General features: G+C 48.1%; 1 protein-coding gene and 2 pseudogenes across 1 annotated transcript; 2 read left to right on the plus strand and 1 right to left on the minus strand.

The window, feature by feature from the left end:
* The window catches only part of LOC144273979 (tripartite motif-containing protein 10-like), a 12884-nt pseudogene extending 8084 nt beyond the window's left edge, over positions 1–4800 (plus strand).
* A 30664-nt stretch (positions 4801–35464) lies between these two features.
* LOC144274348 (uncharacterized) lies at positions 35465–38549 on the minus strand. Its single transcript, XM_077833108.1, has 4 exons — positions 38526–38549; positions 37846–37972; positions 37115–37228; positions 35465–36747 (listed from the first exon to the last, which is right to left on the minus strand). Exons 1-4 carry the CDS (start codon positions 38547–38549, stop codon positions 35465–35467), a joined length of 1548 nt encoding a protein of 515 aa, XP_077689234.1.
* Positions 38550–49644: 11095 nt separating this feature from the next.
* On the plus strand, positions 49645–55777 carry LOC144274355 (C-type lectin domain family 2 member B-like; annotated as a pseudogene).
* Positions 55778–71647: the final 15870 nt, after the last annotated feature.

Raw genomic sequence — 71647 nt, forward strand, 5'->3', positions numbered from 1 at the left:
GTTAGTTCTCTTCCAGTCATGTTTGAGTGCTATGAATATTAAATATCTTATATAACTCATACAATACACATACATGAACTTTTTAATTGGCTATCCAAGCTCTTGTCATGTTATTAGTCTCTTTCCTGGTTGGTTTATTACCACTGATTATGCATAGGTCACTTTGACCCTTTTCTCCACATAGCGGTTTTTGGACTTGGCAATACATTTTGGGTGTTTGTTGTCTTTAAGCACGTTGTGTGATCAAAACATCTCTTTGTCTCACATAGCAATTTATCTAAATTGCAACATCACTAAATAACAAGGTCACTTAAAGCAATACTTCCTGTATGTCAAGCAAACTGCTAAGTAGGCCAAAGCCAAGTCAGTCAGCATAAATGCACAATCTCAGTTTCTCCAAACTTATGCATAAGAAATACCCCTTGTACCAACTCTCACTACTTAATTTAATACGTAGTGGAAAGCAGACAAATTGAGCTGATGTAATGGGGCCCAGGTGTCAAGGTGTCTCACATTAATTAATGACTTAACAACAGTACCAATATTAAGGCCCAAAATTAGCAAAATGGACTAATTTGGGGCACCTGAGTTTCTCTCCCAACTAGAGAGCTGCAGGGCAGGTGCTCCAGAGCTATTTAGCATCTAGAGCTGCAGGTGGAGTCAGTGGGAGCTGCAGGTGCCCAACGCCTCTGAGAACCAGGCCCTGGGGCCTAAAGGTCAGCACTCAAAATTTAGACCCTAAATTAATGGCCATTTTTAAAATCTGGACCCAGTCCCTCTCTGTCCTCAGGTCCCATATGGCAGCTAGTCTGGGCCACATGGGCTGTAGGGAAGGAGAAAGCCCCTCCCACTCCAAAGGAATCCCTCTAGCACAGGAGCCTCTTGTGTCTCCTCCACAGCATCTGCAGGCACAAGGCGTGTTCCTGAGAGGCCTGGGAATGGGGTGGGGTTGGTGAGGGTGGGGACCAGGGATAGAGGGAGGTGGGCAGTGTAAAGCTGTGCCTCTGATACTCTGCACACTGGCCAAGAGACACAGGGGCCATTGTCATAGGGATGTAACTCTGGCTGGACTTCAGAACTTCCTTAGTCAGAGCCAAGGTCTGCACCGGCCCCTACAGCCCCTGAATAGCAGAAGCACAAATTACCTCCCCTCTCTCCTTTTGCCGGTACAGGGGTGAATCTGGCCCATTGAGCCAACCTTCCCCCTGCCTCAATTTCCACATAGATAAAATGATTTTATTATTATTATTATTATTATTATTATTATTTCTGCCTATGGAGGCAGAATATCCTGTTAGTGTCAAAGGGACCAAAGTGGGTAAAGTTACTTTCATGCCAAAGTCTTTGTATGACCTGGGTCTAGGTTATGAGAAAATGAAGTAAGTAATGAGACAAACTTACTAGGGTCTGGAGGGTGGGAGGGGATGAAGAGCGAAAAGTAAATCTCACTTATAAATTGTATGTCATTGTGAGGCTTCATGGCTGTTGGTTCCATTACTGTGAGATGCCTGAATGAGAGAGGAAAGAGAAGGCATCAGATTAATTTATATTAAATACCTGAGTGTGTCTCTGTGCCTCTCTGTCTGTTTCTCTGTTATAATTAAAACACAGTTCTGTGAGTTAAGAGTAGGGATGCTGTCATAAATATGAAAGCCTGAAATCTCGTCTCTTTTATCCTTTCCCCCTCCAGCCACCCTGCCATCTGCACTGGAGACAAAAAGAGGGGAATCCCTGGGATCATGCAGACTGGGTGAGTGTAACATTCTTTTCCTTGGGGGAGTGCCCTATAACCCCATAATCCTCACTTATATATAATTGTGATATTGTATATAAACCATGCTATGTGAGGTATCAGGGGAAAGGTTATGATCTGCTGAAAGTCATTGTTCTATCTAAATATGTATATCATTAATGCATATGAAGTTATGAGAATGTGTTGTATGGTTGTCACTAAAATATGCTGTGAGTTTCGGAAGTGCCCAGATACTAGCTCTCCAGAGACAATGACAAGGGAGGTAACCAGTGCCCAGGTGGGTGCTGAACAGACATCACCAGTCATTGTCCAGCAGAGGAGGTACAGTTCAATGACTCACTCACAGGAGACATATCGGGGTATTTCTTCACCTTGTGACTCAGCAATGCCCTCCAGACATGCCTGGACTTGTGTTCTCCAAGCACATGGATTAAGGGTATAAAACAGAACACAGGGGCCCCATGCTTGACCTGTTCTCCTGCCCCCACCTATGCTGCAAGCAACAAGAACACTCAGAAGACTCCAACAGAGGAGACTGGCGCAGGTTTCAAGGGTGAAACCTGTGTACTATGAACTGCACTATCCAGTGGGGTGAGAAAAACTGCTTAAATACATGTTGACCAGTCTAATAGGGTGGAGAGTTTAGACTGCGTGTTTATATTTTATTTTATTTTGGTAACGACTCTGACTTTTTGGCCTATTGTTTATTATCACTTAAAATCTATCTTTTGTAGTCAGGAAATTTGTTTAACTGTTTATCTTTACCTGTGAGTTTGCCTGAAGTGTTTGCTAAATCTGCTCAGGTTTGAAAAGGCTGGTATATATCTACTTTCATCGATGAAGTGGTGAACCAATTAATAAACTTGCACTGCTCATATTGAGCAGTGCAAGAGGGTATATTCCTGAGGTGCAAGGCTGGGAGCTGGGGGGATTCAGCTGGTGCCTATCTCTGTGTGATTCATGAGTGGCTCTGGGAGCATTCATGCAATCTAGCTGGGGGTGGGGCTCCATATACAGTTCTGCTGAGTGATAACAGTGCCCGGAGGTATTTGCTGCTTGTCACTAGCAAAGCATCATGAGAGATGGCCCAGGCTGGAGAGTTAAGGGGGCACAGCAGTCCCACAGTCCCAGGCTGCACCCCAGGGATCCCGTCACAGTGAGATTGCACGTGGAGATTGTCTTTAATGAGAAAATTCCAGTGAAAACATTAAAACAAGTTCATGAAAATCTCTTCATGAGATTGTAGCTAAAGTTACCAACCAAACCAACAGTGACTGTGACACACACAGCCCTAAAAATACACACATTAAACAGTGAGGAGATCTCAAGCTGAAGTCACACAAACAATCCTGACACCAGCGTTGGTGCTGAGTTCATGCCCATGTTGATGAACAGAAACACTCCCACTGAGCAGCACCTAAACAGAGCTCTCTGCCCTGAGAGCTGACACACCCTGTGCTTTACCCCTATGGAGGATGCCTCCCCATTGCTCTTCTCCAACATCCTACCCTCCCTTTGGACAGGGCTGGGCTCTCCCATAATTAGAGCTGCTCACTACTTCCTGGACTGGGAAGATGCTCTCCCTCTGATGCTGGCCTCCCAATCTCCTCTCTGGGCTGTTGATGGGGCTTCCCCACCCAATGCCTCCTCCTACTCTCTGATCTTAAGTGGCTCTTCCCCCGTGCTGCATCTTCCTCTCTCTTCCGTGGCCTGGGAGTGGAGGATGCATTTAGGAAGCTTCCCTCTGGGGTTTAAAGCTGGTACCAGCCTCCTCCACTTCCGCCTCATGAAAAGCTTCTTTGCTGTTTCTCTGCCACTGGGAATGGAGCAGACCCATCGAGGCTCAAGTGAAGATTGCAAACAAATGAGAAACTAATGAAGTGTCTCTCATTGCACAGAGTGAGGAGCTGCAGTGACATTTCTGCTCAGTCTCAGGTGCCCAGGCACAGGTGCCAACTTTTCCCAGCGCCGGTGGGTGCTTGCGCCTCCTGGCACTGTCCCAACTCCACCCTTGCCCTGCCTCTGCCCCGCCCCCATTCCAGCCCCTTTCCCAAAGTCCCTGCCCCAACTCTGCCCCCTCCATGCCCCTATTGGGCCGCTCCCTAAATCCCCATCCCAGCCCCGCCTCCTCCCCTGAGCGCGCCACGTTCCCCCTTCTCCCCCCTCCTTCCCAGCACTTGCCACCACTAAACAGCTGTTTTGCAGTGCAAGCGCTGGGAGCCAGGAGGAGAAACAGGATGTAGCAGCATGCTCAGGGGAGGACGTAGAGGGGGAGCGGAGGCAGAGGTGAGCTGGGGCTGCGGGGCGGGGCGGGGAGCTGCCAGTGGGTGCAGAGCACCCACCAATTTTTCCCCATGGGTGCTCCAGCCCCGGAGCACCCACAGAGTCGGCGTCTATGTACCCAGGATAGAAGCAGCTCACTGGATTGTCCCAGCCTAAACAGGTCTGCTGGGTGTGTGAAAAATGGTCTCAGCCTCCCCCAGGGCTGAGCTCTGCTCCTAACGCTCTGATTCTCTCTCTCTCTCAGTGAATGTGACTCTGGATCCAGACACGGCTCATCCTGAACTCGTCCTGTCTGAGGATCGGAAAAGTGTGAGATGTGGACACACACGGCAGGATCTGCGTGACAATCCTGAGAGATTTGACTCTGAGCTCTGTCTGCTGGGATGTGATGGATTCACCTCGGGGGAGATATTGCTGGGAGGTGGAGGTGAAAGTGCAGGATGGGGGACACTGGGCTGTGGGGGTGGCTAGAGAGTCTGTGAGGAGGAAGGGATGGATCCATCTTAACCCTAAGGAGGGGATCTGGGCTGTGGAGTGGTGTTGGGGTCAGTACCAGGCTCTCACATCCCCTGTGACCCCCCCTGCCCTTGTGCTGGGGCCCTGGCAGGATCCGGGTTTGTCTGGACTGTGAACGGGGGCAGGTGACATTTTTTGATGCTGGTAATGAGGCACCGATCTTCACTTTCCCGCTGGTCTCTGTCTCTGGAGAGAGAATCTGCCCCTGGCTGTGGGTGGGGGGATCCCCGCTCAGACTGTGTCCCTGAGACACGGGGTGAGGTGTGGGGAATATCCCACTGGGGACCCTGAAATCAGCCTCTCTAGGCTGAGGTTTCGTAGGGACTTTGACTCTGGATGACTCCTGTCTTCCTACAGGCTTTGTACCCTGCAGGCTCTGTGGAGTGTCTGGACTGTCAAACCATAGACAGCAGGGAGTGTTGAAGGTAGAGAAGCCAACTTCATTGCCCCAAGGATTTTGTAGCCAGTTTGTCACTGTTCTGTATGGACCAGGATGACTCTGCCCATCCAGGTTCAGTGTCATTGATAAATGGGCAGGGGGATGGGTAAAAAAGAATGAAAAAATGGGCTTCTCTAGCTACTGTCATTCCACTCTCTGTGACCCTGGAGGACTCCCATCTACCCAGCCTTTGGCTCCTCATCTCTATGACCCCTGGAAGCTCCTCACTGCAGCACTAGGGATGGGAGGGGGAGAAGGGTGAAGAACCCCTGGAGCTGCAGGAGGAGCAGAGGGGCCCTGAGGAGCAGATGTGTGTGTGTGTGTGTGGGGGGGGGGGGGCAGAATTAATAACCAGGCTGGGGACAGGCAGATGTGAAGGTGGCAGGAACATAGAATTGATTAATCAGGATTTGGGGCACTGGAGAGAAGCTGGAAGCTCCGCAGGAGCAGGGAGCATTTTGTACAAATCTGTGTAATTAGATCTCACTGGGGTCTCCCAGCCAGAGTTCCTGCTTCAGGGGCCAAAGTCACCTTCCCCTGGAAAGCTGGGAGGGTTGGCACCACTGTAATTGTCAAAGCCCTGGGGAATGGGCAGGGAGTGGACAAAAACCACAAGGTAAACCAGGATACATTTATATATTTTTTTAAACCTCATGTTTTGGGGGCCAATTTCATTCCCTTTGGTTCTGAATCATGAGTTTTAACTTCTGGGGTTGGCAACACTGCGAGAGCTAGTAAGACAAAGATAGTTGAACCAGAGGGAACAGGAGAAATAAAAGAAAGACAAAATATACAGAGAGTCCTGGAGAAAGAGTGAAAAATAGATATGACAACAATGAAAGAAAAACTCTCTGGGTAGGAGAAACAGCCAGAGGGGAAGGGATAAACACAGGGGAAAGAATGGAGAATATGATGGGGAATGATCTGTGACAGGGATCAGAGGAGAATGGAAGAGACACAGAGAAATAAACAGGGCAAACAAGTACTAGAAAAAATGGTGAGTAAAAATGAAAAGTATGGAAGAAAAGGGAATGCAAGCAGGACAGAGATAATTATAAAACATCACTGAAAGTGAGACTGTAACTCATTAATTTAATACGTTATTTCTTTCACTTTTTTTGCCATTTTAGTGCTATTAAAAAACTATTCCCAAATCTGTGGGTATCTGTTCTATTGTTGTGGTTACTGAAGCTGCTTCTTAGTTCCTTTCACTCTGATGGGTATTTATGGTAAATAAAACACGAAAGACAATTCTGATTTGTTCCTTTTCAATTTTCCAGCTGCAATTGTTGGGGGCAGAGTCGTGGGATTTGCTTCTCTACTTGGGTGTGTCCGCCCAGCACCAACAGGGAACATACCTGCTTGTCCCTATGATGAGAGCTGGGGTTTTACCATGATACGTTGTTATTCAGCCTGTGTGCTGTCTATTGCCAAGTAAATCAGGAATGCCTCAGCTGTGCTGTGTAGAGAGGTGGCTGAACATATGGTGCTGATGCTCCTCTTTGTTTCCAGAGGTGCTGAATTTATTCAAAGGTGGCTAGAGACACAAGAAATATGTTGTAACTGGCCACGAAGAATTCTGTGGGCTGGGGGGTGTTTGGGAGGGTTAACGGACACTTGGATTAGCTAAACTGAGGTGAAAGCATCATTTGCCTCATCTCTCCTAGGACTCTATAATAAGATCACTGCCCTGTGGACATGAGCTAAACAATGGACTCTGAAGGGAGAAAAAGGAGACACCCCATCCTCAGCTAGGGCTGTGACTTTGTTTTCTCTGAGCTTCTAATTTAAATGACTGTGGGTGGGATACATGAGGGAACTTATGCATGGCAATGTTGAGCATCACCTCACCTAATTTCTGGGGGCTTAGAAAATCACAAGCACCCTGTGATCCACAAAGCCTCACTTACGCACCTAGGCTCCCTATACGATTAACAGAGACAGGTAGGGGTTACTCATTTTCTAAGTGGATGCTCCAACCGCTGAGCAATGGTACAGTCTGAGAGTGGGATTCTTCAGTCTCCCCCATTGCAGCTGGTTCACTGTATGTAAATAATGGAGTGACTGGAGCTGGAAGACTGGCCTCAGAGGCTCCCACTTCCCTAACCACAGGACCCCAGAGTCATTCTCACTCTCTGGCCAGTGACTATGTAAGTGTTTATCTACAGTGGAACAGTCACTGGGTCAGAATGAGGGAGAGAGCATGTCTGTGTCGTGCAGTGGTTGGGGCACCCACCTAAGTGGGGGAAGACCCATGATCCAATCACTCTATTCCCATCACTCTGTCATTATTTATCCAAAGTGGAACACCTTTAACAGGAGAGGCTGAAGGATCCCAACATCAGACTACCCATAGCTCAGTGGTTAATGTGTCCTTCTGAGCAGTGGGAGAGACATGGTTGAAATACTTTCTCCCCCTTTGGCAGAGAGGTGGGATTGAACTGGGGTTCCCCACATTCCAGCTGAGTGCTTTAAACACTGGGCTAGAAGTTATAAGGTGGGCACTACCACCTCCTCCTCTGGACAGATGTTTGAAGGGGATCCACTCTGATAGGTGTGCTGGCAGGATCAGGCCCCACTTGCAAGATCGGCAGGCGCATGCCAATCTTCCCCTGGTCCATGAATCACTCTGTGGATTAGGTGGGAGATAGGAACCTACATGCCTAGAATGGGGTAGCAGTGCGCATGGTCAGAGGCAGAAACATGGGTGCCAGGGAAACTTTCAGCTTGAAAATAGGCACTGAATCAATTTAGGAGCCTACAGGGCTTGGAAAGAGTTTTGTGGATCACAGTGGAACCCAAATTGGGACTTAGGTGTCTAGTAACTTTGTGCATGGAGGCCTAGGGCACGGCAGCGGGCTGCTGGGGATCATCTAGGCCTGGGGAAGCTAATTGTGCAGGAAATAGCCAGCTCCTGCTACACAGCTGTAACTGTGTGTCGAAACAGAATGGGGTGATGTAGTAACATTGGGCCAGACTCACTGCCTGTGTAACTCAGCAAAGATTCACTGACTTCAAGGGGTCTAGGCCAATTTACACTAGCTGAGCATCTGGCCTGCCCCTGAGAAGGGGTTTTAACAGTGGGGGTCTAACCTTTCAGGCAAGTGCTCTAACCCCAAGCTACGGGATATTCTGATGTGGTTCTCTCTCAATCTCTCTTGTTGAAGCCATTCTAATTTAATTAAATAACCCCTGAGAATCACTGTATAGTCCAGAATCCAGTGGTGAGGGTGTTTTAAGGATACTGAGGCCATGTCTACACTATAGGTGCTACAGTAGCCATGACACGGTAGCGTAGACACTTCCTACAGTGATGGAAGGTGTTACTCCTTCACTGTAGGTAATCCACCTCCCTGAATGTCAGTAGCTAAGTCGACAGACACATTCTTATATCTACCTAGCTATATCTATACCAGGAGTTAGGTTAGCATGGCTACAGCACTCAGGTGTGAATTTTTCATGCCCCTGAACAATGTAGCTATGTTGATCTAAATTTTAAGTATAGACCAAGCCTCAAGTAAGCACTTTGCTCAGCATAACACAGCAGCAGGGTCAGGAATCAAACCAGGCACTCTCACTCCACATACACTGCTCTATAGATATACTGTGCTCAGTGCACTGTGTCACTGCTGAGAAGATTTACAGACAGGGTCAAATTTGTTCTCATTTACAGTGGTGTAAATCTGGAGCAAAGCCACTGAGGTTAGTCAACTTGTTCCACACTTGCACTGGTGTAGCTGAGAGCAGAATCTGGCCTGTAAAATACAGACAGGGAAAGTCTTTGCTGTACATAGATAAATACTGTGAGGATTTGGATTTAGTATAACTCCTATCCATGCTGTATAGACACAGACTGGAGAGAGAAAAATGTAGTACAGACAGATGGATGAAAGACCAGAAAAATCCAAGAGTATTTAGACTTTGGATAGCTACTGCATTGCCCTCCTGTTTGTACAGAATCTAACACACCATCAGAAAAATAACATTAAAAATTACTTAAAGGAGTGAGACCCCCATTCCCATGGCCTACAGGAAAGGCAGTGCCCTCCTTTCCCATAGCAAGCAATGGTGGATGGATTTCACATTTAAAAGGAGGGGCTGTGATTTTCAGGTGGATGTGCAGGACACACCTCCCCACACCCCACCACGTGGCTATTCTCTGGGATGATTCCTTTTAGCCAAGCACCAACAGCCCAGCATGAACGGGGTCCTTTTACTGTTCCCTTGCAAAAATTCCCCTATTTCAACCAGGTGACCATGAATGATATCACTCTCCTGAGGACAACACAGAGAGATAAAGAATGGATGTTGTTTGAACACCAGCAAACATACACTGCAATGCTTTGTTCTGCAATGATTCCCTACTATGTGCTACTGGCCTGGCGTGGTAAAGTATCCTACCATGGTGGATGGAATAAGGCTGCCCTCCCCAGAAACCTTTTGCAAAGGCTTTGGGAGTACCTCCAGGAGAGCTTTATGGAGATGTCCCTGGAGGATTTCCACTCCATCCCCAGACATGTTAACAGAATTTTCCAGTAGCTGTACTGGCCGTGAATGCCAGGGCAAATTAATCATTAAACATGCTTGCTTTTAAACCATGTATACTGTTTAAAAAGGTACACTCACCAGAGGTCCCTTCTCCGCCTGGCGGGTCCGGGAGGCAGCCTTGGGTGGGTTCGGGGATACTGGCTCCAGGTCCAGGGTGAGAAACAGTTCCTGGTTGTCGGGAAAACCGGTTTCTCCGCTAGCTTGCTGTGAGCTCTCTACAACCTCATCATCATCATCTTCCTCGTCCCCAAAACCTGCTTCTGTGTTGCCTCCATCTCCATTGAAGGAGTCAAAGCACATGATTGGGGTAGTGGTGGCTGAACCCCCTAAAATGGCATGCAGCTCATCATAGAAGCGGCATGTTTGGGGCTCTGACTCGGAGCAGCTGTTTGCCTCTCTGGTATTCTGGGAGGCTTGCCTCCGCTCCTTAAGTTTCACGCGGCACTGCTTTGGGTCCCTGTTATGGCCTCTGTCCTTCATGCCCTGGGAGATTTTGACAAATGTTTTGGCATTTCGAAAACTGGAACGGAGTTCTGATAACACGGATTCCTCTCCCCATACAGTGATCAGATCCCATACCTCCTGTTCGGTCCATGCTGGAGCTCTTTTGCGATTCTGGGACTGCATGGTCACCTCTGGTGATGAGCTCTGCGCTCACCTGCAGCTTGCCACGCTGGCCAAACAGGAAATGAAATTCAAAAGTTCGCGGGCCTTTTCCTGTCTACTGGCCAGTGCATCTGAGTTGAGAGCGCTGTCCAGAGCGGTCACAATAGAGCACTCTGGGATAGCTCCCAGGGGCCAATACCTTCGAATTGCGTCCACAGTACCTCAAATTCAACCCGGCAAGGCCAATTTCAGCGCTAATCCCCTTGTCGGGGGTGGAGTAAGGAAATTGATTTTAAGAGCCCTTTAAGTAAAAAAAAAAAAGGGCTTCGTCATGTGGACGGGTGCAGGGTTAAATCGATTTAACGCTGCTAAATTCGACCTCAACTCCTAGTGTAGACCAGGGCTATGTAAAAAGAGCTTACAGTGTAGGGCCTTGATCCTACCAAGAGTCTGCATTCAATTATGTGAAAAGATCCAATGTGTGTAAAGCTACTTTGCACTGGAGTCTTGGCAGGTTCTGGATCTAGGTTAGGGGAAGTTGCAAGAGGACAATGAGGGAAACAAACTGGGGAGTGGAGGGAGGTGGATGAAGTAACAGAAAGTCTTTCCTACAGACAGTATTTCCGAAGATGGCTGTGAGGTTTAGTGGCTGTTGATTCAGCAGCTTTGAAATGCCTGAATGAAAGAGGAAATAGAATTGCAATCATTCAGACTGATTTTTATCAAGCCTCTTTAGAAAGATCTGAGTGCATGTATCCCTTTGTCATCATTAGAAGAATATTATGTCAGTTAAAGTGGTGATCCATTGTAAATGTCACAGAATAAAATCTCACTTATCCTTTTATTCCCTCCAGACACTCTGCCATGTGAAATGGAGAAGAACAGTGGGAGATCTCTGGCATCTTATATGAAGGATGAAGTTTCAGGGGGTGTTTATATTTGAATTAAGAGAAAATTCCCATGAAAACATCTTTATTAAAGAAACATGAACAGACACTCAAGACACACTAACAATCAAAAACACTGTCAGTGACCAGCACCCAAACACTTTATCTCAGCCCATATAAGTCCCAGATTTTTATTAAAGATCTCTCTGTGTGTCTGTCCCTCTCTGTCTTTTTCTCCGTCATAATAAAACACTGTTATATCAGTTAAAATTTTCAAGGATATTTAAAGCTGAATCCAATAATCACCTCCACCAGCACTGGGTTGGTTTTGGCAGCTTTCTTAGAATGGACATATTATAAGGCTGGGAGATCAAAGAATTCCCAAGCAAATTTACCACAGAATGCTGCTGCATGGCCAGCGATCATGTGGCTGCCAAAAGCTTCCGTGGTGTTATAAGATCACCACTGATGGACTCCCTCCCGCCCACCCCCCAGACGTTCCACCATCTGAACTGGAGAGAAAAATGGGGAATCCGTCAGATCACACAGACCTGGTGAGACTCTAGGGGGAGATTTTCTTGATATTAAGAAAAATTTCCCATGGAAACATCGTAATGAACATGTAGCTAAAGTCAAACACAGCCCTCTAACAAAAAACACGGCATGCACTGAAGAGATCCCAAGCTGAAGTCACACAAACAATCCTGACACCAGCCTCATTGCTTTCCTAGTTCATGCTCACAACAAGGAACAGAAACATTTTCACTGTCCAACATCCAGACACCCTTAACTCTGCCCTGGGGCTCTGTGGGGCTTTCACATGCCTGTTGTGTGTTAAATCCAAAGGAATGAGTGGAGTGAGGGAGACTGCCCCATGATTCTTCTCCAGCATCCCCCCTTTCCCTTGGGCTTGGACTTTCCCTTTGTCCTGCTCACTTTTTCATGGGATGTGGAATGGTTTTCTCTACAGTGCTGCCTCAGTCTCCCTTCTCTCTGGGCTGGGGAGGGGCTACCTCACACACCGCCACCTCCTCCTTCTTACTCTTTGGTCTGGAGCGGCTCCTCCCCAGTGCCATGCGTTCCCCTCTTCTCCCAGGACAAGGCAGGGAGGCCCAGTGTGTGTGTGTGTGTGTGTGTGTGTGTGTGGGGAATGGAGACTCCCCAGGGGGTTAAATCTGTTTCCAGCCTCCTCTCAACTCCCCTGCCTGCAGCTTCAGTCTCTTTCCTCTATCTCTCTACTGATTTGTTTCTGGGAGTGAAACTGAGGAATCAGTCAGGTGTCCAGGAGCTCCCTGGGATCCAGGACTGTCCCAGCCAGAACAGGGTTGTTGGGGAGTGTGAGAAATGGTCCCTGCCTCCCCCAGGCAGGCCGCTAATGCTCTGATTCTCTCTCTCCCCAGCGAATGTGACTCTGGATCCAGACATGGCTCATCCCATCCTCGTTGTGTCTGAGGATCGGAAAAATGTGAGATGGGCAGAATCATTTCAGGACTTACCCGACAATCCAGGAAATTTGATGCACATCACTGTGTGCTGGGCTGTGAGGGGTTCACCTCTTAGAGACATTACTGGGAAGTGGAGATGGGGAATGGGGTATCCTGGGCTGTGAGCATCCCCAGAGAGTCAGTGAGGAGGAAGGGACAGAACAGCCCTAACCCTGCAGAGGGGATCTGGGCTGTGCAACAGTGTGGGGTCAGTTCTGGGGTCATCATAGATCCTCTTACATAGCCTCTACCTCTCCCGTGGTCTGGTTCACTCAGTAACCTGTTTCAGAGTAACAGCCGTGTTAGTCTGTATTCGCAAAAAGAAAAGGAGTACTTGTGGCACCTTAGAGACTAACCAATTTATTTGAGCATGAGCTTTCGTGAGCTACAGCTCACTATGCATCCGAAGAAGTGAGCTGTAGCTCACGAAAGCTCATGCTCAAATAAATTGGTTAGTCTCTAAGGTGCCACAAGTACTCCTTTTCTTTTTTCAGTAACCTGTGTTCTTCTCCAGGCTTACCCAGAGCCGGGCTCAAGAGCTGTGTGTTAGAGAGAGTGGCTGAGAGATTGCGGAGCACAGAGGGGAGCAAACACTAGAATGTTTGTTTGTTCATTTCCCTGGGGGGTGGAATTTTAAATTATTATTGTTCTGAAACCTGAGAAACAGACTGTTAAATTCAATCTGCCCCCTTTCAATGGCTGTATTGTTGTAAACAGCATTCACCTGCCAAGGAATGGCTGACACTGGGGGAAGATGATTTGCAACAATTTGTCTAGTTCACACTCTACCAGTTCACCAATGCATCCACTCACAAAACGGTCCAACGGCTGTAACATTGTGTCTAGTTCAAAGAGCAGCATCTGTAATCTCCAACTCTCACTACAGCTGATTTTCCTCTTTCGGCTCTAGGGGGCCTCTCCCCAGATTCTCACAAGCCACCGCCTCTGTGCTGGAAAGGGCCAAACCAAGGAAGAGGCCAAGCATTAGCTGAGTGAAGCAATGGAGATCAGGGGGTAGAATGAGGCAGCCAGTCTGCAAGGAGAGCCAGTGAATGCCGGTAGAAATACAGCATAATGACTAGTAGAGGTTTGAGCAGCCCATGATCCAGGTCAAGATCTGGTCTGCTCTGGCCACCACTGAGAGCAGATCAGACAAGACCTACCTGAAGAGAAAGAGATAGTTCAGCCTCACTCACCCTGTGCCCAAGACCTGGGCCAGCACACAGCCACCCAGAGGAGTTCTTCCTCATTCTGGCTGTGGGATAGGGAGTTTAGTTCTTACATATGACATTGCCAGCAGTGCCTCCATAACTTCCCTCAGCTGAACTCTGCACCTGCTGAGACGCTGGCCATTGTCTTGAATGATTGTGGTGGCAGGATTCTAAATTTCAAGTGCTTTTTTCTACATTTTATTTATTATCTATCTTTTCTACATTTTATTTATTATCTATCTATCTCTGGTAAGACAGTCCTTGGCAGGTCCTCAGCTGGTGTAAATTTTCATAGCTCCACAGTGCTGCTGAGATCTGCCCCAGCAAGTTTCCAGTGCATTGAATGTCACCTCTTCCCCAGCAGAACTACATAAACTAAGCCAAGCACAAGGGATAGAACTACGTAAGGAGGAGCTGTAACTTCAGAGAAAGGATTGTCCAGTGGTCAGGGGATGAAACTGAAACTAGTGATACAGGTTGTATTCTCTGTTCTGGAAGACATTCTGTGTGGCCTCAGGCATTTCTCTGTACCTCAGCCCCCATCTGTGAAAAGGGGTGAGAATGTTTCCCTATTTCACATGGCTGGTATGAGCATAAATACATAGAAGATTTCTATATCACTCAGCTCTTACAATCCTGGAGGCCATTAAAGGACCTAAGGTAGCTAGAGGGGAAATGGACATCCATAGCTACCTCCCGTGCTGTGCTGAGTTGGGGTCCAATCAGTTGCTCCAGTTACCCACCAGGAGCACGTCTCAAGCTCCTTCATCTGTTCTGCCTTAGCCCAGTATTTCACACTGGGCTGCACCCCTGCGAAGGGAAACCAGAACCCTACCCCCCTCCCCAGCACAACACAACAATCAAATGGAGCAAACCAAACCAGGACAAATATTTTTCCTTAGGTTAAAATACCAAGTGGGAAAATTCATTATGAACAGAAACGATTCCTGCTTAATTGGCTTCCTTCAATTCCTACAGGGAAAGTGTCCTTCAGTGGCATGGGAGTGGGAGGAGAAGGGGGGGCGGGGAGGGAGTGAGAGGTGAGATGGTGAGAGGCAGGAAGTTCACAAAGAAAAAACTTCCCCCAAATCATTTTTTCTCATGTTAGTTAAATATACGTATATGATTGTCCTAAATCCTGTGATGTTGGTGGCATCTCATGGTGTGCCAAAGTCCATCCCTGGCACAGGCCTGTGGGCAGTGCTGGGAGCGAGGGGTGGGGGGCAGGAATAGGAAGCACAGTACGGTGCTGTGGGGCCAGACTGATGTGGGAGGGTCTCACTTCTACATTGAAAATGCCCCCAACCAGGCTGGTGCCAGAGTCCTGGCTGGGCTGGGTCAGTTCTTTGTAAGTCTAGGCTGGCTGGACTCTTGCCCAGCAGCATCAGGCAGGCTGGCTCAGCTTGGCATAGGGTGCTGGGGACTTGGTGCAGACACACCAAATTCATACTGACATGGTGCTGAGGGGCAGATGTGGGGGCTAGACAAGAGGTAGAATTAATTGCCAGGCTAGGGAGAGAAGCTGGAAGCTCTGACTGCAGCAGCAGGGAACGTTTTGTAAATCCAGTCTGCTAGACACTAAAAATTAAGGACTAAACAGACACACTGGATTTATGGCTCATTACAGCAAAGCTCAGCCAGGGCCATCCTTACCCATATGCAAATTATGCATCTGCGTAGGGCACCAGGAAATATGGGGCACCAAATTGCCCCAAATTTCCTGGTGCCCTATGCAGCTGCATGCTGCTTCAGCGGCCAGCCCAATCCCCTGGCCAGCTGAGCCGGCCAGGAAAGCTGCCCCTACTCCACCTCTTCCCCAAAGCCCCCATCCCTGCTCTGCCCCCGCCCTGCCTCTTCCCACCCCTGCTCCGCCCCCACTCCACCCCTTCCCCTGAGCTACGTGTCCTGGGGGACTGCAGCAGGGGTCGGGCCTGACACTGCACTCACCGGGTGGCGGGAAGTGGAGTGAGCTGGCCTCAGCCCTCTCCACTCTGCCAGCTCCCAGCCGTGCTGCTGGTGAGTGCTGGGGGGCAGTTCCCCCCTGCCTCCCAAGTGCCAAGTCTGGGAGCCAAGGGAGCAGAATGGAATGGGCTGGGGCCGGGTCACTCCACTTCCCACCTCCCCGTGAGTGCTGGGTCGGGCCTGCCCTGCAATCACCGGGTAGCAGGAAGTGGAGCGACCCGCCCCAGCCCGCTCTGCTCCACCGGCTCATGCTGGGGGGCCGTTTCCCCCCTGCTCCCCAAGCCTGCTCCTGCCCCCCCACGGAGGCCTGGGGCCAGCCCCCACCCCCGCAGAGGCCTAGGGCCAGCCCTCCACCCCTTATGGGGGGGGCTGCGTAGGACACCAAAATGTCTAGGGATGGCCCTGACTGCAACCCACTAACCCCCTCTTTTTGTCCTATGACTGCAGAGGTGTTAACAGGCCACTCTACCTTGAATGCCCCCTTACAATATGGCCTAACTATTTATGCTAAACAATCTGTTCCATCTTGTATTTTGCTGTGGTGCTGGAAGTACCTTTCCCAGCCCTGAAGAAGAGATCAGTGTGGCTCGAAAGCTTGTCTCTCTCACCAACATACGTTAGTCCAATAAAAGAGGTTATCTCACCCACCTTGTCTGTCTAATAACTATATCAATATAGTCATGGCTTCCATGTTGTTTCAGGTCTTGTTCACGTGATAGCAAATCAGTACATGTACCTCTAAAAATATTGCACTGTGATTGCCTTGGTCTGACTCCATTAATTCACTGCCCACTTTTGAAGGAGCAGCAAGAACATGGAGGATTGTGATTCAGTGATTCAATAATCTGTGGTGATGATTTAGACAGGCAAGCACCATGACTGCTGACCAATAAGAACTTAGACTCAGTGAATGCTGTTTGATCCCGGTTAGACGCCTACCTGAGAACAGAGATGGGTTGGGCTTTAACCTTTAGACCTTACAGCAATAAAGACACTGGCTTCACCATACACTCCAGTTTGTAGTACAAAGGTTGCTTAGTTATTACTTAAGTATTAAAAGGGCATGAGATGAAAAATATAATAATGATTATTATGACAATATTTAGCAGTTCTCCCTTCAGCCAGATTGGGGCACTTGGAAATCCGGAGTCTGCTGCCATCAACACTGGCACCCGAGGAGAGCTTCTTTGAGAGAGTATCCTTATTCCCAAACCATAATGAGGCTGTGATAGTGACTGAAATCACCGGACCATTCCAGTTCCTTTTTTACTTTCGCTGCTCTCTCAATAAAGCCATGAAGAGAGACACATTTCCCTTCAGTGTCCTGCAAAGGAGAAACACCATTCTGGCAGAAATATGGAAGCAGAGGCTGGGATTCAGCTCTGTCTCTGTAATTTTTTATTAAGAATTAATTTTGCAGCCTTGTAACTGAAATAGTCCCTGACAATGTAGACTAATTGGAGGAGAATGGATGAGAATTTTAGGAAACCTTGGAACATCCGGAAGATCTCAAAATTTCCAAAGCTTAGTTCCAGGATTCATCAGGTAGGTGAGCTTCTGTCACTTGAATACCATCTCCATTGCTCTTTTGTATTTCCTAGTATTTATTCCTTACCTTGGGTAAATTATTAACTGCAAAATGATCCAATAATCCTAGATAAATGTGTCTTACTCTGAATATAAACTTTGCTTTTGAACTATGTATTCAAAATGATATATGAACTATTTTCCCTCTCGTTTCATTTCAATTTAACACCAGACTATTGTGGTTATTTTATTTATGAATTTATATATTTGCTCTTATATTTTATTCAAGAAAACTGGACCTGATCCTGCTCTCAATGCATTCAAAGAGAGATTTGATATGAATTAACTTATTGTATATTTCTGTTTTATAAAGTAAGTTACAAACTCATGCAAATCCAACTTTATAGGGGAGTATCTTTCTCTGTAGTCCCTGTTATTTAATAGCTCTGGTCGTGGAACTGAATCATTTTGCCTGTGATATCCTGAAAGAAAAGAAATGGGTAAAAAAAATCAAGAATCTCTCTCTCTCTCACACACACACTCTCTTTTTCATTCCTTAAAACTTTTTTCTCCATCGATGGAATTACTACCAACTTTTACACTGAACTTTTTTTTTAATGTAGATTTTGTAGGGATGGGATAAAATCAGACTCATAAAGGAAATACATTTCCAACTTTAATTGAACGGCTGTTCTAACTCCATAGTATGAAAGAGTTATTCCTTTTTTATTTAATGTGTCCTCCTTAATGTCTGACTTTAATGATTTAATGTTAATCAGAGTTATACTCATTATGATGAGTTTTTTCCCCTTGTTCTTCCTGTTGTCTAGATAAAGTCACAGTGAAGACGAAGATTCTCTCATTTTGCCACAGCTCCAGAGCCAGCTCCCCTCTGCCTGGTTTTATTATTTTCTTCCTTACTTTTTATGTTCACAAGATGGAATCAGGTAGGAATCCGCCATGTGGCTGCTGTTTCTTAGAGGATTTATTTAGGCCCCTGAAGTGTCTTAACAACATGCTTCACCCAAAGACAATGGAACTACTCCCAGTGTGTAAATGTAACCATACAGCAAGATCAGCACCTTGCTGTTGCTGCTGCTGGGTTATTTTATTTGCTCCTGGGACAGTGCCCTGGTCTGTTTCTTCATGCAAGTATTTTTAAAAGATTGTCAAGGATCCTCAAAGCATTGCCTGGATACTTATTGAACAGTTTAATAAAATAATAATAATAAATAATAAATTTACTTAGTAGGTTTCAATGTAAAAAAGATCAGAGCCATAGTTTGAGACTCACATGTGCACAAAAACATAATAAGAACCAGAATATAGAGGTGTCATGTGACTTTTTTTATTGCTCCTGTTAGCTAATACATATATGTTAGGTGTAGTATACAGCATATTATTAGGTATTATGTGCACAGTAGTCCTTTAATATACATTATATATATGTATGTATAAAGTATTGGGAAGATAACTGCATGTATTATGCTCTTCCCACAATTCTGTTCATCAATGTCAAATATCCCACAAAATTTTGCAAAGCTGAAGTTAGCCTTCAGAATAGAAAATAGGAAGCCAGTCAAAGCCAAGATACATGAATGGTGTGTCCTAGCACTGGTTGCGATGTACCTCTACACCCACCTATTTTGGAATGTGGTGTTCAAAACAGAGATAAGGAAGGTACAAAACAGCAAGTTAAGGAACTGGTGGGTTGGATCTTAGGTGATGTATAAAGTGCTTTTTCACTTGTAAGCAGCGTGATATAAATATAAGTGGGTTTAGGGGTGTATTTTTGAAGCACATCTTCTGTGTAAGGTGAGCACGCTGAAAGATAAGACTTGCTTCCTGGAAGGAGAGTATGTATGTCTCCTTTTCGTGGTGTACTGTTTTGTCTTTAGGCAATAAGTCTGGTTAAGTTTGGTTATTTGGTCTCTTGATCGTGTAAAGTATTGAACCATAATAGTCAAACAATTGGCTAGAGCAATAAGCCTGTATCTCAGGAGCACCTTGGTGAAAGAACATCAAATATGGCCTACAGACCCTTCCCTTATTCCTGTTGAGGCCAAGCAAATTTCATGGCAATGTCAGTAAGCATGTCAATTTGAGAGCACTTAGAAAAATGAGTTGTTCAATAGTAAGCTTGTCTCAACTATACACCTAGCAAGTTGTTGTTGTTGTCCTGGTGCATTTTCCAGCAAAGTTCACAGTGATTGGACCCCATGACCCTGTCACTGCCATCCTGGGTCAGGAAACTGTGTTACCCTGTCACCTATCCCCCAGGATGAGTGCTGTAAACATGAAGGTGAGATGGTTCCGATCTCAGTTTTTATCCTTTGTGCACCTGTACCATGATGGGAAGGATCAGTATGAAAGGCAAATGCTAGAATATCAGGGAAGGACAGAACTTTTGAAAGATGGACTCACAGATGGAAATGTTCCCTTGAGGATTCTCAATATCAGACACTCCGATGAAGGACAATATTGCCGTTTTGTTCAAGATGATACTTTTTATGAAGAAACTGTATTGGAACTGCGGGTAGCAGGTCAGTTCCTTGTGTCAATTTTATCTTTGTGTGGGCTGCAGGCTTTATTTTTTTTCTGTTACTGTAATTTTGGCTCTCTGCTTGTGAATTATTTTACAATAACACAGTGCTCTTTCCCAACATGTTATTAAAAACATTTTCAGGATGGTCAAGGCACTTTCTTGCCCAAAAGAAATTCTTGATTGACTTCAAAAGGGGTCCTTAGTTAAGAGGGAAAGAACTTCTGGACACAGATGGCCTTCCAATTGCTCTGCAGTCATTTCTAGGATGTGTGACTATGGTGGGACTGCCAGACATTTATGGCTTGCTGATTGGTTCACTGTTAGTTGTTACTTAGGGGTGTAATCAAAATCAAATGCAGCCTTCTTATTTGTTGAGACTGTATAACGGTGGTGATGGGGAGGGGAAATGATGTATTTACCACTTTTAGACACGACTGAGCATTTCTCCGCGGCTGCTTTGACACTGTAACCATGACACCAAGTAGATTTTTTTTAAAATAGCTATTTCTATCCAGTGCACTAACAATCAGATTTTGAAAAAGTTCAGATCCTATTCAGGTATATAAATGAAGTGGTCAGGTCTCCAAAGGTACTCGGCACTCAATTGCTCCTGTGTTGATAGGACAATATTTCTCACTGACTCAGTGAAATTATTTTAAATATTTTTTTACATTTTGTGTATCCATGAGTATTGGAATTTCAGACATTCCAGTATTCATTTATCCCTTCCACTGACTACCCACATGAATTAGTGCTTTCTAATGTGAGTAAGGGATCCACAAATTGTCCCTCATCCCTTCTGCTTTATAAATTAATTCATGGAATTAACACCTTCATGAATTTTCCCCCTAGGTCTGGGCTCTGCTCCTCTCATCTCTGTTGAGGGTCACCAGGATGGAGGAATCCAGGTGGTTTGTCGATCAGCTGGTTGGTACCCAGAGCCTGAGGTTCTGTGGAAAGACCTCAATGGGTGACATTTACCATCACTCTCTGAAACAAAATTCCAAGGGAATAACAATCTCTTTAAAACAAAAACTGCTATGATTGTGAAAAAAACATTCAAACCAAAACTTGCCCTGTTGCATCAGGAACACTGTTCTCAATCAAGAAAAGGAATCAGCTGTTTATATAGCAGGTCAGTTACCATCCAAATCCCACACTGAACTCACCATCACTAGTACCCTCTGATCCCACTGAGGGTTACCAAAAGAAACTACACCCTTTGCTCAAGAAACTCCCTAAAAAAGCACAAGAACAAATCTGCACAGACACACCCCTAGAACCTCGACCAGGGGTCTTCTATCTGTTACCCATAAACCTGCAAATCCTGGGCACCCCATCATCTCAGGCATTGGCACCCTGACAACAGGATTATCTGGCTAAGTAGACTCCCTCCTCAGGCCCTACGCTACCAGCACTCCCAGCTATCTTCAACACACCACTGACTTCCTGAGGAAACTACAATACATTGGTGATCTTCCGGAAAACACCATCCTGGCCACTATGGATGTAGAAGCCCTCTACACCACCATTCCACACAAAGATGGACTACAAGCCGTCAGGAAGAGTATTGACGATAATGTCACGGCAAACCTGGTGGCTGAACTTTGTGACTTTGTCCTCACCCATAACTATTTCACATTTGGGGACAATGTATGCCTTCAAATCAGCGGCACTGCTATGGGTACCCACATGGCCCCACAGTATGCCAACATTTTTATGGCTGACTTAAAACAACACTTCCTCAGCTCTCATTCCCTAATGCCCCTACTCTATTTGCGCTACATTGATGACATCTTCATCATCTGGACCTATGGAAAAGAAGCCCTTGAGGAATTCCACCACAATTTCAACAATTTCCATCCCACCACCAACCTCAGCCTGGACCAGTCCACACAAGAGATCCACTTCCTGGACACTACAGTGCTAATAAGCGATGGTCACAATAAATACCACCCTATACCGGAAACCTACTGACCGCTATTCCTACCTACATGCCTCCAGCTTGGATCCGGACCATGCCACACGATCCATTGTCTACAGCCAAGCCCTACGATACAACTGCATTTGCTCCAACCCTGCAGACAGAGACAAACACCTACAAGATCTCTATCAAGCGTTCTTACAACTACAATACACACCTGCTGAAGTGAAGAAACAGATTGACAGAGCCAGAAGAGTACCCAGAAGTCATCTACTACAGGACAGGCCCAACAAAGAAAATAACAGAACGCCACTAGCCATCACCTTCAGCCCCAACTAAAACCTCTCGAACACATCATCAAGGATCTACAACCTATCCCGAAGGATGACCCATCACTCTCACAGATCTTGGGAGACAGGCCAGTCCTTGCTTACAGACAGCCCCCCAACCTGAAGCAAATACTCACCAGCAACCACACACCACACAACAAAAACACTAACCCAGGAACCTATCCTTGCAACAAAGCCCATTGCCAACTGTGTCCACATATCTATTCAGGGGACACCATCATAGGGCCTAATCACATCAGCCACATTATCAGAAGCTCATTCACCTGCGCATCTACCGATATGATATATGCCATCATGTGCCAGCAATGCCCCTCTGCCATGTACATTGACCAAACCGGACAGTCTCTACGTAAAAGAATAAATGGACACAAATCAGACATCAAGAATTATAACATTCAAAAACCAGTCGGAGAACACTTCAATCTCTTTGGTCACTCGATTACAGACCTAAAAGTGGCAATTCTTCAACAAAAAAACTTCAAAAACAGACTCCAACAAGAGACTGCTGAACTGGAATTAATTTGCAAACTGGATACAATAAACTTAGTTTTGAATAAAGACTGGGAGTGGATGTGTCATTACACAAAGTAAAACTATTTCCCCATGTTTATTTCCCCTCCTACTGTTCTTGTCAACTGCTGGAAATGGCCTACCTTGATTATCACTACAAAAGGCTTTTTCCCCCCGCTCTCCTGCTGGTAATAGCTCACCTTTCCTGATCACTCTTGTTACATTCTGTATGGTAACACCCATTGTTTCATGTTCTCTGGGTATATAAAATCTCCCCACTATATTTTCCACAGTATGCATCCGATGAAGTGAGCTGTAGCTTATGAAAGCTTATGCTCCAATAAAATTGTTAGTCTCTAAGGTGCCACAAGTACTCCTTTTCTTTTTATGGATACAGACTAACACTGCTGCTACTCTGAAAACAAAACATAGGCAGAAAAGAACTGAAATCTCTGTGGTGAATATTTCATAATCCACATACAGAAGATGAGAGGCTGGTATCTTTACGGGGTGTCACAATTAAGGCATCTTGAGTCCCTTAATTGTGAGTATTCAGATTAGTTTTGGATTTCATGTAAATTAATGTTAACTCTGACTCTCCTGATATTCTAGCATGTACACATCCACACACACCCACACAAACTTCCAAAATTTTTTAGAGGAAACTTTCACTCAGTCAACTGACACAGTATGTTCCTGCAACCTTAACTTCATCTTAATGATTTTTTTGAATGTGGCAAATTTTGTACTGTGGCTTGTTTGTGAGCTTGTCAATTGGAGTCTGTTTTTGAAGTTTTTTTGTTGAAGAATTGCCACTTTTAGGTCTGTAATTGAGTGACCAAAGAGATTGAAGTGTTCTCCGACTGGTTTTTGAATGTGGAGCTTGTCATTGAACCAACTCATTGTTCATTACCTGTGTGAAATGTCACCTAAGTCATGCGATGTTGTTTCTACTGACTTTCAATGGGACTTGTGGTCCTTAAGTCACTTTGGTCCGGACCCATAAAGGGATTCATTTTACCCTTGTCTACACACAAAAGTTGCACTGATCAACTATTTAGTTAATCGATGCCACTTGCTTGGGTGAACACTCATATAAGTTTTTGAACTCTTCTTGAACCAATTTAAGAATGACCCCATAACAGAGTTACCCCAGTTTCACTAAATCAATGCACAAACCATGTGTGGAGAAGGCCTCAGGCACATTTGAAAAATTCCATCCTGGTTAGATGACTGAACCACTGTGAACACAAGAACAGCAAATGAAAATTAATTAGTTTGCTGCACAAGAGTTTGCAGGAATTGTGATTATGATTCTCCAAATATTTGGGGGTTACAGTGGCAATTATGCAGAAACGGAAATGAATCAGGCACCCAAGTGTACATTTACACCTTGCCCACCTCGGGCTAGCGGCTTAACAGCCAGGCTCAATGCTTTAAAAATTAATGAACTAACTGCGTTAACTGGAGCTGTTGGCCCCCCGCTTTCTGAGAATTTTAATGAGTTTATGGCATGGCTACATAAATGCTCACAGTTGTTAAAGGTGGTGGAAATGGACATGTTACAAGAACCAATTCTGGTACAAACCCTTTTGGGACCATTGAATTGTCATACTCTTGGTTTTGATGATGATGTTATACAAATGGTTAAACGTTTGGCTCAAAAGCATTTTAAGCTATCCAGTGACTTAGCTGCACTTAAAGGAATTACAAGAATGCCAAGGGAAGCTCCGGCCAAGCTGGCTGACAGAATACAAACATATACTAGGTTAACAGTGGGGGTTACTAATCTTGAGGATTTGAAGCAACTTGTTTTGGAGGCGCTGCCCTGGAATGAATGGATTGAAAAAGTAGAGATTGCAGTTAAACAGCTGGAGGGAACTCCTGTCCATGAGTTGCTAACACAGTTAGGACAGTGGAAAACAGAGGGTCCTGGATACTTTCTCTGTGGCCCTGGCCAGGGTTGGAGAGGTTGTGGAATGAACAGAAGTCGAGGAATAAATAGAGAGAGTGATTGAGTATTGCTCTGAAACAGGAGAGCTTAGACCTTAAAGGAGAGAAGGAGAAGCTGCGGGCACAGCTACAGGCATGTATGATTGGCAAGGAGTCTCAAAAGGAGGAAGAAAAGGCAGTGATGAAGGTGGCTAAGGTGACTGTCTTGGCATGGGGATTGAATAACCCAATAGCTACTAATTCAGTAGCATCGGACAGCCCCGCTGCAACTCAGAATGCATTTTTCAGCAACCCATGACAATAGATGTCTGAGGATGCCCCCATTTAAGCATCAGAGTCAGGGTTGGGCTTGCCGATTTTCTATTGGACACGGGGGCTGGAATTCCTATAGTAAAAGATGAATTTAATGTATATCCAGTCGTGGGTTCTGTACAGATCCAGGGCATATCAGGAACTAAACAAACATATGATGTCAAAACCCTCCCTCTCCAGTTTGGTGTACACACTCGTAGACTCATACATACCATTCAGGAGAAGTGTGCTATGGCAGGGAGAGAAAATCTAATTGGGGCAGAAACTATCAAACAATTGGGATTAATCCTGGACTTCCCAAATATGTGTATCAGACAAACTCTCACTGTAGCACAAGGTACAAATGACGCTAACCTGATCCCCATGGGACTTGCTACTCAGATGGTGAAAGCAATAAAGCCTAAATGGCCACCTCTTGTGCCAGAAGGCTGGGAAGGTTGGTGGGCTGAGGTTCAAACTCTGTGGGCAGGCGGACTCCCTAGATACGGGAAAAATGCAAATCTCCGTTACATTAGAAGGAGACATACCCCCAAACATAAAACAATACCTGACACCTCAGGAAGCAAAAGAATCTTTAAGGCAAGTTATAGAAGAACTGGAAAAACAAAAATTAATTTGAAGGTGTTCAGCGCCTAATGAGGCACAAATCTGGCCAGTTAAAAAACCTGATGGAACATGGACATTACTATTGATTATCGGGGGTTAAACAAACTGCCAAATGGGGAGCACCAGTAGTGGCTGCTTACCCAGAATTGATTTAGGTAGTAACCGCTGACATTAAGTGGTTCTCAGTACTCGACGTGGCAACCGGCTTTTGGAGTTTACCTTTAAACCCAGAGTCTCAGTACAGAACATCTTTTGTATTCCAGGGAATGCAATACAGCTGGAATGTTTTGCCTGTGGAGTACTGTGACGCCCCCACAATGTTTCATACTGTAGTGAGAAATATGCTAGAGAAGGAGGGGCTCTTACAAATGGGAAGAATAGTCCAGTATGTAGATGATATTTTAATAGTCAGTAAAACAGAGCAGGAACACGAAGCATTAATGCAGCTGTTGCTGACTAGCTGCCAACCGTAGGGCTTGAAACTTAACCTTTAAATCCCAGATTAAACAGAGAGAAGTGCAATATCTTGGAATTCAACTCAGTAGAGGGGGAAGGTCTGTGGATAAGGAAAGGGTGAAGTGTATTGTTAACCTCCCTATGCTGGTAGATACTAAATCTTTGCAATCTTTTTTAGGGCTCACTAACTTCTGCAGAGAGTTTATGGTTGCGTACGCAGAGAAGGCAGGTTCCCTGTATGAGGTGCTTAAAAGTGGACCTGGACAGAGGAGGCAACTAATGCATGGAGAAAAAAGGGTTAATGGAGGCACCTACCTTGTCCGCCCCTAACAGCGAATTCCCCTTTGTATTGTACCCTAGTGTTAAGAATTTCTGTATTGTTAGTATGGTTACACAGGATACTGGTGCTGGGGAGAGACCCGTTGCTTGTTATAGCAGAGCATTAACAGGTCCAGAAAACAAACTGGGAATTTGTGAGCAAACTGCACTCGCTGCCTACTGGACACGACAAAAAGCGCAGGCAATTATCGGAGCAAGCAAGGTGATTGTAAAGAGTCACCATGCACTGGGAAAATTACTCAGTCAGGAAAATCTGCCTAAAGGTCATGCAAGAGTAGATAAGGCCATTCAATGGGTCTTTGCTCTAATGTCTGAGAATGTTCAATTAGTCCCACTAAAAGAACCTTAAATATCTGTATGGGGATTGACTATAAACAGTCAAGAACACGTTTGTGAACCCCAACAGGAATCTAAAGTGCATGCTGTCTTTAAAGCAACCCCAGTTGAACAGGTGATTGGAAAAACCATTTAGTTTGTGGATGGTAGCTTGTATTACACCGAAGGAAAACGAGTCACTGGCTTTGCAGGGGTTTGTTTAACTGAAAACCTGCAAAGAGTTAATTTCTTCCAATACAAATTGAACAAAGGGGGAACACAGTCTGCAGAAGCGTCAGCGGTCTTAGAAGTTTTAGCTAGAATGAAGGACAAGCAAACAGAGCTAATAATAGGAACGGATTCAGATTATGGTTACAAGGGAACCACCATCTACCTACCATGATGGAATAGTGTAGGTTTTACAGGAACTGACAAATCTGAAATTAAACACAAGACCTTATGGCAGCAAATAGAGCAATTGGCAGGGCGGTATCAGAGGATCTGGATGGTTAAAATAAAAGCCCATAAGATAACAGGTCCATTGAAAAGGGGAAATGAACTAGCAGATAAACTGGCTAAGGAAGCAGCCCTCACTGGAACACTGGGGGAGCCTACATCCGTGGCAGTAACCACCTGGGCACAGGCAAAGCAAAAACAATGTGCGGGAAACAACCCAAAAGAGCTTCAGTTTTTACAGGACCTGCAGGCAAAAGATGACTCAGTACAGAAATGGATAATAGAATGCCCTTCACAGTGGCAGAGTATCCCATTGAGAAAAGAGGGAGACCTAATTCTGGCAAAACCAGAAAATGAATGGGTCCTGGTAATCCCTCAGCAGACGCAGTACTTCCTTTTAGGATGGGTGCATGGTTCAATTGTGGGAGGTCACCCAAAACAGGAAGAGGCATTGGAAAAACAAACTGGGATGGTGGCCTGGAATGAAAGATTGATTTAGACCTGCATAGTCATAGTTGTTTAACGTATGCTAAGCAAGACCCTGCTAGAAGAAAAAGACATGGAGAGTTAATGCACCAAGAGTGAAAAGGCTCCTTCCAATGTTTACAGGTTGATTTTGTGGGATCCTTGCCTACTACTCCTAGGGGAAGCAGATTTTTGTTTGTAATTGTGGATAGTTTTAGCAAATGGGTAGAAGCATTCCCTACTAGAAAAAAAACAGCTGGGTCTCCACAAAAATGTTCATAACAAATTTTTTTCCTCGATGGGGGCTGCCACACAGCATTGATTCTGACAATGGTCCCGCATTTATTGGACAGATATACCAAAGTATGGGTACCTGGGCAGGTACTCCCCTACCGTTACACATCCCCTACCATCCTGGGGGACAGGTGGAAAGGATGAATAAATCTCTTAAAACTCTTAACTGTCTAAAGTGTGTAATGAACTGGAAACAAATGAGGATCTGGTACTTCCATGGGTTCTAATGAGGATCCAAAGCCGTCCTATGAAATACCTTTTGGGAGACCTACGCCTGGCTGGGAAAACTTGCTGTCTCCCCCAGATTGGGAAACAATTATAGTGAGATGTAGCTCACGAAAGCTCATGCTCAAATAAATTGGTTAGTCTCTAAGGTGCCACAAGTCCTCCTTTTCTTTTTGCAAAGACAGACTAACACGGCTGCTACTCTGAAACCTGTAATTACAGCATTGGCAGCCACCAGCTGGATGAATAGCTTTAAATAGTGGTTGCGCACCGTTCAAGGAGCAGCTGCAGCACAGCAGGCTGCAGAGCAGCAAAAAATGAACCAGGCGTTTGATGAAAACAGTGATATCAAACAATGGCAAATTGGAAACCATGTTATGGTTAAAATTGAACCGGCTCCCAAGAAAAAATTTCCTGAAGGTGAATGGTCAGGTCCTTGGCCAATTTTAGATAAATTAGGGCCCTCTCTGTACTTGGTTGAAATAAAGGACCAGCCTCGGTGGAAACATGCCATGCAATGAAAGGAATACAAGGGGGTTAAACTGTATATGACATGTTTGTGCTTTTTTACAGACAGATACACAGGATAAGTGATCAAGGTAAGCATAATGGAAACCTTCCAGAATATTGGAAGTTTTACAAGCTTTAACCTTCGAGCTCCATCGGCACCCCGCTTATTACTGTATATTGCTTGGGGTCAATTAAAAAGATTTGAAGTGTCCAGACCTTACCCTGTCAGACAATTGAGTGCAAAAGGACAATTTACTTGGGGGTATTGGTAATATGATCACCATCTGCTGGAATGATAAAGACACTTCTGTATGGATGCTGGACCAAGCAGGAAAACAGCCTTTATGGATGTTGGGACCAGGAATCTCATGGATCGATAACACACCCACCGTTCCCTTGAAAACGAGATTCCTGTTCCTAAATCCCCTAAATGATCAAATTATTCTGGAATTACTGAACCGGGATTATACTCCTGTGGAGCAGTCCAGTAAGAAATGGAAATGGCTGAAAGGAAGTTACACCAATTTGGTCTTATAATCATAATAGTCTGATATTACCACTGCTATTAATATTCCTGCTGCTTTAAAAAAAAATTTATGCACATTTACCCATGAGAGAGAGGCGAGTGTTGTTTTATATATTTTTAGGTTGCCAACCTGGATACGGACCCTGTTGGGTGTGCTGGTAGTGGCTCAAGGAGCAAAGGGACTGGTCGATGTCAAAAAGATCAACCAAACACATTCGGTGACCAGAACTCTTTGGACAGAAACAGTTAATAGCTCCACTGGATGGGATGCAGCAAGTCAGGAGCACCCTATTGGAACGGTTTTGAAATTAGTGTGTGAAACTGAAGGAAAGCGACAAATGAACACATCCTCAGGGTGTCACCCTTTGCGATTATGTTGGCTTGGGGATGGACTGTTGGAGCCTGTAGTGTTGCTCAACATGTTCCTGTCCAAGAGGTCGATAATGCCCGACGACGGATTGAAAAGGAACTGATTTTGAGTAAAGAGACACAGGGAGAATATGCATGCTGTTGGAAGGTTGATATTGTCGTTAATTGTGATCAGACTATCGTTCTTACTGCACTTCCTCACACAGATTCCATTAACACTCCTAACAGTAACACACCAAGTGAACATGAACATATACAAAGTAAGGAAAGGAAACGAGCCATTCCGGAAATGGAGTGTGTTCTAGTGGCACCAAAGCAAGTAGTGGAGCAATATTTCACAGGAGTGGTAGGGGAGGATCTGACTCTGGTATGTGTTGTCCAAGCACACAAGCTCGAGACCAACACAATATACTTGGACTGGTTTCGAGCAGTAGACACGGTAATTAGTTACATAAATGCAAGTGTAAAAGCATCAGGAGATTGGACAAGTAGGGTGAAGTTTACTGACTTGCAGGATAAGTGGAGTGCATCTATTCACATTCGTAACTTTCAATTAAAAGATACAGAAACATACACAGGAACTTGGTCCACGATCCCGAGCACCAGTAAATGCATCTGCCATGTACAGGTATGTGAAGATGCCTGTCCAACAACAGCCCCAACGCCACCTCCTTCCACTCCTCCACACACTGACACTACCCCAAGGAGTGAGTGTCCCATTGTACAACCATGGCCTACCTCACCTACACCCTACTGTAGAGTATATGGTAGAGAATGTAGGATGGAGCTATGTGCCACTAAAACTCGATTTTGCCTGTATGACAATGCTAAGGCAGTGCCCCAAACACTAGAAGGACTGGTTTAATTTGGAACTGGAGATGCAATTACAATTTTGGAAGGGCCCCCAAATCGCCCTACGTGATAGAGACAGGAGGGATTTATTAGGAATAGCATTGGGATGCTCCAGCCTTGGCATGTCCATATGGAACTCTGCAGTTATTGAAAATCTTAATTTAAAAATAAACACCATTGTGAATGGAATAGGCAAAGCAGTTAAGACAGGAAGAGATATTAGCAGTTAATTACTGGACCAGCATGCAATCACTATTGATAATATGCATTTGATTGCTCAAGGGTTTAGCCACCTGAATACTACCATTCTGTCCCTCATCGACAGCATACAAAATAATGATGTTTCATTGGCAGTTGCTTGCATGGCCTATGGCAATAGAGTAATCAAGATAGTACAGCAAAGTTTGTTGCAGTTGCAACTTCAGAACTGGCCAGAGATATTACACCCTACAGCCATCTTAAAACAAATACAACAAGGCATCAATCATATTGTGCCTATCTTTCTACAATTTGCTAAATTTGATAGGGTCCCAAGACTGGACCAGGAGGATGGCAAAAGTGTATATCTCATGATGGCAGTCCCTAGATGGTTGCAAGAGCCAGTTAAGGTATATTACGCAAATAGTGTGGGGATGACTGTAAACAAGACATATGTCCAGCATTACCCCACCGTGCACCTAGCAACTGAAACTGGCTCGGAAATTAATCAGGCTTGTTGCATAAAACATAATGGATGGTGTCTGTATGAATGCTATACTACACTTGATAATTAATAACACCAGAAAAGGCTGTGCTCAACTGGTACAAAACGGACTGGTTAATGAGGTAGTATGAATTCAGGACATGGCCTCTGCTATAGGTTATCATAATTTTTCCATAGCTGGCAACATTTGCCCTACAAGTGATGCTGGGTTCTGCGTGCCTGTTACCAGCACCATTCAAATAGGAGCCCATGCCTTCTGGTTAACAAGCAAAGGCAATGCTGTCGCTGAAACAATCATTCCACATGAATGCTTACAAGACTTACTGATTGAATTGTTCCCCATAGTGAAACACATGATTTGGTGGCAAGAACCAAAGAATCCCTAATACCAATAACTCAACTGATCCAGCAGCAAATGAGTGAAACAGAAAATGTACAAAGAGAGGTGGAAACACTCTGGTGGGCAATTCCAGAGGATGTGACTTTACAGCCAGTGGTCTGAACCCTTAGTGTAATCCTAATGGGAATCCAGGCACTAACAGTTGTTGTTCTCATGGGAATGGGCTATTACATGGTACATCAAACCAAGAAAGCTAAGCTACAGCGTTGAGTGAAGAAGGGGATGGAAATAGCAATCAACACTGCTGTGGTACAACCAAACAATCATTTTAAGGAGTAAGGTGTTGAGGCATATATTTCTCAGTATATAAACCCTGTCCTACAACGTAACATTCATTTATTAGTAATCATAACATATATTCATTTACATATGTCCAAATATTCAGGTATCTGTATACTTTGGATATCTGTTTTACCTTAACAAAGCCCTCAGTGTGAAATCAGCCTGGCTTTAAGGCTGGACGAGGTGTGTTGGCTTCCCTAGCTTCCTACTTGTCTCTGCCAAAGCTCATCCTCTCAGTAATCGGGAGACACTGCCCCTTCGCCTCATCATTCCTCTAGGGGTATCATTTGTACCCCTTTAGATTTCAGGGATGGCTTCACCCAGCACTTATAGGGCAATATTTGTCTCTCTCTGGCATTGGTGCAACAAGTTCACAGTTCTCAGCCTCAGCTGTCTGGCTGTCAGTAGACAAGTTTGCAGTTTTCCAGTTCTCTCTCCCCACCCTCTCACCCTCTTGACTGTATCTCATATCTCTGAAGGGGTCAGGCAGTAACTCCATGTCCTATCAGTCTTGGCCTCTCGGAGTGAGAATCTAGCACTCAAGCTAGGTATTTGTGCTCAGAGATATTGATAATTTTCATTGTTCAAACAACACAAAGATCTCATGACAAAGGATAAAGAAAGGTTAAAATAAAATAAAAAAGGACTCTTCTGGCAAATTATAATTTGTCTCATAAAGTCCCGAATAAACTTGTGCTATATCCTGTCAAACTAAACTAATATCATTGTCTGTGACCAAACAGCCTTGAGGAAGAAAGGAAAACCAACACTACAAGGTGAGCTACAAAACACTTTCAGGTTCAGAAAGTGAAATCCCACAAAATCATAACTCCCAAAAGAAGAAAAAGCAAATTTATCCATTTGCTTCTGAACTGCCTAAACCTGCTTTACTCAGCACCCCCTCATTACTTGATTGTGTCATTTTCAAAAGTTTTAACATTCTTCTAATGCCACAAAAGGAAAAAAGAAACAAAAACAAACCAAATCCAAAATCTGCCCATCTATAAATGTTCTGGACTTGGCTGGCAAAAGAAGCCACTTTACCAAGAGACGGAAATAGTGATTTAAGCTCAGAAAGCTCAAACAGAGTTTTGGGGTTCATTTGAATTCACAGACTCATAGAATATCAGGGTTGGAAGGGACCTCAGGAGGTCATCTAGTCCAATCCCCCGCTCAGAGCAAGACCAATCCCCAAATAAATCATCCCAAAGCTTTGTCAAGCTTAACCTTAAAAACCTCTCAGGAAGGAGATTCCACCATCTCCCTAAATAACCCACTCCAGTGCTTCACCACCCTCCTAGTGAAAAAGTTTTTCCTAATATCCAACCTAAACCTCCCCCACTGCAACTTGAGACCATTACTCCTTGTTCTGTCATCTGCTACCACTGAGAACAGTCTAAATCCATCCTCTTTGGAACCCACTTTCAGGTAGTTGAAAGCAGCTATCAAATCCCCCCTCATTCTTCTCTTCTGCAGACTAAATAATCCCAGTTTCCTCAGCCTCTCCTTATAAGTCATGTGCTCCAGCCCCCTAATCTTTTTTCAGAGTAACAGCCGTGTTAGTCTGTATTCGCAAAAAGAAAAGGAGTACTTGTGGCACCTTAGAGACTAACCAATTTATCTGAGCATAAGCTTTCGTGAGCTGCTATGCTCAAATAAATTGGTTAGTCTCTAAGGTGCCACAAGTACTCCTTTTCTTTTTGCTAATCTTTTTTGTTGCCCTCCGCTGGACTCTCTCCAATTTTTCCACATCCTTCTTGTAGTGTGGGGCCCAAATGGACAAAGTACTCCAGATGAGGCCTCACCAATGCCAAATAGAGGACAATGATCACGTCCCTCGATCTGCTGGCAACGCTCCTACTTATACAACCCAAAATGCCATTAGCCTTCTTGGCAAAGAGGGCATAATGTTGACTCATATCCAGCTTCTCGTCCACTGTAACCCCTACGTCCTTTTCTGCAGAACTGCTGCCTAGCCACTCAGTCCCTAGTCTGAGGCGGTGCATGGGATTCTTATGTCCTAAGTGCAGGACTCTGCACTTGTCCTTGTTGAACATCATCAGATTTCTTTTGGCCCAATCCTCCAATTTGTCTAGGTCCCTCTGTATCCTATCTCTACCCTCCAGCGTATCTACCTCTCCTCCCAGTTTAGTGTCATCTGCAAACTTGCTGAGGGTGCAATCCACACCATCCTCCAGATCATTAATTAAGATATTGAACAAAACCGGCCCCAGGACTGACCCTTGGGGCACTCCGCTTGATACTGGCTGCCAACTAGACATGGACATTGATCACTACCCATTGAGCCTGACAATCTAGCCAGCTTTCTATCCACCTTATAGTCCATTCATCCAGCCCATACTTCTTTAACTTGTTGGCAAGAATACTGTGGGAGACTGTATCAAAAGCTTTGCTAAAGTCAAGAAATAACATGTCCACTGCTTTCCCCTCATCCACAGAGCCAGTTATCTTATCATAGAAGGCAATTAGGTTAGTCAGGCACGACTTGCCCTTGGTGAATCCTTGCTGACAGTTCCTGATCACTTTCCTCTCCATGAAGTGCTTCAGAATGGATTCCCTGAGGACCTGCTCCCTGCCCAGCGAAAAGGGGCTGAGGACGTCACTGATAAGAGGCAGCACTTCTCTTTCCCATACTCTCTGCTCTAATCCCATGATCCCTAACATTTTATTTCTCCAGCATCCTCTGCTTCCCACATCCACCAGACCCAACCACTCAATCCCTCAGATTCCTCCCCAAAACCCATTCCTCCTGGTCCCTTCATATTTGATCCCCCGGGATCCCAGCACCTTAGGGGATTTTGAGCGGGGAAGTGTTGCCAGCCCAGGGACACTCACCCTGCAGGGACCAGCTCCAGGTAAGTGGGGGAGCCCAGCCCAGGAATATTGCTGGAAGATGCAGGGTGGGGACAGGTGTCCACAGCGAATGTGGGGCCTGGCCCAAGTATCTCTCTCCCAGTCTCCATGGAAGAGAAACCATGCCTGGGAAGGCAAGGCAAGGGTGGAACTTCATCCAGGCAGAGGGAGCTTCTGGAGGAGTTTCTCTCTCCCTTCCCCCAGCAGGTTAGCAGGAGGCAGGAAGGCCCAGAACTTCAGCAGCCAGTGCTGCAGCAGGAAGGAGGGGCTGACTGGGACTTCTCCTCCTCTTCCTGTGCTTTGCTTAGATCAGAAAAAGCCAGAGTGTCCCTGTTCAGCTCAGGATCAGCTGCTGCTGGAATCTGCCCCCAGACATGAGCAGATGGATACCTGGGAGCCAAATGCCACTGCTGTGCATGGAAATTACTAAATGAAATTTCTACTTTGGCTAGCCCTAGTTATGGCACTGAGAGAATTTCTCTCCTGTGTGGAGGAGTCTCTGGTGTCCATTGCGGTGTTAGCTCAAACTGAAGCATTTTCCATGCTAAGGACATCTGAGAAGCCTCTTCCCTATGTGGATTTGCTGATGCTGGATGTTGTGTGAGCACCAAATGAAGTTACCCCCACATTCAAGCTCTTTCTTTTGTGAATTATCCAATTGGGAATAATGCATGAGCTCAGACTGAATCTTTCCCTGCAGTTATTGAAGCTTTTCCCACAATCCAAGTATTTATGGGTTCTCTGTCTTGCGTAGATTGTCAGATGTGAAGCGAGGTTTGATCTTCAAATCGAACTTTTTCCATAGCTGAGGAATTTGTAGATTTTGTCCCATGTGAATTCTCCGACATTTAGGAAGGTATGACCTGGGATTGAAGCTTTTCCCATCATCCAATCATTTATGGGGTTTCTCTGTTGTCTGAATTGTCTGATGTCTACTTAGGTGTGAGTTCTGACTAAAACTTTTCTCACAGTGGAGGCATTTTCACAGTTTCTTTCCCTTGTGGATTCTCCCATGCTTAATATGGCTTGCGTGCTGACTGAAGCTTTTCCCACAGTCCAAACATTTATAGGGTCTCTCTCCCGTGTGCAGTCTCTCATGGGCAATAAGATTTGAGCTCCAACTGAAGCTTTTACCACAGTCCAAGCATTTATAGGGTCTCTCTCCTGTGTGGGTTCTCTGATGTACAATAAGGGCTGATGCTGCAATAAAACTTTTTCCACACTCGAGGCATTTATATGGCCTCTCTCCCATGTGGATTCTTCCATGGCTAATAAGATGTGAACTCTGACTGAAGCTTTTACCACAGTCCAAGCAATTATAGGGTTTCTCTCCTGTGTGGGTTCTCTGATGGACAATAAGGGCTGATGGTGCACTGAAAGTTTTCCCACACTCAAGGCATTTATATGGTCTCTCTCCTGTGTGCAGTCTCTGATGGGTAACAAGATTTGAGCTCCGACTGAAGCTTGCACCACACTCAAGGCATTTATAGGGTTTCTCTCCCATGTGGGTTCTCTGATGTGTAATAAGGGCTGACGGTGCAATAAAACTTTTTCCACACTCAAGGCATTTATATAGCCTCTCTCTCATGTGGATTCTTGCATGGCTAATGAGATGTGAGCTCTGACTGAAACTTTTCGCACAGTCCAAGCATTTATAGGGTTTCTCTCCTGTGTGGGTTCTCTGATGTACAATAAGGGCTGATCGTGCACGGAAACTTTTTCCACACTCAAGACATTTATAGGGTTTCTCTCCCGTGTGGGTTCTCTGATGAATGATAAGGGCTGAGGATACAGTGAAACTCTTCCCACACTGAAGGCATTTATATGGTCTCTCTCCCGTGTGGATTCTGCTATGGCAAATAAGGCCTGAGACATTACTGAAGCTTTTCCCACACTCAAGGCATTTATAGGGTCTCTCTCCCGTGTGCAGTCTCCCATGGTTAATAAGATTTGAGCTCCCACTGAAGCTTTTACCACAGTCCAAGCATTTATAGGGTTTCTTTCCTTTGTGATTTGTCAGCTGGGCTTTGCTTTCCTCGGAATCCTTGCCTCCTCTCCCACTTTCAATGGATTCATCCACTTGCTTCCTTTGGCAATTTCCCAGCTTCCTTTCTGACCTGTGCCAATTACTCCAGGGTTTTCTCTGTTCCAAGCATTGGAAAAAATTCCCATCTGCTTTTCTAACTGTGCTCCCTTGCAGTTCCACTGGCTCAGGACATTCCTGTTGTGGATTCCCCTCCTCATTCTCACTCATTGTCTCATCACCTGCTGGGGGAGAGAGAGAATCCAGGCAGAAGTCATTGCCTGGGCTGGTAGAAAATACAGAAAGGGAAATAGCAAAGAGGGAAAACATAATGTAATAGCTGTTGGAAGACTAAGAATTTGGATTATGCCTCCACATCCCATCCAAACACTGACAGGGAAGTGAAGTCATGGAGAAAAATCCTGACAGCTAACAGGGTGGGTGGGAAGCCATGAGCGATATCTGCCATGATGAATGACACCTGCTGACCACTGCCTAATCTGGGTGGGATGAGACAGAACTGAGGGTGCTCACACCAGATTTTTGGGATTTTTAGGTTTTTCCTTCTTTTGCAAGATAGTTTCTGTGTCAGTGTCACTGACTCCTCACCTCCGTGGGTGCCTCTTGAGAGCTTCGTTTCTTTGGAGGCCTGAAGATCTGGGACCCATGGCTCTTCCCCTGCTTCCAGACAGGTGATCAGGTCAGGTTTGGGAATGGGAAGTCCTGCTCAGGGGGTGAAACCAGGCATAATCAGAGTGCACTGATGATTGGTGGAGTATTTGTCACAAAGGATACATCTTGAGTTTAAACTGACCCATGAATTGCTGGGGGGTTGTGGGATCTGAATGGATGGGAACATGGTCTCTGAGTCCCTTTGGGAGAGGTCAATGTCTGGGGGAAGGGGAGTTGTCACACCCTCATTAGGAGTGTTCAGGATCTGTGTGCTCTAGGGAACTTGCTGAGGCACAAACAGCTCTGGTGTTAAACCCCTGGATATGTCTAAAAGTCCAGAGGCCAGTGCCCTCCCCACACATGGAGCTATTTCCAAGAAGGGAGGTGAACAGAGATCCTGTGTATGAGTGAGAATTAATGCAGATAGGATAATACACTGCTCCTGCCCCTGTGAAAGCTGGAGGGATGGGGATGAATTAGCATGTCCATTAGGTCCATGACTCCCCTATACCATTGGAGGGGGTATGGAGGTGAATGGCTCTCTTACACAGGAGCTGTGGACTATGAGACCCAGTCCCCTCTAATGTAACTGACTAGGGAAGAACCTGACCAGGTGCAGAAATGCTGGCCCGAGGGCTTCAAATAACTGAGGGGACAGGAATCCTTACCCAGCAAGGTCACAGTCTCATAATTCTCCTGCATGACGTCCCTGTAGAGGGCTCTCTGACCGGGGTCCAGCAGAGCCCCCTGCCCCGCCGTGAAATACACAGCCACATCCTCAAAGGTCACCGGCATCTGAAACAACAGGTGCTTCCCACTCAGTACCTGCTGCCCCAGCCACAATCCCACTATTCATGTGGGAAGCAGCACACAAATAGGACAGCTCTGGGAGGGCCAGAGGAGCAGAATCCCACCCTCACCCTGCTCAGAGTGGCCAGGAGGCTCCAGGGAACAGAGAGAAGGCGAGAGCTCCTTGTCCCTCCCAGAGGAGGGAGGACAGCAGGGTCTTCTCATTTACCACACACCTGCTGCCTACAGGCTGATGTGGGAAGCAGAGCTACGTGCAGGGAACAGGGACAGGAATCCCAGCACCCTCCCTTTGTATTTCACCACAGTCTCTGCCTAGTGGTCTGTTTTCCCAGCCCTGACCAGGGAGTTGTTTCCTGTTTCAGAAATGGGGAAATGTTCACTCCCTCCCCCACTGGCCTGTTCATAAATCAGGCCTTAGGCTGAGCATGTCCAAGCAGCTTTAGCACACCCTGTCCCCCTCCCTGCCTCACCCTTTGTATTTCCTGCCCCTCCCTCTCCACAACAACCCTCCCCAGCAGCTCCCCCAAAAATCCCGTACCTGAGCTGGCTCCACCATAGCCATTTCCCTTCCCCGTCCCCTAGGAAAATGGGATGATCTGGAGCAACACGTTGTCCTTATTCTGAAGCCTGTCAGGGTGAGAAGGGGAATTTTCTGAATAGCGTTAGTCCATTTCACACCCCAATTCCCCCCAGACTCTTTCCCTGCAGACAGACAGGCTAGACTCTGTGATGCAGAGCAAACCCTCAGTGACATTATTACAACACAGGCCTGACCCCTTCCATGGGGACTAAACCCAGAAGATACTTTTAAACACTCCCAGTAACAGAGTCTCTGAGCCAAGCAGTGGAAAAGAGCAGAATCAAAGGAGCTACTTCAGTGATCCCCCCTGACACTGTCCCCAAGGCAGCACATTCCCCCAGCAGCACGGGGACTAGGTAGAGGCAGGAACTGGCTTTTCCTTTCTCTGCTCCTCACCTTCTTCTAATTAAAGTCAATCTGCCCTGGGGTGCAGCATGAAATGGAGCTGGGCAGGGCTGGGAGCCGGGAACCTTTCCCCCGCACTTATTGCTCTTGCTGCCCCTTCCAGTCTCTTCCCTTTCCCTTCTGCATGGAAGAACTGGTTTCTGTCCTGCCATTCCTGTGAGTTTTCTCTCTAATAGCTACTGCCAGGGCTAGCAGGTGTGTGACAGGATGCATCAAGGGCAGCAGATCTGGGACTCGCAGACAGCTGGGAGAAGAGATGGGGAGAGGAGGGGCCATTTGTGCAGAGTCACTTTCCTGTCCATCCCCAGCACTTTACCTCACGTCTCTCTCATCACTTGGAGTCTCCAGCAGAACCCGGGGCTGCCCTAGGGGCTGGTTTCAGCCACAGGAGAAAGTCCCCCCTTGACTGGGCACACAGGGGCTTTAATGATGGTCTATCCCAGCACAGACCCTGCTCCCAGATTACAATGGAGGCAGCAGCATCTGCCCCAGGAAGCCCAGCTAGCTCTAGGGCTCTACTAAACAGAGCACAGAGATTGACACCGGCCTCCTCTGCCTTAGCAATTATCAGAGCCCTCTAGTGGGGGGTGCAAATGACAGAGCCTCCCTGTGCTGCCCCTGCAGCCCCCAGAGACAGTCAGACCGATGCTAATCTCATTTGCCCATCTGGACTCACACTGGAACCAGAGAACCAGTTCAAACTGGAATTTTGTACTGGAACCAGAACTGAACCATAATTTTTATTTACTGACTGAATTGAACTTAAAAAAAAGTGGGTGGGGGAGAGGGGACCAGTTAAAATAAAGATTCAGCATAATTTTAAGCTCAATATAAAAAAAAATTCAGTGATCTGAATTTCTCATTTTAATTTTAAGAGAAGAAACTAACTAGCCAATGGGCCGGTGATGGCTCCCAGAATGGCCTGCCCCAGGATAGTGAGAAGAGAATGAGAAGAGAAGGGGGCCAGCCCACAAGCACAGAAAGGGAGAGGAGAAGCTTGGGAGCTTCCTGCACCCAATGGGAGGCAGAAGGGGGGCCCAGAGGTAGAGGAACCACCTCTGAGATGCTCCCCTGGGGAGAGAAGAGTGGGGATGCTCCCTGGGCCCTGAAGTTCATAATATCTCTTCAAGCCCAAGGGCAAAGGTAATGGCTCCCCAACCTTCTCCCCTTAGACAGGCCTCCTCCCACCATGTCCACCCCCTGGGGCAGCTCCTCCCTCCCACTTGAAGCAGGGTTCATGCTCCAAACTCCCTTCCTCACTGAAGCCAGCTGCAGGTCCCACTCCCAAACCCCCGCCCACCCCTCCGGCACTGTCTGATGCCCACGTCCACCACCCCCCGAACACCCTCCCCCCACTATCAGAGGACGACAAAGTCAAGGCAAAATTTCATTACACCAGAACATGGAAGAAGATGGAAATGCTTCCGTCAGAAGTAATGATGTCATAAAATCTGTCAGACATGTCTGAAATCGGAAGATGCATTGGAACTTCTTCTGAAAGCTTCTGAAATCTCTAAAAAGGAAGTGATATCTGGACGAAGGAAAGCCCAGAAAAGGATTGGGCCAATTCTTGATTCATTCGCAGATGAGCCATTTCTCAGTAAGAACAAACTACTGGGAACATCCAGAAAATGTCTTGCCCAAGCTGAATCAATTAGCAAAAAATATACTGGCAGTTACAGCAACACGAGTGAGTGTTGAAAGAAAATTTCCAGGCCTCAAAAGTATCCTTTCACTGCAGAGGTCCAATATGGCAAAGCAAATGTTGAAAGATGTTATTTTAGGTTGTTCAGCCAAATTGTTCATTAAAAAAATTGTGTTTATTTGACAACAAAAAAATTCAGGAAAATTCGTGTAAAAAGTTAAAGTTAAAAAATAAATAAATAGCCAAAAATCAAAACAGTTTCCATTTTAAGTTGCAGCTCTCTTTTTTTAATTTACCTCCACTAAGATTGAAATAAGATTTAAACAGGTAACTGAAGTTTTATTTTTGTTTCTTTGGGTGGCTAGAACCAGAAATGAACCCAAATACAATGAATGGAACTGAATCTGAACCAACCCAAAATAAATACCAGTTGGATTCCTTGCCTGCTGTCGCCAAAATCCTGCACAGAAATCAGAGCAGGACGCTGTTGAGTCCTGTCAACTCCAAGCATTTAACATGCAGGAATCAGATCCCCAAATAATGAGATTGTCTTAAAAAGATCCAAGAATAAATTGGGAGCAGGGTTTATATGTGCATGTGGGGGGAGCGAATTTCCCTTGTAAATACTGAGCCCTTAGGGTTAAATCCCCTCTCCACCCCCCACTGCTTGTTTAACCATTTCTGGGGGGAAAGATTCCCCACCAGCTGCTGGGCTGGGCAGGGCAGGGCAGCCCTCCCCCCTACCCCATGGATTGGGGGAGCTGCCATTGTATCTCTCACCATCCCGCTCCCTTCTCCGACCCTCTGGCTCTCCCTTCCCCAGCCAGTCTCCACTTGCTCTCATAGTCGCCCTCCAGCCACCTCACAGCCCCCCTTTTCCTTCTTTCTCCCCACAGAGTTTTCCTCTGTTCCAGCTCTGTTCCTCTGAGCCCCAGAATCCTCCCCCGCCCCCTGATTCCTGCGTATTCCCTCAGCCTCCCTTCAGCAGCCCCACATCCCCATGGTCCCTCCCGCACTCCCCTCACACATCCCTCTTCAGCCCCCCTCCTGCTCACCTCTAACAGGGAATCGCAGCCAGCTCCGCTGGGAGCAGCCTGGGGCCAAACCCTCCCCCTGCAGCCAGGATGGCATCGGGGGGCACCGCTTCTTGGGGGGATGGGCAGGTCTCTCTTACCTTCCCTCCAAGCGGTGCCCTCCCCGGGAGCAGGGGCTGGGGCCTGGGAAGGGGGGTCCTGGCCAGGCTGGGGTCTCTGCACGGGGGGAGGCTCCTGGGGAGCAGCGGGAATGTTACTGCTGGAAATTCCCCTCTCCCGGCTGCAGCCAGGGCCCCGGGGTCCCCAGCAGCAGCCGCCGGGGCTTGGGGATCTTGCAAGGAGCGTGGGCTCCCCACAGCGCCGCAGAGTCACTGCAGAGAGAGCGATTCACTTCCTGCTGCTGGACTGAGTGACCCCAGCGATCGCTCCCAGAGCCGCATCCCAGCTGCTCCTGGGTCCTAGCGATCAAGGGATTGCACTGCAGCCCCCTGCCCCAGACCCTGCCTCCTGGGGGGTCCACGTCCCATGGGCACAGGCAGCCTCTTTCGGCATTAACGGAGCGTCCTGCATAGAAGCCACCATGTCAGTGAGCAGAAAGGAGACGTCCAGGTGTGGGGGAGGGTGGAGAAGAGTTGTTTCTATGGAGACTGGGGATTGGTGCAGAGAGTCCCTAATTTCATCAAGGGCAAGGGGGTGTCGGATCTTCTGGGTCCTAGAGAGGCTGCCTAGAGGCCGGAGCAGCTGGGGACACGTTTCTCAGGGCACCCCACCCTAGACAAAGGAATGTAATTTCCCTCCCCGCCTTCCCCCGCAGTTACTGCCATAGGACTTTGAAAGACCATGAGAATGTATTTACATCTCGCTTACACAGACCCATCAAGCTAACCAGGGTTGGAGCGACCCCATCAATTGCACCAGAGGGGGCTGGAACTAAACGATTTGCATTTTAGCAGACACAGGTCCTGTGGGGGAGAAAGCAGCAAGACAGGGCCCTCAAGACAGATGGGACAGGCCCTATGTTAATGAGCACTGCAGTGTGTGATCCTCTCATTAAAGATTATATAGCAAGGCACAGACACAAGGGGGCTGAATTAACAGGGCCTAGACATCCTTGATTCTGACAATGCCTAACTGAGACTGCTCAACTTTGCACCCTTAAAAATAGGCTTTTACTGTAATATTTTGAGGGTAAGGTTGATATAGATCCCCTCCAGTTTTCCTGCTCCACCATATGATTATTTAATATGCAGATATTCTACCCTCCAATCTTGCCCCCTTTCTCACCAATCATCAAATATTGCTGCGCAGATTTCCCCTTTTCTTCACTTGTTGCATTTTACTGCAGTCCCCCTGAGATGCTGATAATTTTCTCGCTGGATTACTACTATAATCTCTGCATAAAGATTGTGTTTTTTCTTTAAATACTAACTTGATATGAAACTTTTCAAATACAGGTATTGCTTTTTTCCTGTGTACTTAGCCAATTTGTGTCATTCTTAGATTTTCCCACTATAAACTCTCTACAGTCACAGATTTGTTCTGTCTCTAATTGCTGAATAATGAAAGCGTTCCTCAGTTTGGGAGGAGAATTACTGCCCTGAGTAATTGCTACAGACGGGGGTGTAGTAGAGAAAGAGCCTGGAGAAGTGGGCTTGGAGCAAGATCTCAGGCCTGAACCAGAGGCTGTGAACCCAAGTCAGGCCATGTATTAAAGCAGATGCTCACAAGTTCACTGCCCTGTACATAAACTTGGCAAAGTTGCTGCTGCTGTACCAGGCACTAGAGATTTACATAGATATATCCGAGATAGGACAGATACATCCCAGTCTAGTACAAGAGAGGATGGTTTGACAAACAATGGATAGGGATGTTTTGTCTAAGATATCAGGAAGAAGGCAAGGAAATGGACAGCTGTTATGACACATGTAAGGAGGGGTATAAGTTGTGTATTCTAGTTGTTTGTTTCAGTCTATAAATTTCGAGGCACTTTGCCTTAATTCTTTGTTTAGCCACTGACTGAGCTATTCCTGGATACTAGGCACTCGTGTGTCAGTGTACCTGTAACAGCAGAGCCAGGGCGCTGGGACTGTGCCTAGAGGGCAAAAAACATGGCCCATTGCCTTTGTCACTGAACCAGGCCTGTGGTTGTTCTTGACAAGTAACATCGAAGACTGCTGAATAAGCAGTCTCCCTTATCTGCTATTAATAATAACCAAGGGTAGAAGCACCAGGCAGCCTGAGCAGCGTTATGAAGGCAACAATGTTACAGCCTTCAGAACTTTGCAACACTGAGTAATCCTATCGAGGTCTGCTGAACAAGCTATCTGAGCAGAGCTGGACAGCACACTGAAAGAACACACAAGCAGGGCTGGTGCAACCACTAGGCGAACCAGGCAGTAGCCTAGGGCGCCAAGTGGTTGCGGGAGGCGATGGAGCAGAGGTAAGCTGGGGCGAGGGGAGGGCCGCCTGCAGCAAGTAACGGGGGGGGGGGGAGGGGGGCGGTGCACAGGGGAACCGCCCCCCGCCCCAGCTCACCTCTACTCCACCTCCTCCCTTGAGCACCTCCCTGCTCTGCTTCTCTCCCTTTCAGGCTTGTGTGCCAAACAGCTGATTGGCGCCGCACACTTGAGAGGCGGGAGAAGCGGCGGCATGCTCGGAGAGCAGGCGGAGTAGAGGTGAGCTGGGGCGGGGAGCTACCTCGGAGGGGCTCCCTGGGCCAAAGGGGAGGCAGCGGCAGCGGGGAGCTGCCCCGGGGGGGGGGGCGCCCCAGGGTGGAGGGGGGGCGGGGAGCTGCCACAGGGGCGGGGGCAGCACAAGGTGGAAGTTTCGCCTAGGGCGTGAAATCTCCTTGCACCAGCCCTGTACACAAGGGTGGCACTGGGAGTGGAGTTGTTGGGGCTGTAGCCATGCCAAAATTTGCCTTAGCCCCCCATGCCCACCCCTCCAATTGAAAAGATCAAAGCAGCCACTGCTCTCTGGCTGCCCAGCTCTGAAGACAGAGCAGAGAGAGCGGCAGCTGCTAATGGCGGCTATAGGGGCTGGTACATACAACCTACCTCAACCTCCCCCCCACAGGGGTTGGGGAGAGCATGCAGAAGACCTTGGAAAGATGAAGTCAGGTGTCTTTTTCAGGTATCTGTTTTTGTGGGGGTTGGGTTGGGTTGTTTTTGTTTTTGGCAAAATTGCGAGAAATGATGTTCTCTTTTGCTCCAAAGCATGGTTTGTTGACTGTTGGGAGTCTGAGTGTTGCTTAGGGTGTGAGAGGTCCTGGGTTGTCCTGATGGCTGGAATTCTTTCCGGCCAGGGTGTCCCCCCAAATGTACCCCATGGGGGTAAAGCTCCCTAGCACAAGCCACATAGCAAGGCTTAATAGTTGAGCTGTAGTGGAGGGTGGTAAGGCTTTCTTGTTGGTACGCCCAGGAAGGGGCGAGGCTTAAGGGGCGGCCTCTGGAGGTGGAGGCTGAGAGGTCCCTGGGGCCGATCCGCCCACCAGGCAGAGGCACACATGTGCCCCAACCCCGAAGGCCAGAATGGAGCATCCAGCTCAGCCAGAAAAGAGCAGCAGGATCTGGGGGTACCTGGACCCCATCCATCCACCTGTCAGGGTCAGCCCCCCAAGTCAAGAAGGGTGCACCCAGATCAGCCAGAAAGGAGAACTCTTGCAGCTTTCCTTTTGGTTTTCATCTACCCAGTCTTCCCCTTATTGTCATCGAGGGCTCAAAGTGTCCCTTCGTGGGAAGCGAAGACGCAGGCACTGGATTCTGCCTAGTGGGAGCCAACCACACACACAACACAGACTGTTGCCTAGGGTACTGTGGCACTCTAGGAGTGCCATTTCCACATGGTTAAATTTTACACCTAGATTTGGCTGTTGGCTTTTGGCCCAAAATTCTGAGGCCTGCAGCAATGGCTAAATGTGGCTTGTTGGTCTAGGGGGTCTGATTCTCACTTCGGGTGCCCGAGGGCCCTGCTGCAACTCCCAGACTAGCCCGCCCTATGGGTGTGTTTGCTGCTGTACCTTCCCATTCACAGGCCCCTTCTGCCTGGGTGTGTGGCTGGTTGTTTGGTTTTGGAAACTCCTGTGGAATGCAGCTATCCTTAGAGTTCCAAAAGAATTTGTTGGACGAGGGCACAAGTCTCCTTTTGGGTGCAAGAGATCCCCGCTTCAAGTTTCATCCAAGCTCTTGCCAAGGCAATGGTTGCAGCTGACTTTTTTGTTTTTTTGCCTGTGTTTTTCTCCAGCATCCTGTGGAGGGAGAGCTGCATTAAGGTCTAAATTGGATTTGTTGGTCAAGGTGTATCATTCTTACCTCGGGTGGGAGAGAGTGCAGAGAAGACCTTGGAAAGATGAAGTCAGGTGCAGTACATTTTCAGGTGCCTGTTGTTGTGGGGGTTGGGTTGGGTTGGGTTGTTTTTGCTTTTTGGCAAAATTGCGAGAAATGATCGCTTTTGCTCCAAAGCATGGTTTGTTGGCTGTTGGGAGTCCGGGTGACGCTTAGGGTATGAGAAGTCCTGGGGTCAAGTACCTGACAATCCCTCTCCAAAGGGTGCATTTGCTGCTGTCCCTTTGTTTGTTTTCCCTACTTTTGCCTGGGTTTTTCTCCCAAATACTGCGGCGTGAGAGCTGCATTAGGGTGTGTCAAGGTTCCTTCCCCACTCTGAACTCTAGGGTACAGATGTGGGGACCTGCATGAAAACCTCCTAAGCTTACTTTTACCAGCTTAGGTTAAAACTTCCCCAAGGTACAAATTATTTTACCCTTTGCCCTTGGATTTCCACTGCCACCACCAAACTTTATCTGGGTTCCTGAAAAAACAGAGTTTGGATACGTCTTTCCCCCCAAAATCCTCCCAACCCTTGCACCCCACTTCCTGGGGAAGGTTTGGTAAAAATCCTCACCAATTTGCATAGGTGACCACAGACCCAAACCCTTGGATCTTAGAACAATGAAAAAGCATTCAGTTTCCTTACAAGAAGACGTTTAATAGAAGTAAAAAGAAAAGAATCACCTCTGTAAAATGAGGATGGTGAATACCTTACAGGGTAATTAGATTCAAAACATAGAGAATCCCTCTAGGCAAAACCTTAAGTTACAAAAAAGACACACAGACAGGAATATTCATTCTATTCAGCACAGCTATTTTCTCAGCCATTTAAAGAAATCATAATCTAACACATACCTAGCTAGATTACTTACTAAGTTCTAAGACTCCATTCCTGTTCTGTCCCCGGCAAAAGCATCATACAGACAGACACAGACCCTTTGTTTTTCTCCCTCCTCCCAACTTTTGAAAGTATCTTGTCTCCTCATTGGTCATTTTGGTCAGGTGCCAGCAAGGTTACCTTTAGCTTCTTAACCCTTTACAGGTGAGAGGATTTTTCCTCTGGCCAGGAGGGATTTTAAAGGGGTTTACCCTTCCCTTTATATTTATGACAGGGTGTGAAGCCGGTTTGGTGCTCCAGGGGTGTGAGAGATGATGGAGATGACCTTGGAAAGGTGAAGTTCGGCACAATACTTTCCAAGTTTTCTGGCTAGAGTGGCCTGTTCTTTCTGCCAAAATTCTAAGGCACACCGAGTGTGTTCCTTGTGAGGGAGGTTTGTTGGTCTAGGGGTAGGTGTGACACTCTGTTTTTTGGGGTAATACCCTACACCCCCATGTTCATCCTTATAATATGATTGTGTGCTATGCAATGGAAGTTTTGTCACTTTGCGTGTCTTTGGAAGGACCATGATGCACTTAACATTGGCCCTGTGTCCCCCTTGCCCCCCTTTCCCGGGCTGGGTGGGGGGGCCTGTGTCCCCTTTTCCCGGCCTGGGGGGGGGCCCTGTGTCCCCCTTCCCCCCCTTTCCCAGGCTGCGGGGGGGGGCCCTGTGTCCCCCTTGCCCCCTCTTTCCAGGGCTGGGTGGGGGGCCCTGTGTCCCCCTTGCCCCCCTTTCCTGGGCTGGGGGGGCCCTGTGTCCCCCTTGCCCCCCTTTCCTGGGCTGGGGGGGCCCTCTTTCCCCCTTCCCCCCCTTTCACGGGCTGGGGGGGCCCTCTGTCTCCCTTCTCCCTTCCCCCCCTTTCGCGGGCTGGGTGGGGGGCCCTCTGTCTCCCTTCTCCCTTCCCCCCCTTTCCTGGGCTGGGTGGGGGGCCCTCTGTCCCCCCTCTCCCTTTCCTGGGCTGGGTGGGGGGCCCTCTGTCCCCCCTCTCCCTTTCCCGGGCTGGGTGGGGGGCCCTCTGTCCCCCTTCTCCCTTCCCCCCTTTCTTGGGCTGGGTGGGGGGCCCTCTGTCCCCCTTCTCCCTTCGCCCCTTCCCCGGGCAGGGTGGGGGGCCCTCTGTCCCCCTTCTCCCTTCCCCGGGCTGGGTGGGGGGCCCTCTGTCCCCCTTCTCCCTTCCCCCGCTTTCCCGGGCTGGGTGGGGGGCCCTCTGTCACTCTTCTCCCTTCCCCCCCTTTCCCGGGCTGGGTGGGGGGCCCTCTGACCCCCCTCCCCCTTCCCCCCTTTCCCGGGCTGGGTGGGGGGCCCTCTGACCCCCCTCCCCCTTCCCCCCTTTCCCGGGCTGGGTGGGGGGCCCTCTGTCCCCCCTCCCCCTTCCCCCCTTTCCCGGGCTGGGTGGGGGACCCTCTGTCCCCCCTCCCCCTTCCCCCCTTTCCCAGGCTGGGGGGGCCCTGTGTCCCCCTTCCCCCCTTTCCTGGGCTAGGGGGGGCCCTCTGTCCCCCTTCCCCCCCATTCCCGGTCTGGGGGGGCCCTGTGTCCCCCTTTCCCCGGCTGGGGGGGCCCTCTGTCTCCCCTCTGTCCCCCTTCCCCCCCTTTCCCCGGCTGGGGGGGCCCTCTGTCCCCCCTTTCCCTTCCCCCCCTTTCCTGGGCTGGGGGGGGCCCTCTGTCCCCCTTCCCCCTTCTCCCCTCCCCTCGGGCTGGGGCGGGCGTGGGGCCTCTCGGGCCCCCTTCCCCCTCCTCCCCTTGTGCTGGGGGGCCCCTCCATCACCTTTCCCCCCCTCCCCTCCCCTTTCTCCTCGGGCTGGAGGGCCCCTCCGTCCCCCCTCATCCCTTCCCCCTTCCCACCCTCCTCGGGCTGGGCCTGTCTGGTGGCTCCCCCCCCACCCCCTGTCTGCTTGCTGTGGATGGGGCACCTGTGTGGAGCATGGAGCTACCTGGGCCCTTTCCCTCCCATGGCCCCAAGCCAGTTGGGGGGGAGGTCATCAGCGCACTGTTGCTCCCTGTACCCCCAACCTTGTACCACTGTACCCCCAACCGTGGTTTCTCACGGGCATCCTCCCCCTGCCTGCGTTCCCAATGAACAAGGGGGAAGGAAAGGGCCACTCCCACAATTTCTCCGCCCCTCCCCCCATGGGGGAAGTTTTGGACATGAAGTTTTAATGGTTCTGTTGCCCACTGGTTGGGCACTTGGCCTTAGAAAATTACTGAAGTGGAAATCGATAAGTTGATTAAAATTGATCATTTCAATTGAGGCGTTGGACTTGGTGATTTAATTGCCTTGATTTTACTCAATCCATCCTGATTCTCTCCCCCGCCCACCAACTCCCCACTCCTGTTAGGATTCTCGACTTGCTCTCGATTGCGGGAGGTATGTGTGGGGAGGGAGGGTTTTTTCCTCCTGTCAACCCCAGCTGGGTGCCTGTCACACGGGGGTGGTGTGCGGCGGGTGGGGCCTGTGGCAGATCAGTTCTCTGAAGCCCTGGGGGGTGGAGGGGCCGATGGCATTTAAGGGGGTTCAATCATCATGGCACCGCCTCTGGCAGGGGGTTGGGCTGCTGGGCAGGGAACGAGAAACCACAAATCGTGCCCCACCCCCCACTGACCTGTCCTGCTGGGTCCCTCTCGACTTTCAGATCGGCCGGAGAGTCCGGAGCAGGGTGTGGGGGGAAGCAGGGCCAGGACCCCTGCCCCAGCTCAGCTTCGCTGCTGCTGAATCGGACCCAGTCACAGAGAGGAGCCGACCCCAGCCCAGCGTCTCCAGCAGCGTGTGCAGCCCAAGTGTCACTGAGAGAGACAATGGGGCCAGCAGCTGGACCTGCTGGGAGCGAAGAGCCACTGCAGGAGTGGCCTGTTGAGGGCCATGGACACCTGGAGACTGGAGGAGAGCCAGGTAATGGGGTGTCGCTGCTGGGAACAGGCTGGAGAGAGACACTGAGGCTGCCCAACATGGGGCCAGGCTCTCAGTGGCAGCAGCCAGTTCCCAGCAATACCCTGTCTGTGGGCAGCAGGGACTGGATCACCCCCAGGGGCTCTCAGGGCACCGATCCCTGGTTCACAGCTGCTGTCTGGCGCACACAGAGGAGGTCGTGGGGCTGTGCAGGGCCCTCCTGGGCTGGGTGTGTCAGACCCCCTGTGACAGCCCTGGCCCATCTCTGCCTGGTTCGTTCTCCCCACTTCTGATGTGTATGGCCAGTGTGAGACCCCTGTGTGCGGGGACAGGGGCACTCGGCAGTGTGGGCCCAGCCAGCGCTCAGCAGGGGGCAGAATGGGGGTGGGGATGGTGGGGGGGCAGTTGGAGCAACTGCCACCAGGACATGCGGGTCCTTATCTCTGTGCCCCTGAGCTCACCAGGCCTCCTGGCAGCCTGGCTGGGAGTGCCCAGGGGAGGGCACTGGGCTGAGGGGAAAGAGGGGCTGTTCTGCCAGCCCCAGCCGGCCTGACCCTCCGGGCTCCTCTCCCAGAGCGTCTGACGGAAGGAGCAATCGACAGAACGGTGCATGTTCGAGTCCAGTGGTTCTCAACCTTTCCAGAGGACTGTCGCCCTGTCAGGAGGCTGATTTGTCTTGCACTCTGCTAAGATTCATCTCACTTAAAAAAACTACTTGCTTCCAAAATTGGACATAAAAATACAAAAGTGTCACAGCCACTTTTCTGGAAAAATTGCTGACTCTCTCATTGTTGCGTATTTAATTATGAAATAGATCAATTGGACTATAAAAGCTGTACCTTTCCGTGTATAGTCTATCGAGCAGTATAAACGAGCCATTGTCTGTATGAAATTTTAGCTTGTACTGACTTAGTGCTTTTTATGTAGCCTGTCGTAACACGAGGCAAATCTCTCTATGAGTTGATGTGCCCCGTGGAAGACCTCTGCTTACCCCCAGGGGTACACGAACCGGTGGGTGAGAACCACTGTTCTAAGGCAGCTCCAGCCCTGGTGCCGTCGGGGAGACGTGTCCTCGTGGCCCTGCCTGACGAGTCTTTCTGTTTCAGACCCTCATCGTAACTGCAGGAGATGTACAATTGTGCTCGCAGTCGCCCTCGCAACCATGTTCTTAGTTCTCATCATTGTCCTGGCAGGTGAGTTCTCACCCTTCCCTTCCCCCTCTCTGCACATCCCATTCCCCCTGGAGCCACCACAGTCACTCTCTCCTCCTGGCCTGTCTGGCTTCTGCCCCTGGGACAGAGGATTCCTGGGGGATGTTCCTCCAAGACCCTCCTCCTGCTCCCTCCCAGACCCCTGCACCTGGGCACTCTCTGTGTCAGGACTGAAATTAGCTCCCCCCGGACCATCTCTGAGCACTTGGGGTCCAAGTCACTGTTGCCGGGCCCCAGGCACGGTCACTGATACCCGTGCAGAGTGGGGGTGATTGACGGTGCAGGGCAGCAATGAGCTGGGCCCTCTGCCTGCAGCGTGTCGCCCTGAGGTGCCAGCCTGGCCTTCCTGCATCCCCAGGTGGTGCCCAGTGCTGGGCAGGTGCTGGCGTGTCACTGAAAGGAGCCATGGAACGCAGTACAGACACCTCCCTTAACGCAGCGTGAAACCCACCCCTTGGTGACCTCGGCAGGGCAGGGTCTCGTCGCGCTATTGATGTCCCCGCCTGCACAGACAGCATGTGCGAGCGCAGATGGCAGCTGTTTGTGGTGACCGTGAACCTGGCTGGCTGCGCTGGACAAGCCGGGCAGCGGGCGTTCGGTCTCCTGAAGGGAAGGGAGTTTGTTCCCGTCTTCATCTCAACCTGCCTCTCCAGGGAAGCAAAGCGCAGAACAGGGGGAGGGGGCAGCAGTCCAGGCTAGCAGAACTCCTTGGGGTACTAGAGCTGGCAAATCATGTTGCAGTTAATCTCCTACCCATTAATTATTGCCCCCCTGCTGGCCCCCTGGTAACTGTCCCCTCCCTCTGCGGCTCTCTGCCCACCTCATGTTGTAACACTGAGCTTGGGCCCAGCTCTCTGTCCTGGGCTTCATGGCATGAGCTGCTTGTCAGCTGCATCCCTGTTGAATGTGAACCCAAGAGAGGGAGAGCAGAGTCAGATAACCCCCCTCTGGGGCTGGATTCCCAGCATCCTCCTGGCTCCCTCATGGCCTTTCAGTACCCACCCTGGTTCGAGGTGTCTCAGAAGCCTGGGGCGCAGGGGCTGATCTCCCCCTGTTCCCCTCATTGGCGGGTGGCGGGTCTCGCTCACACCACGTGTCGCTGTCTCATTCTCAGTGTGGAGACCTAAGCTTCCGTCACCTGAACCGGGGCCCGTTGCTGGATCGGATACCGAGGGAAATGCTACTATTTCTCTGAGGCCAAAAGGAACTGGACCTGCAGCCTGACCCACTGCTCTGCGCTCAGCGCCTCCCTGGCTGAGATCAACAGTGAGCAGGAAATGGTGAGAGATGCTCGAATTGCAACGTTCTGGTCTTGGCTCAGCAGCTGCTGCAGGAGAACCTGGGCTCGAGGAGCAGCTCTGAGTAAATGAGCTTCCAGTTGCTGAATGCCAGGCCTGGCTGGCTGGCCCGGGGCACCTCTTGTGTCCGTGTCTGACTGCAGGGATCACTCACTGTCAGCCCTCTCAAAAGGAGACCGCCCCTCTCGAGGGCAAGGCTGGCTTGAGTGTCTTCTGGGTGGCGTGGGGCCAAAGGGGTACTGAGATCCCAGATTGACTTGAAGAGCCAGTGCTCTTGGGTAGCCAGATGAGGATGGGGGGGCTCCTCTTAGCCCTGGCCCCTTCTGGCTGAGGATTTGGTGGCTCTTCTCTCATCCCTGGCCCTTCCCAGCATCCCTTATTGAGATCAGCTGGGCTCTTTCCTTCCCCTTCCCCTGTGATGGGCAGGGGAGCTCAGCTGTTCTGTAAGGTGAGGCGAGGTTTGGGATAGGAAAGTTTAATACTGAATTACCCAGAGCTGGGCAAGAGGGAGGCGAAAATCCCCAGCCGTTCCCTGAAAACAGAGCCCTTCAGTGTATACCTGTGAGTCTCTGGTGCACAGAGCCTGTGCTCTGACACCACCTCTCCCTCTGCTGTTTTTAGGCTTTCGTGCTGTGGCGCTATAAAGGCAGACTTGACCACTGGATTGGCCTCCGGAGGGACCCTGGGCAGCTCTGCAAATGGGCCAATGGCACCAAATTCAACAACCTGTAAGTTTTCTGTGAATTCCCTGGGCTTTGGGTCCCTGGCGTCTGAGATAGCGAGTTCAGGCCGACGCACCAGTCAGTGCTATGTACTCTGTGTATTAGTGATGGGTGGAAGCAAGTGTTGTCTGCTGGGAGACTGGCAAAAGCTTTCAGATCTGTCTGGCTTTAGTGGGGCCATCTGCGTTTAAAGATGCCTGATAGTCACAAATGCTGAGTGCCTGGGGCTGCCATGAGAAGTGGGGTACAGTAGAGATGGCCCAGACGATATCCCAAGAGGGATTTCAGTGGGATCTGGGTGGGATCAAATAACCAAACCCCAGTTGAGCCGATAGCAGGGTTTGGCCCTGGACCATCAGCACTGAAAGAACGGCAGAGTAGGTCACGCGGGCGGGGGAGTGGCACTACATGTCCAGGAAAGCATAGAGTAAAGAACAGTAAAAATCGTAAACGAACCCAACTGTATCCTAGCATCTCTAAAGAATAGAAATTCCACACTTGAAGAATAAGAATCTAGCAGCAGGAATATACAACTGACCAGGATGGTGACTGTGAAATTCACCGAGATTAGAGAGGCTACAAAAGCAGAAAACCCAATAATAATGGGGGTTTTCAACTATCCCCATATGATTAGAGATGTGGAACAGCTTCCATATGAGGGGAGACGACTAAGGGGGGGATATAGGAGGTCTATAAAATCATGAGTGGGGTCAAGAAAGTGAAGAGGGAAGTGTTATTTACGCTTTCACGTAACGCAAGACCTAGCGGTCACACAATTAAATGAATAGGCAGCAGGTCTGACACAAACAAAAGGAAGTATTTCTTCACACAACACAGTCAACCTGTGGAGCTTGTTGCCAGGGGATGTTGTGAAGGCCAAGAGTATAACTCTGTTCAAACAAGAAGTAGATAAGTTCACAGAGGATAGCTCGACCAGTTCCTATCAGCCAGGATGGTCAGGGATGCAACCCCATGCTCTGAGTGTCCATATACATCTGATTGCCAGAAGCTGGGTGTGAATGGGATGGATCACTCGATACTGACCCTGTTCTGTTCATTCCCTCGGAAGCACCTACCACTGACCAGTATCGGAGGACAGGACACTGGGCTAGATGGACCATTGGTCTGACCCATGTGGCCAGTCTTATGTACTTACAGCTGAATGGCGTTTTTAAAAAAGCCCTTTGCGATTGATGGGAAGCTGGAAAATGTGCCCAGAGGAGGCTTAGCAAACAAGTCAGTTGATGACCTGTTGTTTGATCCCAGTCAGATATTTTCACATATTCCAGCAAGGATGCCCTGATGTCGGCAGCAGTCTGTCTTTGTGATTGCCTCATGAGCCCATCTGTTAGCCGGCCTGTTTGGGGTCTGTCCACACCGCAGCTGGCACCATGCCATTGCAGAGAAACTAAATGAATTCTTTGCAGCAGTCTTCGTGGCTGAGCGTGTGAGGGAGATTCCCAAACCTGAGCCGTCCTTTTTAGGTGACAAATCTGAGGAACTGTCCCAGATGGAGGCGTCATTAGAGGAGGTTTTGGAACAAACTGAGAAACTAAACAGTAACAAGTCACCAGGACCAGGAACTCAAATGTGAAATTGCAGGACTACTCACTGTAGTCTGTAACCTATCATTTAAATCCGCTTCTGTACCCGGTGACTGGAGGATAGCTAATATGACGCCAATTTACCGGAACTGGGTAAACAGGCATCTCAGTGGGGTGTTAACCCTGAAATCTGCTACCCTGCGGGCGCCTACCCCAGCAGAAGGCTCTGGGTGCATCATTGCCATCCCCTCAGAGCTCGTCTGGGGTGATGCTGGTGGGGGAGCCACCCACAGCCATCTGCTCAGGTGGCTGTGAGCTGGGCTCTCCCTTCTCTGGGACAGATCTCACCCCGAGCCAGAGGCTGGTGGCCTGAGGGCAGGGAGATCCCGGCCTGCCCAAAGAGTAGTGCTGGGCCTCCTCCCAGCCCAGCACATGACAGCTGTGAGTAGCCAGGATGGGACCATGGGGAAGGATTTGCCTGTGGGCCTGGATCCCACCCTGTTCCCAGGTGGGAAGCGCTGGCCTCCAGCTCTCACGGGAAGCTCTGTGTGAGTGGCTGGGGTCACCCCATGGCCGCTGGGTTTGTGCTGCTGGCATTTCACTCCAGCCGCCCCCTGCAATACAGCCTGTCCTGACAGGCCTCTGGCCTGAGAGCTGATGTAAACTGTCCAGGGAGCCCTGGACCCAGCTATTCTGTGCGGCGTTACGGCTGCTCCTCGCCACGCTGAGAGCCACTTGGAGCCTGCGCCCAGGGCAGTTTGGGTGGGTTGGGCCTGCAGGGGCCCATCCAGACCCAGCTGGGTGTGTGTGGGGGGGGGAGAGTAGGACCTGGGTTAATACCCACCCAGCATAAATGGTCCATGGAGGTCAGTTGATCTTCGAACCTTTCCTGGCCTTGCTGCCCCACTGCCCCCTTTCTAGCTGGGGCCTGTGGCAGGTGCAGAAAGGGGAATCGTAAGGGGCTGTAAGTGCAGCAGCTCCCTGCACTGTGCGAGAGTGTCTCTCCCTGCCTGTGACTGATGGGAAATGTCCAACTCCTACCTGACACCAGCTCCCTGGCTTCTCTCTTGCAGGTTTCCGATAGGAGGAGACTGCGCGTATCTGAATGGTGTGAGTGCGGTCAGCAGCTTGCGATGCAGCAGTGAGAGACACTGGATCTGCACCAAACCCGATGCATTTACACAGGCACAGGAGGCTGCAGTGGAAGGGGGCTGGTAACAACAGTATTATAGAATCTAGCCCTGGAAAAGCCTGACTGTGATTTCTTGTGACCATCACATCTGAGCAATTCCAGAATATCGGGGAATGCTCTGCGCATCACTGGGTTACTTCCCTGTCTGGCCATCCATGTATTGTGTGCCTGATGTTGGATGTCTCTTTCCACACTGAGCTAGGTGCAAAATTAGATTGCAAAATCCACAAAAAAGGAAATCTACAGGAAGAAACTTACAGCAGGGGGCTGTGTGTGTGTCCATCTGTGGTGTTTAAGCATAAAGACAAAGGATCGGTCTGATCTCTCTCGGTGTGCAGAGACATACTGGATCCTTCCCCTCGGAGACAAACTGATGGTATGCATATCCCCTAAAAGAAGGGTTCGAGCCTGCCTGGCTGTACAGTGCTGCAAGGATTTCGGGTGAGCTGTACTTGGTTAGACAGGAGAATACCTTGTTAGTTCAGTCTAGGCTCTAGAACGCATGTTATGACTTTGTTATATGTAACCATTTGTTTCCAACACTTTCACTCGACTCTTGGCTTTGTTGAACTGAGGCGTGATTTCGCTATGAGCCTATGGCAGCGCTGTGTGTTAAGTGGAGCAGTGATCTGAGCTGGAGCTGGTAAGCTGGGGCCGAGGATGTTACTGTTCCTTTGGAAATAGTCAATCTGTGAATACTACCGGTGCGCAGGGGACAGGGACTGGACGCTCCAGACAGATGCTCAGAGGGCTTGAGGGCAGAGTGGGCCTATTGCTACCCTGCAGTGACGGCAGGCCCAGCAGCGAGTGCGTGTGGCCAGTGGAGTTGGGAAGCTGACCCCTGGCAGGCACAGACAAGGCTCCCACGGGCAAAGGGCAGGTGGTGGCGAGGTGCCTCCCAGCCCCGGGTACCCTGGGAAGCATTGCAGGGTATTAACTTACTGCAGGTTTGGGGCAGTTAAAAATTACACCCCAAGGCCCCAGCCCAGTGAGGAGGACCGAGGAGAGGAACTGTGACTGCGCGGGGCACCTGAGTCCCCGCACCGCCCAGAGTTCTGCTCTGCCTAAAGCCCCAGTCCCGCCCCGTGAGTAGGGCTTTACCAAATTCATGACCATGAAAAATGCATCACAGACTGTGAAATCTGGTCTCCCCTGTGAAATCTGGCTTGGCGGGGGAGGAGGGGAATATGTCACCCTTACATCTATCCCGCCTTCAGAGCTGGGCGGCCAGAGAGCAGCAGCTGCTGGTCTGGTGCCCAGCTCTGAAGGCAGCGCTGCTGCTAGCAACAGTGCAGAAGTGAGGGTGGCATGGTGGGGGGGGGGCAACCTTATGGGGGGGTGATGCGGGCAACTGCCCTGAGCGCGATGGTCAGGAGGGAACCCCGCCACCCGCCAGCTCCAGGCCCTTTTAACCTCTGAGTGCTGGACCCTGGAACGGGGGAGGGGCAGGGCTGGGAGCATCCCGGGCAGGGGCTCCTACCATGTGCCAGACTCTAGCTGCAAGTTCGGGCTGGGCTGTGCATCCATTGCATATTGCATCCATTCATATTGATAAGTGTCAAACAATGATCTCTTTCTTTTTTAACAAATGCATCAAACCCTTAATATTTCCCAATATGACCCAGAATATTTTGTGTTCCAAAGTAGCTAGTGCAAGTATCTGCATTTCAGTGCATCCCATAGCTATGGCTGTGTAGTTTCCTATTTCTAATATATATATTTTTTCTTCTTATGGATAAGCCATGTGGTAGTATTAAGCCATTACTAAAGATTCCATCGGCCTTTTAGGTTACCCAGACCAATTTGGACCAAGTCTACATTGGCATGTACTTGTTTTTGTATCAGGCTGTCCTGTAGCTGGGACAGAAAGCTTAATTTATTTTTAAGTTCCTGCAGGTCTTCAGTATTTTTTTTTTTTTAAACACACAACAGTGCTAGCAACAAGACAAAACACAAGACAAAACATAGAACACAGAACACAATTTCTATTGTGACAGTAGATTCATGGTATTGGGTTGCTTTTCAGCTGGCATCAGCTTTTCCTGATTTTCTGAAAGACAAAAAGAACATGTTTCTACCCCTTTTGGGGTGGCAGATTATTGCTTAAAATATTTCTTTTACAAATACCCTTGCTGATTGCAGGCAAAACAGAGAAATTGCCCCCATATTTTCCTGTTTTTGTTCTATAGGCAGGCCAGGTTTCAATGGCTTTTATCTTTTAAGGGTTATGGGGAAATTATCCCACTGTTTAGTCATTAAATCTCTGAGTTTTCCTTCTTATACAGCAGACCAAGTTTATAATGTTTTTCCTGCTGTGTTAAGCTTTAAGTTTTATTTACAGGTAATAACTGAGAAGCATCATTACCATACGACCTTAAAGGATTTTTCCAAAAATCATACACACTATACGTTGTTACAGGGATACTTATTATCATTAAATTTATTAAAATTATCTTGTTATCCCATGCCTTTTATTTAGACAATTTGTTTGCTGACCAGGTGTGTCCTTTATCTGCAGCTCCTTTGTGCTGCTAGTTCTTTCCTTCCTTTATCATTTAGGTCATTTGCATTTTCACAGACGCTTCCTGCTTTTGGATTTAAAGCCATCAGCAGCTCAGAGACTCTATCTTAAAAGGGACACAATCAACTTTCACCAGAGTTTTGATTACTTTTAACTTCTGCTTCCAAAACACACAGCAATCTGAAAAAGAAAACCCAACCTATTGTGGCACCCTTTGGAGCCCTAATAGCATTTTAATTAAGTAGCATGGTATGTTTGCATTTCTTTTGCCCCTTCTACAATATACCCTGCACATGTTCTGGGGCAAATGCACATTCCTTCCATAGTTTAACTTATATAACATTATCCAGATCCATTTTTACATAAGGTGTCACTATTTCTTTTTTTTGCTTACAGAGTTTTCATATACCTTTATCAAAGTGACAGTCTGATTACTCAGAGCCATTTTAAGACTCAGTGTTTCTAAAATTGCTTCTTTTTGTTTTGTGCACCTCACCCCTGCTGTTGCTTCAGAGAGGCACAGTCATTTTTTTAATTTTTTTTTTTACTACAACTCTCATCTGCTATTTTGTTACAAAAACAAACAAACAAAAAACAAACAAAAAGAATCCAAAAATTTTTTTATATATTCTCCTGATTTTGACTGCCCTGCTGCAGCCACAACTTAAAAACATTTTAAATTTTGTAAAGCATTGAGTTACCTTTTAAGGGTTAAATGCCAAATCCCAAAGCCAAACAACACTAATTACCTGTGTCTAGCAAAAAGGTCTGTCAGTTTTGCAACTTTGAATTAAAGAGTCAAATGGATTTTTAGTGGCATTATTTAAAACAAAAACAAAACTAACTGGTCCTTAGAACTTTACATATTTACACACACACAGACAGATACATACATGTTTAACTGCTTAATTCCCTCCATCCTCTGCAGAGTTAACTTTTTCACTCTTTTTGTATTCCTGGAGTGCCTCTTTCACTATTTTCAGCTGGCTTTGGGTATTTGTAACCAGCGCCTTCCAATTGTCTGCTCCCTTTTCTGTTTGTGCCTTTTCCTCTTTACATGAGGACAAGCGGAGGGAAGAATCCTTACATGCCTCCCACAACAACCAAATTGCTGCTGCATCTCTTTTGGCAGCACTAGAAGGTTTGTATATGAGGATATACTGAGCCAATCTATCCTCTAGGTCCGAAATAGTGCAGACATCAGCTAGGGCTTGTTTAGTCCAAGGACTGTGCCCAAATTTTTGAAGGATTTGTTTAAAAGGTGTAATTTCTTTAACAAAAGGTGAGATTGGAGTTCCTTCTGACTCCATTCTTCCCTCTGGTACTGGCTTACCCTGTTTTCTTTTAAACATCTTAACATGGATATTTCAATCTCTTTGTCACTGCTGGTATTACTTAGCAAGTGACACAGCCTAGATTCTGAAATCATAGCTTAATGTATGCGTTTTTCCCCTGCTACCTTCTCGGAGGCCAGCAGGTCCCCTGCTACCTTCTCGGAGGCCAGCAGGTCCAGTTAACCTATTTCTCCCTGCTACCTTCTCGGAGGCCAGCAGGTCCGGTTAACCTATTTCTCCCTGCTACCTTCTCGGAGGCCAGCAGGTCCGGTTAACCTATTTCTCCCTGCTACCTTCTCGGAGGCCAGCAGGTCCGGTTAACCTATTTCTCCCTGCTACCTTCTCGGAGGCCAGCAGGTCCGGTTAACCTGTTCTTTCCTGCTACCTTCTCGGAGGCCAGCAGGTCCCCTGCTACCTTCCCAGAGGCCAGCAGGTCCAGTTAACCTATTTCTCCCTGCTACCTTCTCGGAGGCCAGCAGGTCTGGTTAACCTATTTCTCCCTGCTACCTTCTCGGAGGCCAGCAGGTCCCCTGCTACCTTTCCAGAGGCCAGCAGGTCCAGTTAACCTATTTCTCCCTGCTACCTTCTCGGAGGCCAGCAGGTCCGGTTAACCTGTTCTTCCCTGCTACCTTCTCGGAGGCCAGCAGGTCTCCTGCTACCTTCCCGGAGGCCAGCAGGTCTAGTTTAATCTGTTTTCCCTGCTACCTTCTCGGAGGCCAGCAGGTCCCCTGCTACCTTCTCGGAGGCCAGCAGGTCCGGTTTAATCTGTTTTTCCTGCTACCTTCTCGGAGGCCAGCAGGTCCCCTGCTACCTTCTCGGAGGCCAGCAGGTCTGGTTTAACCTAATAGAAATGCCTAGCTCACTAGAGCTGGCGGTGTGCACACCAATATTTACAATAACTGAGGTTTTTTACCAATATTCCCCCTTTCGCAATTCTCCACCAAAATGTTTTACCAATAAAATAAAAACCAGCAGGATCTTATTAAAGGGAAAAAGGCAAAATACCACATTTATTGTGAATACAGAAAGAATCCTAGTAAGCAGTTAGTTATAGTTATAACATTCCATTCAATCTCATATTTATTCACACATTCATTCATTCATATACACACACACACACACACACACACACACACACACACACACACACACACACACACACACACACACACACACACACACACACACACAGGTTCTGCAAGGTTGTTATCATAGTTACCAGCCTTAGAGTTGCTCATGCCAAGCCACTGGCCATGTGGCCTGGACATGAGGAGGGAGCAGGGCCTTGTCAGATGCTCATCTGATGCTCCTGGAAGTTGGTTTGCAGAATCAGACCCCCACAAAAGTTCTCACTTTTTAGAGTCTATTTTTATAGGAATTTCTTCCTATGCCAGTCTATGGGAATTGCTTCATCATGCTGTTGCTGAATCAATCAGCAGATAGCACATTCCTGAGGGCTCCAAGATGTTATCTTGTTCTTTGGTTCTCCCATTCTTGAGGCTGTTGGGTGGATTCCAGTCTGCCCTCCGGGGGGGTCCTCTGGTTATTTCCACTTGACGCCTTCTTCAGCCGATGGACACTGGATTCTTAGGCTGGCACCTCCCTGATCATTCAGTTATTATCCACACCAAGCATCCATCCACATACATCCTCTATCTCTATTTTAATCACAATTGTTAATACAACAAAAGGGTGGGGAGTCTCTGGGTGCTGTTTCTGTTGTTAGAGTATTGCTTTGAGTCTCTCTCTCTGTGAATTGCTTTGAGAACAGACTCTGTCTTAGAATGTACTAACACAATTAGCAGCTTGCAAGTTTCACACATAGAGGGAGAGAAACAGTACCAAAAACCAAGAGACCTCTTAATTAGTAATACCCTGGAATTTAAACTCTGGGGAATCAAACTCATTTGTGATTTTAATACAGAACTTCTTTAATATGATCCAACAAGGAAAGGCCCAGGGGTGAGTCTTTCCTCCCCCTCCCTGTACTGGGAAGGTGGGCTCTGGTGTTGTCCTTCATCTCTAACTTTCCTGCGGAGCGTCAGTCAAGAAGACGTCCCAGGCTGTGAGATGACTTAGGGCAGTGGCTCTCAACCGTTCCAGACCACTGCACCCCTTTCAGGAGTCTGATTTGTCTTGCATACCCCAAGTTTCACCTGACTTAAAAACAACTTGCTTAGAAAATCAGACCTAAAAATACAAATGTTGCCACAGCCACTATTACTGAAAAATTGCTGACTCTCATTTGTACCATACAATTATAAAATAAATCCATTGGAAATAAGTATTGTACTTACATATCCGTGTATAGCGTAGAGAACAGTTTAAACAAGTCAGTGTCTGTCTGAAATTTTAGTTTGCACTGACTTCGCTAGTGCTTTTTATGTAGCCCGTTGTAAAACTAGGCCAAGATCTAGATGAGTTGACCTACTCCTCGGAAGACCTCTGTGTACCCCAGGGATACCTGTACCCCTGCTTGAGACCCACAGAGTTAGGGCGTCTGGAGCAAGGACCATACGAGGCTGAATCCCATGGGGTGGGTGACCTGGTACTTGTTCATTGGAAGCACCACCTTGATCTCCTACATCTCAGCTTTCCTTTAAAAATGAAGTCTGATGGGTGAGAGGAAACCTGCACCGTGCGACCTGGGTAACGGGACAGCTGCAGGGAGCTGAGGACTTGTCCAGATGAACGGTTAGGGCTGGATTCACAAAGAGACTTAAGAGGCTAAAGGCCACTTCAGACACCTCCGTCCCAGAACCACATCCCCCTGGGATTCACCAAACCCCAGCTCACCTGCCACCAAACCCTGGAAGCGCCTGAACTTGCTCGGTGCCTCAATTTTCTGAGTCAAAGTTTACGAGGTGTCTGTGTGCGCCCCGAGCACCTGTGCTGCTCCCTCCCTCTAGGCTCCTGGCTGCCTAAGCCCCAGTATGATCCAGGAGCCAGCCTCCGCCTGACTTGCCTTGGGGCCCCAAGTCAATGGGCATGTTCAAAGGACCCGTACCAGCTTGGGCCCCACAGGTGAGTGTCCACAGACTGGCAGCAAGGAGCATGCAGCCGATGAATGCATCCGATGAAGTGAGCTGTAGCTCATGAAAGCTTATGCTCAAATAAATTGGTTAGTCTCTAAGGTGCCACAAGTCCTCCTTTTCTTTTTGCGCATACAGACTAACACGGCTGCTACTCTGAAACCAGAGAGGAGCAAGCGCTTCCTGGTAACATTTAGCCCAGGGGTTCTGGCACTCACCTGGAAAGTAGGAGACCCCAACTCAAGTCCCCCTTGTAGCTGGGTAGGAGAAGGGATTTGAACAAGCGTCTCTCACCTCTTAGGAGTAGGCTCACGCCACTGAGCTAGGGGACAGTCTGAGGTGGTGGTGGTGGGGGGTCCCTTATTCTCTCTTGTTAACCCTGTTCCAGACTCGGGATAAAGAGTGATTGGAGCAGACAGACTAACTGTCACCTCGGGGCATGATGCAGAGAGATGATTTCTAGCCCCCACATTTCACTTCTAAAAGGGGAACCACAAAACCATGTGGATGCTTGTTGGATGGAAATTGCACAGAGCTGTCACCAGGGTCAAATGTCTCCTAGTATCACGGACATGACTTAAAGACAGCATGAGAGGCTCAGACGAGGGGCTTGTCTACACTCACAGCGCTGCAGTGAAGACGCTACCTATGCTGACCAGAGTGCTTCTCCCATCAGCGGAGCCAATCCCCCTCCCCAAGGGCGATAGCTATGGGGACAGGAGAAGCGCTCCCCTCAACGTAGTGCTGTCTACACTGGGGGTGAGGTCAGGATACCTGCATCGCTTGGGGGGTGGATTTTTCACACCCTTGAGCAACATAGTTAGACCGTCATAAGTCTGTAATGTAGACCGGGTCTAAGGGCAGGTTTACACTACGTGCCGGAAATGCAGGTAGCGATCTATCTATTGGGGGTTAATTTATCACGTCTAGTCTAGACGCGATAAATCAAACCTCGAGCGCTCTCCCGTCGACTCCGGTACTCCAGCGCCGCGAGAGGTGCAGGCGGAGTGGATGGGGGAGCACCGTGAAGATGCCAAGGTAAGTCGAGCTAGACACGTCCACTTCAGCTATGCTAGTCTCCTAGCTGAAGTTGCATAGCTTAGATCGATTCCCGCCCCCCCACGCACACCCAGTGTAGACCAGGGCTAAGTGTGTACCCCAAATAAAAAAAGACAGGAGGAGGACCAAAAAAATGCTATCTTGGCTAAACAGCAGAGTAATGGAGGCCATTAGAGGCAAAAAGCATCCTTGAAAAACTGGAAGTCTAAACCTAATGAGGAAACTAGGACGGAGCACAAACTCCAGCAAGTAAATTGTAAAGTATAAGGAGGCAGGGCAAGGAAGAGTTTGAGAAGCAACTTCCTAAAGATGCAAAACCTAAAAAAATTAAGTACATTAGAAGTAGGAAAATATAAGGTCCCTCACCAAAGGCTTTTAAGCAAAGGAAGCTGTCATGGGATAAGGGGAAAGGTCCTCTCATGGATCAGTAACTGGTTAAAAGATAGGAAACAACAGGAATAAATGCTCTGTTTTCACAATGGAAAGAGGAAAATAGCTGGGTCCCCTAAGGATAAGTACAGTTATATCCATATACAACTGCTTCTACCACTATTGCTTATGCCAGCTCCCCTGATCCCCCTAAGCTACACTGCTATACACACAGAGATATTGGTAGAACTGCAGTTACACTAGGGCCTTTGCTGGCACACCTCTGTTAGGAAAAATACCCTTAACCAACGTAGTTACGCTGCTAAAAAGACTTTTCAGTGTAGACCAGGCCTCGAACAGACGTTAGACATTTAACATGAGCAAGTTATACAATGGGAGCTTTTCCCAAACATCTCAAAGAGTAAACGTCAAGCAGCACTCACCGCACTGGGTCTAATGGGGAACCGTCCACCCAGGTCCATTTCCCCCCTGGGGGTGTCACTTTAAGGTCAATCCAGATGTAGTTTGCATCTTGTACAACATCTTGTATGAAATCCTGTGATGTGCAAAGCAGAGGGAGTGGGGATGAGTATCCTGTAACATGCTAGAATTCCCTTAGTGATCCCTGTCACGGAGTGTGGGGGAGTCCAGGCCCTGCACCCCTCTTCTTGGGATTCACTGAGACTCTCAGCCAGCCAGTAAAACAGAAGGTTTATTGGACAACAGGAACACAGTCCAAAACAGAGCTTGTGGGTACAACCAGGACCCCTCAGTCAAGTCCTTCTGGGGGAGCAGGGAGCTTAGACTCCAGCCCTGGGGTTCCCTGTGTTCCTCCACCCAGCCCCGAACTGAAAACTAAACCCTCCTAGCAGCTCTCTCCTGCAGCCTGTCTTCACATTCCTGGGCAGAGGTGTTACCTCCCCCTCACACTCCTGGCTCAGGTTACAGGCTCTCAGGTCTCCCATCCCCAGGGCACATTCCCAGGTCAACACTTCACCCCTCCCTGGTGCGTCACATCCTCACAATCCCATGAAGTGCCTGCTCTCTCCTTCAGTAGCTCCGCCCATAATGGCAGCAGGAGACCCCACCAGCCCCTGAGTTAGTTCACCCTCTCCCCTGGGTGGGCAGGGTCCCAGTGCAGGTAAACGTGGCTCTCTCTATGCAGACATGGTAACATCAGCACCAGTCCTTGGTGGCACAGGGTGAGCTGGCCCTTTAAGGGAGTCCTGGGTTGAGCCTCACCTGTGACTAGGTGCCCCTGGATTTAGAGGCAAAGGTGATGGAAGCAGGTGACCAGGAGCCAGGCCTGGTGGGGCTACAAGGGCAGCCAGTCTGGGCAGGGAGAGATTTGATGGGGTAAGAGGTTTGTGTGAGTAGCTCTATGCAGAAGGGCTCTGCTGAGCTCTCAGAAAGAGGGCCTGGGAGTGAAACGCCTACAGGAGCCAGCTGGGCAGTCTGGGGTGGGAAAGCTGTGGGGTTCTTGTTCTGAACTGTATGTTAATAAGCCAGACCTCTAGAAGGGGAGAAAACACCCCAGTGTGGAGTTTGATTTGCGGGGGAGGGGGGTGGTAGAGTCAGGCTACACTGGGATTGTAACTAGTGACACACGTCTTTCTCCAGCTGGAGTTGGATGAGCCTGTATTTTATGTTACCATCTCCTCCCGGTTCTGGATCACGAGCATGCGAGAGCTGTTCCCCGAGCAGTTGTCACGGCTCCCAGTCCAGTCTTTACGCTCCTTAGACAGCCAGTAGCACTTGTCCCCATGCAGCAGCCAGTCCCTGGGGTAGAGTTTGCACCCGGATCCCTCTGGAGGGAGAGATGGGAACCGAGGTGTCATTAATTCTGAACCTTCAAACTACAGCTGGATGAAAATTCTTGTTCAAAGTTGTTTTTTAATGGAAAATGCCATTTTGACCCAAATGAAAGGTTTTATTTTGATTGCCATTTTTCATTTTTTGATGGGGGAGTGGACTTAAAATGGAAATACTGGTTTTGAGGGTGGGAGGGAGGATTTCATTCAGTTTTGGAGGGGAAATAAACATTTACTCTTAACAGTTCCCTCCATTTGAAAAGTGGGGGAGGACTTTCACTTTTCTACTTCCTTCAAAGGACATCAAACTGTCATTTCTTTTCACGTTTTTCATGACCTAGGCTTACACTGTATCAGCTCTAGTTCTAGACATTGCTGAAGTTTCCCCTACAGTTGTGTAAAAAGCAGGGCTGTCAATTAATCGCCGTTAACTCACGTGATTAACTGAAAAAATTAACTGTGATTAAAAAAATTAATTGTGATTAATCACACTGTTAAACAATAGAATACCAATTGAAATTGATTAAATATTTTTGGATGTTGTCATAAATATAAAGGGAAGGGTAAACCCCTTTGAAATCCCTCCTGGCCAGGGGAAAGCTCCTCTCACCTGTAAAGGGTTAAGAAGCTAAAGGTAACCTCGCTGGCACCTGACCAAAATGACCAATGAGGAGACAAGATACTTTCAAAAGCTGGGAGGAGGGAGAGAAACAAAGGGTCTGTGTCTGTCTGTAGTCGTCTTGGCCGGGGATAGACCAGGAATGGAGTCTTAGAACTTTTAGTAAAAAAAGGAGTACTTGTGGCACCTTAGAGACTAACCAATTTATTTGAGCATGAGCTGTGGCTCACGAAAGCTCATGCTCAAATAAATTGGTTAGTCTCTAAGGTGCCACAAGTACTCCTTTTCTTTTTGCGAATACAGACTAACACGGCTGTTACTCTGAAACTTTTAGTAAGTAATCTAGCTAGGTATGTGTTAGATTAGGATTTCTTTAAATGGCTGAGAAAAGAATTGTGCTGAATAGAATAACTATTTCTGTCTGTGTATCTTTTTTGTAACTTAAGGTTTTGCCTAAAGGGGTTCTCTATGTTTTTGAATCTAATTACCCTGTAAGTTATCTACCATCCTGATTTTACAGGGGGGATTTCTTTATTTCTATTTACTTCTATTTTTTATTAAAAGTCTTCTTGCAAAAAACTGAATGCTTTTTCATTGTTCTCAGATCCAAGGGTCTGGGTCTGTAGTCACCTAGGCAAATTGGTGAGGCTTTTTACCAAACCTTGTCCAGGAAGTGGGGTGCAGGGTTTTGGGAAGTATTTTGGGGGGAAAGACGCGTCCAAACAGCTCTTCCCCAGTAACCAGTATTAGTTTGGTGGTGGTAGCGGCCAGTCCAAGGACAACGGGTGGAATATTTTGTACCTTGGGGAAGTTTTGACCTAAGCTGGTAAAGATAAGCTTAGGAGGTTTTTCATGCAGGTCCCCACATCTGTACCCTAGAGTTCAGAGTGGGGGAGGAACTTTGACATGGTGGCATAGTGGTGGGATTAACCTGAAATCATTTTGAGATCCAGTTGAGATTTTTTGAACTAGAAATACAGATTTTAAAAAGGAATTTTTTTTTTCCTTTGGAAAGGAAGTCCAGAAAGCAGCTGAAACTGAAAGCAGCTTTTTTTTCTCTGCTTTGTGGCCAAGCAGAGACAAAAGGGGATTATCTTTGTGAATTGCAGGTTTTCTTTGCCTGGAGGCAGGGCACTTAACTCCTGCAGGGAAATTCACAGTCTTCCAACCCAGAGTTTTTTTTTCTTTTCTTCCTAAAAGTAAATAGGGGGTGTGTGTTCTACCCATTTGCTTTTTCTTGGGGCTGGATAAGCAGGTTTCCAAGTAGTTGGAAGTTTTTTGCTTTAATTTGGGCCCAGAGCAGAGACAAGGGAATTGTCTTTTTCTGTAGGCTGACAATCACTATCAGAGAATAGGTATTCTATTCCAGCACAGCAAAATTTTACAGCCAAGTTTTGTTTGTTATTTCTAAACCTCGGGTGTAAAGTTAGTTAAAACCAGAGAGGTTAGAATGACCAAATCCTCAGCTCGACTACAGCTGGAATTAGCCAAATTTCAGGCTGAGGAAAAACAAAGGGAACATGAAAGACAGATAGAACTCATGCGGCTGGAGAAGGAGGTACAGGAGGCTGCCCACAAGAGGGAAATGGAGGCAAGGAAGCATGTGGAGGAGGAGAAGGAAAAAGAGAGGAAGCATGTGGAGGAGGTGGAGAGGATAAAGGCCCAGCAGAATATACCAACAAACCCTAGCAATCCTTCTCCAGGTACCACTTCCCATCCCAGAAAGTTCCCCACCTACAAGGCAGGTGATGATACTGAGGCCTTCTTAGAAAACTTCGAAAGGGCCTGCCTTGGGTACAACATCTCTACTGACCAATACATGGTAGAGCTGAGGCCGCAGCTCAGTGGACCCTTAGCTGAGGTGGCAGCTGAAATGCCTAAAGAACACATGAACAAGTATGAACTGTTTAAATCCAAGGCGAGAGTCAGAATGGGGATAACACCCGAGCAGTCTCGTCGGAGGTTCAGAGCCCTAAGGTGGAAACCAGACACGTCATTTACCCGACATGCCTACCACATTGTGAAACATTGGGATGCCTGGATATCAGGAGCAAGTGTTGAATCTCCAGAAAATTTGCCCTTCCTAATGCAAATGGAACAATTCTTAGAGGGTGTTCCTGAGGAAATAGAAAGGTACATCCTAGATGGGAAACCCAAAACTGTAATCGAGGCAGGAGAGATTGGAGCCAGATGGGTGGAGGTGGCAGAGAAGAAGAAAACTGGTCGCAGTTGGAGCGGAGACCAGAAGGGACCACCCCAGACCACACCCTATTACCGGGGGCCGCCCAAGGCCCCACCTACCTCCCAAAGAACCCTCCAGACCCCTTATCGTCCTGCCACCCCGTTCTCCAGCAACCCTCCTCGCCCCAGTGACCCGTCAGCTGGACGATGTTTTAAATGTAACGAGCTGGGGCATGTAAAGGCCAACTGCCCCAATAACCCCAACAGATTACAGTTCATTGCACCGGAATCACACCAGAGGTCCACAGGCCCAGATACCTCCCAGATACCCTTGGAGCGGAGGGAAACTGTGAGTGTGGGCGGGAAGAAGGTCACCGCGTGGAGGGACACCGGAGCACAAGTGTCAGCTATCCATGCTTCCTTAGTGGACCCCAATTTAATCAACCCAGAGATCCAAGTGACGATTCAACCCTTCAAGTCCAACTCTTTCCATTAGCCTACAGCCAAGTTGCCTGTCCAGTACAAGGGCTGGTCAGGAACATGGACTTTTGCAGTCTATGATGATTATCCCATCCCCATGCTGTTGGGGGAAGACTTGGCCAATCATGTGAAGCAGGACAAGAGGGTGGGAACGGTCACCCGCAGCCAGGCTAAACAAGCCGTGAGGCCTAGCTCTGTTCCGGAAACTTCTATCAGGACCCAGTCAGAGGTGGTGGACCCGGACCCCAGGCCAATGTCTGCAACAGCAGTAGTGGATCCAGTCCCAGAGACCCAGACGGAACCAGTCCCAGAACCGGAACCAGCCGAACAACCAACACCAGACCCCGTGTCAGCACTGAATCCAGTACTTGCAACCTCAACACCAGAGGGCCCCACCGAACCTGAACTGGCAGCAGCCGATAACCCTACACAAGAGGCTCAGCCGGAGCCTGAATCCCAACATAGTGCACAAGCGGAGAGCGGTTCACAGTCAACAGAAACAGCTCCATCCCCTATATCGCTTCCAGAGGGACCAAGCCTAGGTCCACAATCCAATGAGGGACTGATGTCTCCAGCATCAAGGGAACAGTTCCAGACTGAACAGGAAGCAGATGAAAGCCTCCAGAGAGCTTGGACGGCGGCACGGAGCAACCCACCGCCTCTCAGCTCTTCTAATCGATCCAGGTTTGTTGTAGAAAGAGGACTTTTATACAAGGAAACTCTTTCTGGTGGACACCAGGAAGACTGGCATCCTCAGAGACAGTTGGTAGTTCCAACTAAATACCGGGCCAAGCTCTTGAGCTTAGCCCACGATCACCCTAGTGGCCATGCTGGGGTGAACAGGACCAAAGACCGTTTGGGGGGGTCATTCCACTGGGAGGGAATGGGCAAGGATGTTTCTACCTATGTCCAGTCTTGTGAGGTGTGCCAAAGAGTAGGAAAACCCCAAGAGCAGGTCAAAGCCCCTCTACAACCACTCCCCATCATTGAAGTTCCATTTCAGCGAGTAGCTGTGGATATTCTGGGTCCTTTTCCGAAAAAGACACCCAGAGGAAAGCAGTACATACTGACTTTCATGGATTTTGCCACCCGATGGCCGGAAGCAGTAGCTCTAAGCAACACCAGGGGTAAAAGTGTGTGCCAGGCACTAGCAGACATTTTTGCCAGGGTAGGTTGGCCCTCCGACATCCTCACAGATGCAGGGACTAATTTCCTGGCAGGAACTATGAAAAACCTTTGGGAAGCTCATGGGGTAAATCACTTGGTTGCCACTCCTTACCACCATCAAACAAATGGCCTGGTGGAGAAGTTTAATGGAACTTTGGGGGCCATGATACGTAAATTCGTAAATGAGCACTCCAATGATTGGGACCTAGTATTGCAGCAGTTGCTCTTTGCCTATAGAGCTGTACCACATCCCAGTTTAGGGTTTTCCCCATTTGAACTTGTATATGGCCGTGAGGTTAAGGGGCCATTGCAGTTGGTGAAACAGCAATGGGAGGGATTTACACCTTCTCCAGGAACTAACATTCTGGACTTTGTAACCAACCTACAAAACACCCTCCGAACCTCTTTAGCCCTTGCTAGAGAAAACTTACAGGATGCTCAAAAAGAGCAAAAAGCCTGGTATGATAAACATGCCAGAGAGCGTTCCTTCAAAGTAGGAGACCAGGTCATGGTCTTAAAGGCGCTCCAGGCCCATAAAATGGAAGCATCGTGGGAAGGGCCATTCATGGTCCAGGAGCGCCTGGGAGCTGTTAATTATCTCATAGCATTCCCCACCTCCAACCGAAAGCCTAAGGTGTACCATATTAATTCTCTAAAGCCCTTTTATTCCAGAGAATTAAAGGTTTGTCAGTTTACAGCCCAGGGAGGAGACGACGCTGAGTGGCCCAAAGGTGTCTACTACGAAGGGAAATGTGGTGGTGGTGTGGAAGAGGTGAACCTCTCCATGACCCTTGGGCGTATGCAGCGACAGCAGATCCAGGAGCTGTGCACTAGCTACGCGCCGACGTTCTCAGCCACCCCAGGCGTGACTGAACGGACATACCACTCCATTGACACAGGTAATGCTCACCCAATTAGGGTCCACCCTTACCGGGTGTCTCCACAAGCTAAAACTGCTATAGAACGGGAGATCCAGGATATGTTACAGATGGGTGTAATCCGCCCCTCTGAAAGTGCATGGGCATCTCCAGTGGTTCTAGTTCCCAAACCAGATGGGGAAATACGTTTTTGCGTGGACTACCGCAAGCTAAATGCTGTAACTCGCCCAGACAACTATCCAATGCCACGCACAGATGAACTATTAGAGAAACTGGGATGGGCCCAGTTCATCTCTACCTTGGACTTAACCAAGGGGTACTGGCAGGTACCGCTAGATGAATCTGCCAAGGAAAAGTCAGCCTTCATCACACATCTCGGGCTGTATGAATTTAATGTACTCCCTTTCGGGCTGCGAAATGCACCCGCCACTTTCCAAAGACTTGTAGATGGTCTCCTAGCAGGATTAGGAGAATATGCAGTCGCCTACCTTGAC

This window comes from Eretmochelys imbricata, chromosome 14 (assembly GCF_965152235.1).
Source record: "Eretmochelys imbricata isolate rEreImb1 chromosome 14, rEreImb1.hap1, whole genome shotgun sequence".
Lineage (NCBI taxonomy): Eukaryota > Metazoa > Chordata > Testudines > Cheloniidae > Eretmochelys > Eretmochelys imbricata.

Coding starts and splice junctions, on each gene's coding strand:
- LOC144274348 (XM_077833108.1), bottom strand. CDS start 38,549: ATGGCTATGGTGGAGCCAGCTCAG. Junction 37,973..38,525: donor CTATGGTGGAGCCAGCTCAG/GTACGGGATTTT, acceptor CTGTTGTTTCAG/ATGCCGGTGACCTTTGAGGA. Junction 37,229..37,845: donor TGAGACTGTGACCTTGCTGG/GTAAGGATTCCT, acceptor CCCCCTGAGCAG/GACTTCCCATTCCCAAACCT.